The 57,865-nt window shown below is 41.1% G+C and overlaps 1 protein-coding gene across 3 annotated transcripts; it reads left to right on the forward strand.

Annotated features, from left to right (window-relative positions):
- The first annotated feature begins 23,028 nt into the window (after positions 1–23,028).
- Positions 23,029–53,737, forward strand: ddhd1a (DDHD domain containing 1a). Of its 3 annotated transcripts, XM_037796610.1 has the most exons (14): positions 23,029–24,388; positions 26,956–27,132; positions 34,614–34,715; positions 39,104–39,232; positions 40,925–41,072; positions 44,080–44,189; positions 45,250–45,356; positions 45,448–45,710; positions 46,371–46,446; positions 47,298–47,447; positions 47,759–47,823; positions 47,929–48,101; positions 49,160–49,357; positions 49,454–53,737. In XM_037796610.1, the coding sequence occupies exons 1-14, from the start codon at positions 23,515–23,517 to the stop codon at positions 49,639–49,641; spliced, it is 2,760 nt and encodes a 919-aa protein (XP_037652538.1). In that variant the 5' UTR covers positions 23,029–23,514; the 3' UTR covers positions 49,642–53,737. The 3 variants fall into 3 exon arrangements, with proteins under 3 accessions (XP_037652538.1, XP_037652541.1, XP_037652539.1); XM_037796611.1 differs by lacking the exon at positions 34,614–34,715 and having other exon boundaries at positions 23,032–24,388; XM_037796613.1 differs by lacking the exons at positions 34,614–34,715; positions 39,104–39,232 and having other exon boundaries at positions 23,030–24,388.
- The last annotated feature ends 4,128 nt before the right edge of the window (positions 53,738–57,865 follow it).

Genomic DNA, 57,865 nt, shown 5'->3' on the forward strand with positions numbered 1-57,865 from the left:
CAAAATAATAAGTAGCTACAATGCAACAGCATTTTAAATCTTAATTAGTTTTAATTTTACTTTTAATTCTCAGGAAATAATACAGAATAATTCACCCCTTTGGCGTGCGAATCTCTAAATGTATAATTTTTTATTAATTCATTCGTTCATTTTTTGCCCCTATTTATTTATTTCTTAGTACTCTCCATTTCTCTCTCCTTCTCTCACTCACTGAAGGCACTTTCAGACACAACGTGACAACAGCACCACTGCACTCTGAAACCCGTTATTTACAATGGCTTGCACCTCGCCACGACGGCTTTTCGCTGCCGTCACGCAGACCAACTTTGGGTGCTGCGTGATGTGATGTGCAGTGAGCTCAGCTCAAACTGAGTTGTGTTGCAAGCATCTCTCTTCTGCCAGTAAACAACATCAAGTGTAGCTGTATCGTTGTCCGGATGGTAACAGTAAGGCTTATACACGCTGTACAGTGCCAGAAACAGGTTAAGATAATGAAAAAAAAAAGTGTGAACATTTGTATTAAATCGGGAGAAATACAGGAGAATTGTGACCCCGGGAGGAAACCGGGAGAGGGCAATGAAAAATGTGAGTGGGAAAAGAAAGAAAGAAGACTTTATCACAAAGAATTTGCATTGGTTAAACTCAAAGGAAAGATCTATATATCTGTGGTACAGGTGCCGTCATATGAGCCCAACATGGATGGACCGTTTCCTCCGCTCTGTAGAGTAGGCCTGTTTAACGCCACATAAAAAAGAAGTTAGGAGGGAAGGCACAGATGAAATCCAGTGGGGGCAGCCTTATTACTTCCTGTCATATCATCCCTCCTCCCTCACAGATGATATGACAAGAACACATTCAAATATACACACAGATGTGCATTAAAACGAATTCAAGTGCAAATACTCGCTCACACAGTCAGAAGCACTCGTACAAATAGGCTGAAAACAAGAACTTCTAATGCTTTCTTGTCAGCGCACAGAAAAAGGAATTAAAACTGAGGCACAGTGAGGCAGCATGGGCACAGAAGCTAAACACATGTACACTAAAACACACACAACCACAGCATACTGAGCCAAGCTGCTTCTCATTTAGAGGTTCCTCCCCAGAGCATGCACACCACCAAATGGTCCTAATCGAACCTCCCTGCTCTGCCCTGTCCGCTCGCCTCACTGATAGCGACTGGAGGACGAGGCGGAGGCAGGGAGGGAGGGAGACGAGGGCGAGCGGGTGTTTGTGTTGGAGAGGTAGGGTGGCAGGGGCGATAAACTGTGACCTTCTCCTCGTACTGCAACATGCCTAATGGCCGCCCTGAGTGCTCCAACTCAAGGTGTCTGAGCCTCTAAATGGAGGGGTATTTTTATCCTCACACACACACACATATTAACAAACACTGTGAATGGTGTGTATAGCCATGGATGGCTGACGTCCGGGTGCACCACAGGGTGAGGGAGGGCTGGCGAGTTGGCACGCAGCGCTGGCAGTACTCAAGTTCCTGATAGCTTTCAGGGGCCTTTGATGTTCTTTGCATCCCCCCAGCCCCCTCGCCGCTCCGTCCCCCCCGGCCTCCCCCTCGCAGGAAATTGCATTCTGTCCGCTGCCACAGCAGATAAATGAGGCAGGAGAGGGGCTGCACACTGTCACCAGCCGACCTGGCCTGTCTCACACTGCAACCTGCAGTGTGTTAGCCGCGTGTGCTCCTATCCGGCACCCACGGCTGGCTGGCTGGCTGGCTGGCTGGCTGGCCTCGGGGAAAATGCATATGCATGTAAACACACACATGTATGCACAGACACAATTGATATTCTGCAAATTCAACACATACATTAATTAAATAATAAAAATGCATGTATCCAGAGAAAGTAAACTCCCAATAGCAGTGAAAACATGCTACATACATCCTCCCTTTATCTCTCTGATATTATTAGCTTAAGGATAACAACACTTTTCACGCTTTGCAGCTAGCGTGTCATTTCTGATTACATCATGGGGAGATTCCTGCGATCCCTCCGTAGACATTGTCTGGGAATGTCGAGAAAAAACACAGCTAAAAAGGACTGCTCACGCAACGGGGACCCCAGTGGTACTTACGGGGCAATGGAGGCGACTAGAAATTTACGGGACGTTGCCTATATGAGCATGTGTGTCTGTGCATGTGTGAGATCATGCTTCGTGGTGTTTGAGATTGTGTGCAAGCGTGCACACGTGTGTCCATAGGTACATGTGTGAGATCATGGGCGTTTGTGCGAGCGACTGGCCTCAGCCAACAAGTATGTTTGATTAGTGTTGCGCTGCATGCAGCAGGGTCCGCTGTAGCGAAAATGAGTTACAGCTACAAGGTGATGTCAGTCCTATTGGAACCCAACAGCACAACCCCACCCTCCACGCTAAAAAGGCTTGGAGGCCTTATACTAGGGGGGCACTAAAAACTACACTGGTGTTCTCAGATGTGTATTCACATATATACGTCAGATATTCCAACCAAATTCAATTTCCATGTCCAAATAATGATAAGCATGTCGCTGACCTTGACTCTTATCTTTCTGAGGCTTTATCAAGTTGTTTCAGAGGTATTTTCAGGATGCACTGCCACATTCCCAACTGTAAAGTTTTATGTTGCGTATGACTCACGGAACATTTATTACTTTAATATATTGTCGATTACCTTCCCACTCAATAGCCCTCCTCATTCCCTCAGTCTAACGACTGAAGATGTTTGGCTTTAACTGAAGATAATCTGCTCCATGTTCTGAGCTGCGTGTGGCCTGAACCAAGAGCGAATGTACCAGCCTGCCTAGGACTTCTGTTTCTTGTTACCCTTCCATGCCCATGCCCACATTAAGACAAACACATTTGAAGAAATTTGACTTTGAAGGTTACGAGTTCTGTCCACAAAAATCTAAAATCGCTGCACATTAAATCTCTTCTTCTATACCCCTATTTATGATTGTGCATTACCAACTTCATTTGATATCTAATGTATAAATGGCAATAAAGTCAAACTCTCAGAGAGGTTTAACAAGGTTTGAAGTACATTTTCTGCAAACCAAAACGTGAATCTATGTGTGTTTCCATCTTTATGCAAATATTGCGTTGCATTTCATCATTTTCCATCTAAAATGGCATGTTTGGGGTGTTTTCTTTATGAAGGAATTTGTCTCTTCTGGTCCAAGTGTTTTTATAAGCCACACTGCAAAAAGCCACTCTAAAAATAAGTAAAAAAATAAATAAAGAAATAAAGAACAATGAAAACAAGGTGGTTTTGCTTGTAATAAATAAAATAAATCTGCCAATGGGTCAAGTAAAAATTCTTTTGGCAAGATTTCTTGAAATAAGATGCAATATGTAAGCCTTTCAAGATAAAAAGAGAACTTGAAATGAACTGGGAAAACTCATTTTGAACTATATTTCTTTAGTATTAGGAAGTGATGTGTGTCATAATAATTCTGTAATTCTCATAAGTAGTATTTTGTCAACAAGATATTCAAGATGCATTGTCTAAAATCAAGTCCATATATCTAACTGAAAGGTTGTTTGTTAGGTGATTGTGTCTTATATTAAGTGTTCAGAGATATTTTGACTAGTAATTAGACAAATATATATATATATATATATATACAACAGTCTGGACTTGAACTGAAGACAATGCAGTTACATGCACCCCCGAGACCCTGCTCTTTATTATTTTATTTTCTGGTGGAGTGGAGGCATGTAACATGACATGAATGTTTTTTCTAAAGGTGATGCAGAGGCAACATCAATATGTATTTGATATATTCAGCCGTTACTGTATGTTCTCTTTTGTGATAAGGCAACTTTTTTTTGCAAAATGTCAGCTAACTTTTTCCAGTTTCTGGCGTTCCCACTCTGGATTTTATGTGCAAAGTGGATAAAACCAGTGGCTAAAAATGTAAGATATGACACCACTTGTATCGGCATATAGCATCAGTCATATTGACATAACCTGCTGTACAATCACAGAGAGCTGCAGCTGACAGCATATGGGATTCATAAATGATTCAATGAAGAATTCAGCCATGTCAGAAGATTAACTTGAGTTTTCAAACATGTCCTCTCTGGACTGTGTTTTCAAAAACATTAGTTTTGAAAGCCAAAATGGAGAGAAAAAGATGCATTTTAATAGCAAACATGGCCTAACTCCCTCACCCCCCCTCACCCCTTCCTCTCTGCAGCAACACTCTCCTGTTGATGGGTGTGATCCTGCATGTGGTGAGTGAGGAGAGCAAGGACACCATGTGGTTCTCTCCTGCGTAACACACACACCAAATGCACGTACACACATCTGTGTACACACCACCGACCCCATTACCCACCACCACCGCCTCCGCGACTGCCCCACATGACCCTTCATGCTCTCCTGAGCTGTAGCAGAGCGCCCAGACACATCAGCGGGCTTCTGATTGACAGGCCGTGAAGATACACCAACATGGTCTCCATTTAGCTCAAGTACCGCACCGCCATCACCTCAGAAACCCCCACCCACCCTCCTCTCCATGTCCCGGGAGAAAACACACTTGAGCCAAAGTGTTTCAGAGCAGGATGTTTCCTGGGGAGAAAAGGTTTCGTCTCGGGTCAGCGTGCACTGCTGCGATGGAGGGTGCTTTTTCACGAGGGTGTGTGAGGGAGGAGGGGGGGGCGGTCAGCTTATGGTGAGAGGATGGAGGGAAAACCGAGAGGAGGAGGGGTAGCGAGAAATGGAAACAAGGCGTGTGGATGTTTGAAGAAGCGAAGCATGGCATAGGTAGGGTGGCAGGAGTGTGTGTGTGTGTTGGGAAGAGGCTGGAAGTGGAAGTTGGGTGGTGGGGTGGCGGGGTGTCTGGGGGTTAGAGAGTTTGGAGAGGTGAGGTGGCGGAGGGGGTGCTGAGGGTGTTTAGTCCTGAGAGGAAACATTAGCAAAGCGAGGAGGAAAAGCTGCCAAATTAACTTCTCACCCTTTCAATCACACCCCTGAGAGTTCCTGCCCCACTTTACTTCTGCCGATCTGGCTCCACTTTTTGGATGAAGGAGTTGTTTCTTTTTTCATCCTTTCCCTTTTTTTTCTCTTTTGGCCCTGCACCGTAGAGAAACATTGCACCCTCACACCAACCCAAGCGCAACCTTATGACCCTCTACACCCTTCCCCATGCATCTCATCCCCCCCTGTTGCACCCCGTTTCGCAAAACCGACTACAAACACCAGTTGCGCAGCCAATCAGGCTGCAGGACCTCCCTCTGCCTCCGCTCCTGATTCTGCAGCAGCGGAAGGGGCTTCGAACATGCCTGTCCGAAATAACAGTAACGTGTCAGAAATCAAACTCATACCTTGTTAAATATATCCACTCTCAAACACTGGCCAACAGGCTTAATCGAGCCCCAGAGAAAAGAGAAAATCGCTCAATGTATCACATCATTCTAGGAAGAGAGAAAAAACAGCATTAATGTGGGTTTAAAAGATCACCAGAGGAGTGGAGCAGATGGTCTTTCATGACTGGTGCTTTTGTAAAGCCATCCATGTGCATTCAGCTCAACCCGCTCCAGCCCAAGCAGCATGGTCTGGAGTGTGGTAATACAGTTCAGACCTCTCTCCTCCTCTCCGCCGTTCTCTCCCGCCCTCCCTGACATTCCTACACAGAGCCGTTCTGCCCTAATTTGTTTGTATTTGTGCATTTTTTTTCCAGCTTTGCCTGCTTTCTGTTCTCGCTCCCTCTCTGTCATGTACCAGATTAGGTGGTGGGTTCCTCCTCCTTTAGGTCCCCTTCAATCTAAAATAGATGATTAGAGTCATTCTGCAAGACAAATGTAACTTTTCTGGACGCTCTAAATCTGTTTAGGCACATTTAATAGTGTCAATTATTGTGAGGCCAGACGGGGGACTTGGGCCTTTCTGTAGTCAGGGCCCTTAATAACATTGGCTACAATGAGAAGCAGATGCTGACCCGCTTGGTCCCTTTGAAAAAAGACATTTGAGTAGCTCTGCTTCTAATTTATGAGCCCCCCTCCACATCTGGAATTCTTTATAATTAAAACATAAACCCCAAAGTTCTACTTCCACCTGTCAAACGTTGAGAAGATGAACATAGTAATGGGCTTCTCCTGCATCGGTGGAGAGATGGAGAGACTGGTTTTGCTTGTTCTTTTTTTTTTTAAGGGAGGGAAAAGAGGCAATAAGGGGGTGCAAAGAGAGGCCTTCTTTTGTGATTGTTTTGCTTTATGGCAAGATCTGGTGCACTGCATGATTCTCAGCTCTGCAAGTTTAACACAAGCTACTACAAATGCATCCACAAAATTTAGATATTTAGAGTCAAAATTGACCCAAATCTGAGAAGGAAAACAAGAAAAAATTTGCCATTTTTGTTCTTTTGAAGTCTCTCAAGAATTAGGTTCAAAGTGATGAAAGACAAAAGCATTACAGCGAGGCGGAAACAAAGATTTCCGATCTCACACTCGAACAGGAAGCATCACGTTCAAGCTTAATAGATTTCCCTAACATGTATTAGCAAGTAATCAAAGCAAAGAAATGGATTTGCCATGGCTGGCAAATAACATAATTGCCCATGATAGGGTTTGTTCCAACAGATCAATAGGACCTACATGTGTGGGTGTGCATGTGTACGTGTCTGCGGAGGTGTGCGAGCGCAAAGCCTCTCAGACTTAAAGCTCCCTTCATTAAATCGAATTAAGATCCTGCACCCAGCAGATTAATTTTCTTTGTCTTTTTTCTTCTCCTTTCTTCCTCTCCTTCTCCCTCCTCCTCCTCACACCCTCCGTCCGAGACAAAAGCAGCTGTGAGAGGGGCCGTCGAGCTTGTGGAGGTTGGAGAGTGCAGCTCGTGCAGTTAATCCTGCTGTGAGTATGGCCATGAGGACAGCATTCCTTCCATTTTCTCCGCTATTACCAGATCACCATAATTAAGTCTTCAGTGTTAACGGGGCAGCCGGGTCTGGACAGAGAGCTGATCCGCACCAGCTTCCTGTGGCTACTGCTAGAAATGAGGAGGGGGTCACACATGCTGAGTATATAGAGGAAAAGGGGTGTCTGAGAAACAAATGCACACCTGTAACACCTGCAATACCACTCATGGCCATATGAGTGTACATGGATGAACACATGAAAATGCAGCCATATTCCCAAAGTGAAGGTCATCATAGGTATCACGCTCCCATTGCGGGGTCCTCGCAAATCTTCCTCATCATTCTCCCTGAAGACCCTCCGTTGTTATACTGTCAACTCACACTGTCAGCTGTGATGAAGCGAGGCAACGCTGTCTGCAGGTGTGAGGCCATTGAAACCAGACCAAAGTAGTTCCCAACAACGACATAAAATAAAATGCACAGCCTCAAAGGAGGTGGAGGCGGGTGTTTTTAAAAGGGAGGAGGAGGTTGCGCTGTTGTCCTGAGGGGGGGAGGGAGAAATGAGCACAGTGTGTGACAGGTTTGGGAAAAGAAAAGCGGGGCAGCGGGGAGGAGAAAATGAGCTAAACAAGGTGGACGGAGAAAGAGAGGGCACACTGTGAAGGAAAAAGGGGGGAAAGTGGCAGAAAAATCGGGTGAGAGGAGGGGAGCAGGGTGAGCTACTACGCAGGGAGGGAGAGGGAGCGAGAGAGAGAGAGGAGGGCCTCTTTGTGGATCATTGACAGATAATGGGCTCATTAGGCCAAACGTAGCTTAAAAAGGCTGTGGCTCTCTAAACAAACAGAACGGGCGCTGAGGAGACGGACTTAAGGGCCCGACATGGAGAGAGATATAATGAGGCCCTCCGCCCCCGTCCTGCAGAGCAAAGGGAAGCCTACCAACTGGCCGCCCGCTCAAATTCTCCAACGATCCACCAACCTGCTTCAACCCCAGTTAGCCTCAACTCCCTCACAAACTACATCCTCTGATTCACTGTCAAACTTGACCCTTGTCTCATTGTATCTAGATTTTTTCTTATTTATGGCTATTTGGGTTAATTGAAAGATGTGTTTTCAAAATAGGCGTATATTTGAAAATGCATCTTTTCCTCTCTGTTTTGGCCCACTGTCCACACTCAGCTTTTCAAAAGTTGTCTCCACGATGAATAATTTTGGTCTTTGGTAAGGTTATGGTTGGGCGTTGCAGAGATAGCTGGAGTTAGGATAGGGTTAGATTGAGGTTAAGCATCACAGAAAATGACTGGTTGAGGTTAGGGATAAATTTGGGCTCAGGTTAAGGAAGAGGGAAACACAAATCAATGGGAAAAACGAACGTCAACGCCACTCTTGTGCTTTATTATGCATTGTGTCAGTGGCCTCTGACCATAGACTGTGCATAATAAGAAGTGGACGTAGTCACGTGAGGGGATGGAGCAAAGAAAAACACACTGTGAAAGGGTTAGTTAGGGAAAGTTCTATGATGAAAACTGTCAGACTGGACAACGCCGTGGTAGCGACTTATCAATCACAAGGTAGCCAAGCCCTAAAGCATACCCTGCTTTATGGTCTATTTGACTCTAAATGGGACCATAATTTACTAAATGAACATCGTGCTGTATTGAAAAAGACTTGAAACTAGCGATTGAGACCATAAACTCATGTTTACAATGTTTACTGAGGTAATAAATCAAGTGAGAAGTAGGATCATTTTCTCATAGATTTCTATACAATCAGACTTCTTTTTGCAACCAGAGGAGTCGCCCCCTGCTGGCTGTTAAACAGAATGCAAGTTTAAGGCACTTCCGTATTGGCTTCACTTTTCAGACCCTGTGGTGGCCTACTGCTTCTGATCCTCTCTGTGATCATTTATTCTAAATGTGAATATGGAGAGTAATTGATGTAATTAACTTTATTTCGTCAGATGGCTTCAAAATCATTTTGCTGCACATCTTACCACATCAGCACAGGAAATATTGTTCACCTGGTTAACAGCTAATCAAAAACCACGATCAAATTATTTTTTAATATTTTAATGCTGTTTGTCAAATGAATTAGGATGAAGAAGAACATTTACCATTTTTCCTATTGTTTTGGAATTTTAGTGTAGAGCTAGACTTTTGCGAAAACCTGAAAAAACCTGAGTGTGGATGCGCATCGTTTTGACACATAAAATGCAGTTTTTGCATACAGCCTGCTTATTCCAGACAAAGTCATAAGCTCACACACACACACAAATACAAACACTCCTCAACTCCCCTTGCTCCACTTAGTGGCCTGGCTCACACATCAGCCACCCAAGTCTTACTCACTGCGAGCAAGTCTGTTTGTTGACGAGTGGGAAATACTCACTTTGACTCATGCATTAGATCGGTTCTCCTTCACAAAACACCTGGAGCTATTTATTTTCCATCACCTTGTAAAAAGCAGTCAACATCATACTGTATACGCCATCGCGCTGTATTACTCACTCATTAGGGCTTAGCATTCCGGCACTGTCCTCATCCCCGGCTCTCCCAGAGGAGCAATATCGAGAAGAGAAACCCTCAAATGGTGCAAATAAAATGTTACTGAGAAGGCAGAAGAAATGTGAGCTGCAGTGTTAAATGCTTGTGGTAAAAGGATGCTGTTCCAACAAAGACGTTTGTGGGAAACTCAAATTCCTATTAAGCAATTGGGACGTGAGCTGCATTGCCAGAAGGGGATAGGCCTTCAGTTGTGTTCACTCAGATGCCACTTACAGTAAAGAACCATCTCTGTGCAGCAATTGCTTTGGTGAATAACAAATTCCTTCAGAGGTCCAAATTGATATTGTATGACAGTGCATGCGATTGAAGTGCTCCACTGTAGCATACTATTAGGTACCATGGCTGTAAGCAATAACAGAGCAGTTCGCCTTGAACTCCTTTGTAATCAACTCGGGGGAAACGTTAACACAGAGCATGGCCATCCGACCATTGAAACTGCCACGAGATTTATAGTGAGAAGAAGTAAAGAGGCTGCTGTCTGGTTCTCCAGGAAACCAAAATATCTTCCTCTCCTCTCCCATTACAGAATGTTTGCCTTTGTTTTCCCGTTATTAATACCAATATATTACGCTGGGAAAAAAGCAGGAGAGCATGACTTGGAAGGACAGAATAAAAAATGGAGGTATTGTAAAGGAGGCCGGGGCAGATTCTGTTCATATCCAGCTGCTTCCCTGCTCATCACGCTGAGAACTAACATGAAACACACTCACGCTACGGCCTCCTCTCACACACATCTGAAATCCATTAAGGATACTGATGGAGGACCAAGCCTCTGAGGGGACTTGCGGTCCCATCTCTCAGCTCCTCTCCTAGAAAAGAAAGGAAGGGAAGGGGGAAGACGAAAGAGATTGAAAAAATTGTATATTTCTGACAATCAGATATTGGTCCAGACTTGGGCTACAAAGCACGCTTTTTCTCCTCTAGATTGGAACCCAACCACTTCAACATATGCATACTCTTTTTTTACCAAGTTAATATAACACAACATGATTGACTTATTTATTTCTCATAGTCTAATCAATTCAACAACAGAAATGTATCCTCATACAACAGTTTGTATGCTATAACTTCCGAAAACTCATTTTTCATGCTTTTTTCTACAAATGTCCTGCAACACGTGACGCATGTGTCAATTTCCGCTTCAGTCTTTACAAAGTAAATTTCCCTCTTCACAGAAAACAGCTTGGTTAGGTTTAGGCGACAAAACGACTTAGTTAGGTTTAGGAAAAGATCCACTTGGTTAGGTTTAGGAAAAGATTGACTAGGTTAGGTTTAGGCAACAAAAGGACTTAGTTAGGTTTAGGAAAAGATCACTGTTTGGGTTAAAATAACACCAGAAGTGGCGTAACTTAAGTACAGAAATTACACGACAAAAAATACTTACTTAGGTTTAGGATAAGATTGTGGTTTGGGTTAAAATAACACCGGAAGTGGTGTTACTTAAATACGGAAGTTATGTGACAATTAACTCCATGTTGACTTCTGGTTTCACACGGGGTACGATCAGCGGTCTCCTGGGCGTAGGTCTGGTGTTTTTTGACCAACCCATCCACCCTGGAGTCGTCCCTATATGGTGGTTATCATTCTTTATACTTCCGGGTTAACAATTACGTGGATTACATACGAATTGACTTCATGGGATATGTAATTACAGTGCATTAGTTTTCATAGGTATAGCGTTTAACGGTGTATGAGAATAGCCTGAACAACACATATAAATGTCCACTTCACAGGACAATGCATAAACAGGAAAGAAATCTGAACAGATGGGGCACTAGAACAGACATATAAAATGACTTAAGTACCACAGGGTTTTGAGGTATGTCTTTCTACTTTACCAAGCATTATAGCATGTAACCAAACAGGCCCTAAAATAGTTAAATTGACAATAAACAGAATAGATTAATAGACAATAAACAATTTTCAATACTTGTAACGAATAGACAGCAGCCTAGTAGACAAAAAATAGGTATGTTCTTTGCTCTGGTTACCACAGCAGCAGTTTTTGCAGAGTCTGGATCATAGCCTGTCTTTGAAGGTCCCCGGGCCTTTCTGTAAAAACATTCCAAAGCTGTCTGTGGGATCTGTCTATTCCCTGGGAACGTTTCCCCACTCAGATAAGTCAACCCTGACAGTGTGAAACATCATCTGAAAACACCGAGGATCGGCCCAACACATGTAGGTCTCCGTGCAGGGCCACAGAGGTCCTAGGGGCAGAACACTCACCTTGTAAATGACAGGCAGATCTAAAAAGAGAAAGTGTTCTCATGGACAATGTGTTAAACATCACCTTTGTGCTCAGGGATTGTCATCCTTCCTGGAAGAGAGGTTAAAAGGCAGTTATTCTGAAAGCAGTGCGGCACACTTCAATGCAGGTGCAGAGACAAAGAAACATTTTTGCTGATATGTCATAGCTTGACTTAAAACTGGAAGCAGCTCTGTTCGATGGTAACCAAACCCACATAGCAGTGTCTTTAAACAGCCCGTTCGCACGAAAAGGTGTATGAATGACACGATAATACATGATGTTTTCCAACAAACACAGGACTTTCAATTGGGAGACAAGTGCTCAAAACCGGTGTTTTGTTTTGTAAGTTACATTAGTGACGTGTTTTTTAGTGATGTTTGTGACGTGTTTTCCGTACTTATGTTACGTTGTTTCCATACATATTTTGTTTAGTTTACGCACCTATTTAAGCCCAACCATGACGTTTTCCAACAAACACAGGATTTTCAACCAGGAGACCGGTGTTCAAAACCAGTGTATTGTTTTGTAAGTTACATTAGTGACGTTTGTGACGTGTTTTCCGTACTTATGTTACGTTGTTTTCGTACATATTCTATTTAGCCCAACCATGAAGTTTTTCCTAATCCTAAATGCTCTTGTTGCCTAAACATAAGTGAGTGGGACGTTACCGTAGTTTTGTTGCGTGGTGTATAAATGACACATGAAAAGCCTAAAATGCATCCTCATGACACGTGGAATGTCCTTCCTTGTAATGTCGTGCTATTTATACGCCTTCCCGTGAGATTAGCTCACTAATTAACATGTTATATCTCCGAAGTGTAAAAAGTTCTGCCTTATCTTCGGACAGATCCATGCTAGCTGTTCCCCCTCTTTCCAATCTTAATGCTAAGCTAAACTAATAGCCTGATGGCTGTAACCCTATCATTAATGGACATACTGTATAAATGAGAGTGGTATCAACTTTTTCACCTAACTCTCAGCAAGAAAGCAAATATGCATATTTACCAAAATGTCAAACTATTCCTTTAATACGTCTTTTTGGGGGGAGGGGGGGGCAAGAGAACAAGTTTAGCTGTGAAAAATAGAGTGACAGATAAGCAGTGTGTGGATTGAAGAGAAAATGAAAATGGGAGAAAATGAGCTGGAGAAGGTGTTTGTCTAAACAAGGTAACACTAGCTCCCTGTTTGATGTGTATAAAGCTGAGTGAGAGGAACATCACCCTGCTGTCTCCTCTACTTGTTTACTTCAGCATGTTACCCCATCGGGCCACCCCACATGGACCCCCACACACACGGACCCACAGACAAACACAGGGATAAAGAGAAGGATAGTGTGAAAGAGAGGAAAGACACACCTCATTAATCTTCCTGGCACTTTCCACTCCACGGCTGTCTGTTTCGCCAGCAAGTTTACTTTTACGTGGAGGTGAAAGTGACTGATACCCAAACGGCCGCCTTAAAATGCAAAATGTTCAACGTCACCCACAAGTAATAATTTACACAGTTTGTAATTTACACGCCGTACTATTTTCTGAACTCTTTCATGCCCTCTGCGTTGCTCGTCTGTTAAAATAGAATTCCCAACATGTTTCTCCTGGCTGGCGTGTTAAGGAGTGAAGCTAGTCTATTATGACGTGTTAAAGAGAGCACGTCAAAACTTACATGTGCAGTTACTGAGTTTTCCTGATAAGTTTTGTGGTCTAAAGATGGAAGTGCTCTGACTCACTCACACCAAGTTATTTTACTGAAGTGAAAGACTTCCGTCTGCAGACACAAACCAGGCAGGCAGACTTGTCCACCGTATAAAACGGTGCGGCATGTCCGTTTGAACTATTAGAGTAGACAAAAATAAATGTTTCAAGGAAGCAGTGGTCTGGTGGTGCGTTGTGTATGTGTGTTAAAAGAAGTGTCCGACATTTCCAGAAAATGGACTGCAGTGAGTTAGGCGAGAAGATCGCAGTGACTCCCTTGAGTCTTGTCCTCACTGTAAGGTTTCCAGGCAACCAGCAGAATCTCCAGGAAGTCACTGTTCCTGGCCAAGAAATAATCTGGCACATAACTCCACATAAAACCCGCAACTTGTCATTTTCACACTTTGTTTTTTTCAATGGATTAAACCAACAAGATACAACATGTTAGTTAGTCTGTGAGCACTAGAGATGGCTGGCAGGTGGACTTTTGAAACTTTTGGTTGAGCCAGGCTAGCTGTTTCCCTCAGTTTCCCGTCTTTATGCTAAGCTAAACTAACTGTCTCCTTGTCCCAGTTTCTCATTTAAATCTTGGTAAGAAAGCAAATAAGTGTGTGATTCCTTTAATCTTGCTGGTATGCAAGAAAGAAAGTTCAAACAATACTTGAACATGAGCTACTCTCTCTCAAAGCCAGAAACCAGAGAAGTAAGTCTCAATCTTGGGATGTCAAGAGCTGCTCCATAGACATTGGCCTCATCTGCATATTATGCGCTACATACTCAATATATGTACTATCGTTCAACAAGCTTTTGAGTGAATAAACAGTTGTATGTATCTTTTTGGACACACGGAAGTGTTACCACGTCACTTCCTGAGAGCCTCCTTGCCGGTTGGAGATGCGTAACCATGGTAACCCGTAACAACCTCATGTGACCAAACGATGATTAGTGAGAATCCTAAAGCCTGAACTAATTTAAAAACTATATTACACATATAGCAAAGTGGAATTTTATTATTACACTTGTTATGGACGTTACAGAGCTGTCCACCATTGTCTGTTATGATGATGTTGACGTTACTACCGCATTGCATTGTGGAATATTTATGCCGGCGTAGTGTCCAGTGTTTGCATACTGTAATAGTATGCAATTTGCTTACTTTTGGTTTCATACTCAGTTTTCGGATAAACTAAAAAATGTCACATTCATTTTTAGCGTACTAAATAGCATGTTACTATGCAATTTCAAATGCAACCAATGAATGGGTGACTGATTTTGTGGACCCACAAAATGCTTGTTTTCTCTTTTATACCCCTCAGTTGTGAATAAGAAAATGTACCCATATGCTCAGAATATTCCTCTGATTGCTCTCAGTTTCATCTATAACTCTCCCAATTAACCGTCTATGGAGCAGTTTCAGACTTTATACCTGATGACATCACAAATTTTAATTTTAGCACTCTAGTTTTTGGATTTGGGAGAGAGTTGTTCATGTTTGCTAATATTTTTGGACTGTCTTAGACCATAGGAATAATAATTTATGACACTATATGACATAAAGTTCCTCTTTAAGTCATTTTTATTTGTTTTTCAAGTAAAATAACAAAAGAGACAGCAACACAGACACAAGAACAAACAATAGACTTGATTATTACTGTAAGAGGTGTCACCTGTAAGAATGCATTATAATTAAAATACCACCACATATAAAGGCTTATTATTCTTGACTCATATTCTCTCACACAAACAAATACAGGGACAGCAGTCAGGCAGCCCATCCTAGGCCGTGGCTCCAGTGTGGAGGGGTATCAGACTTGTGAATTGTAGCGGGGGAGTCTGAATGACAATGGGGTCTGGGAGCCCTGGAGGAGATCGTTATGGGGAGCAGGACCAGGCAGCGGCTGCCGTGTGCTGGAGTCAATAGCCCCAATCTCCCACCTGAACGTGGAGCCCAGACAGCCGGGGGGAGGTGGAGCCGCTGGCCTGACCTCGGCTACAGACTGCAAGGACGGAGGAGCCCCAGCCCAGACGGATCAACCGGGACTGTGATGTCTCTCTGCTTTAAGTCCCGCCCTGTTGGTGACCTGCATGTGCCCCTCCCTTCCATTATATTTGCCCAAAACCAGCCTTGTTAAATTCCACTCATCTACTACCAGCTCCTCCTCTTCAGGACAGCCTCTTGACCACACCCAGCTATCCCCACCTAAAACTGCTGTGCTCCGGTTTAATCACCTCTGGATGTGGGTGGAGGCGGGTGGGGGCTTTAGGGGGATGGAAGAGAAAACCACACATTACATCATGTATTTACTTATCCAGGGTTGCTAGCGAGTGACATGGAGAGTGGAGCTGGGTGGGGGGTGAAAGGTGAAGGATTCAGGAGTAAATGAGTCATGACCAAAAACCAAAGGGTTGGATTCTGGGGACAAGGTTGCTTAAACACCAAACGGTTCACAACACCTCCATAAAGACACTAACATATCTGTGGTTGGAGCGTAAAAGTCCTACAACTTTCACATGAGCACCTGGGGTTCGTGTGATTGCTACAGACAAATTTCTAACCTAATCCTCAGAGGCTTCCCAGATGTACACGTCTTGAACATAACACCATAATGTTTCCCAGAATACAGAGTAAGCACTTTGAGATTATTTGCTATTAATGAAAACAATTAGGGGCTCAGGCTTTTGGTAGCCTGCCAACTACCGTTTCAACATTTTTCCTCCCTCGCAAGTGGAATTTGAACTCTCTAAATTGCTTCCCTTTAGTAACAATGCCGTAAACACCCTCCAATCCCCTCTCAAACATCTGCCCATGGTCAACATCACCCCGGTAACTGCTAGTGACATGTGCCGCAGATCGGCCTTGTAGTGCGTCCAACCACCCAACCTTATAGCGAGGTGGTGCGGCTCAGAGAGACCAAACAGACCCAGTGAAGTCAATCAGCAGACTGTTCCATTTACCGTGAGTGTGGGATTTCTTTATTTCAATCGAGAGATCGTCCATCCTGAGAAAATAGGCGGCTAAGAGAGGGTGAAACAGAGGTAAAAAGAGAGGAGGTACGGAAGAAAAGGAAAGCAAAGGAAAACAGAGTAAGGGTGGACTTCCACTCATTCATCTCTCATGTCCCAGCAACCCTTGCCTGTCTGTTGGAGCGGCAATGGCCCGCGCGGCGGAGACATCAAGCACATTCCAAGAGTCGGCCCAATTACGGGCAGATGAGGGGCAGTTCTCTTTGTTTAAGAACAAAGCCAGAAGTGACACAACTGGTCTTTAAAGGGAGCTCTCACAGCCGTGGCTGCAGGAGAGGGGGGCCCAGTGGGTGGGGGAGGTGACCAGCTGGTTATAAATATCTATTTGGTCAGTTACTGGAAGGAAAATTTGCAGTTTGTTTGTCATCCACTCATCCAGGTGGTGGGCCTGGTGGTTGCAAAACATCAGAGCAGAAGGAGAGAGAGGGGGGGGGGAGAGAGAGAGGGGCCAACCTGTTTCAGTTAGACTGCCAGAGATGAGGAATTTCACTAATTCTTATATGAAAGCCACATGTCATCCTCTAGTGTAAACCTGCAGTGGGAGAAAGATCTTGGCAAGATCTTGTTGCATATTTAACCCAGTAATTATTCTGGCCGGACAGATTAAATATTACTGCAATGTGAATTAGTCTTGCACTCATAATTACGCAATGGTGGAGCCATTTTTAATGACTATCATCTGGAAAATACCAATATTAGGACGTCCATGTTGAGTTGACTGGGGTTGCAGAGCATTCTCCATTGAGCAACATATAACTGATAAAAAAAAAAGAAATGTGTCACATATTTTTTTGGTCTTGAACTGTTCTGTTCTACTATCAAGATACTAAAATGCAATTATAAGATCGTGTCGGCTATGAATTGTGAATGACTGTTGGGGTGACTCAAATTGTCCTGCTTTTAATCTATCTTTTGAGTATCAAAAACTCACCCCCAATAGGCTAGGAAAAGAGTTGATAGTCAGTTACAATGATTTCCATCCTCAGAAGCATCTCATATCACTTTTGCAGAATAATCCACTTCTCAACTGTCCACTCATAATCTCAGTATGTTTCAAACTATCTTCATTGTTGCCAAAATAGAGCCACAAATGCTGCTTCCATATTGTACTATTGCCTTTAAAAAAAATCCAGAGCTCCTCCGGAAGCTGTGTCTTGCTGTGAACGACAACATTTTTTACAACCAGTCTACAGAGGGTATAAATTTCATACTAAAAAGACTGATCTTGGGCAGAGAAACACTTTACTAATGCACATTGTGCAAGTGGTTGTTGATGGCCAGAAGCGTGGAGTATTGGACTGCAGAGGGGCGGGACAAGTTTAAAGTTTAATTCCCACTCTGCAGTAAATTAGAACACAGCAGGGTAATGTCTGTTTATCCCAAATACAGCTGCCTGGGCCTCTCTCCTATCCCTCTCCTGCTCTCCCCACAGACCACACCACGGCCTCGGGATCACCTGGACCAGCAGTACACACACAAATGGCGCTACACAAAACACACATTATGCGAACACATGCACTTGCATAAACAAACAAACCAGCACATACATACATACATACATGCATGCATATGCTCACAGATACAAACTCACCCTGTACTCATGCACACACACACACAGATGTAAACATACTGGTTGTGCAGTAGAGCAGATGCATTACAAATAGATTTTGGAGTTCAATGACACCAGTGGCTTGAGGGCTGAACTTAAACTGAGAGGCAATTACTTTGTGGCTACTTGCTTCATTTTGATTTTCATTATAGGGGGTGATTGTATCTATCTAGATTGTATCTCAAAATAGTATAAGAGGGTGAGACAGCCCTTACCAAAAAGAAGTCTATTCAAGTGTGCTATTAGTAGCCTATACTTCTTTTAAACTTAAAATAAGAGAGTATACTTTCAGTTTACTTTTTATGTACTTATCAGAGATATACTTAACAAAATTATATTTAAGTATACTTGGCTCATACTGACAAGTATTCAGAAAAGTCTAAGATACTTGGCTCATACTGACAAGTATACAGAAAAGTCTAAGTATACTTGACTTATAGGTCTACTTGTACTTAATCTTTTGATCGAGATGTACTTAAAAAAGTATAATTAAGTATTCTTAAGTATACTTGGCTTGTAGTTGTGGTTACTTTTAGATAGAGTAGCCTATTAAAATGTGTGAGAATTTGTAAAAGGATGTTTTGATATGAATTTACTTAAATTCATCAAGAATTTTCTATGGTTTTGGATTATCAGTTCACGATAATAATATGATAATAATAGCAATAATATAATAACAAGTCGAGTCTCAAGTGTGTGCGACTTAAGTGCGACCCGAGTCCAAGTTGCAGACTCGAGTCCCCATCTCTGATAAAAAGTGGGCTACAAATACAGAGTATACTTGCAGTATAAAAACTATTAAACTAGTGGTTTACTGAGAGTGTACTTTAAAGTGTACTTTCATAAACTATAAAGTGGGCTACAAGTACATACAAGTATATTTCCAGTATAAACACTATTAAACTAGTTGTTTACTGAGACTATACTTTAAAGTGTACTTTCATAAATTAAAAAGTGGGCTACAAGTATAAAACTACTAAATTATCAGTATACTTATAGTATAGTTGCAGTACAGAATAAAACTTAGGTGCAAACTAGTTGTGAACTCAAAGTTTACTATTCTTACATTTAAAGTATAGTGAAAAGTATACTTTTATAAACTAAAAAGTGGGCCAATTTAGTCCCAAGAAGTAGTACACTTACAAGTATATGAATAGTGCATTAATAAATTAATACATAAAGTATACCTGGGAAATACATACTTGAACTTTACTTAAGTATACTTCAAGTGTACTACTTTTTCGTAAGGGAGTGTCAGAAAGGTGATTATTTTGTTCTATTTAAACTATTGTGGCTTTACCAAAGCTTGCAGTGATGTTGTATTGGACTGCCGATAGATAGATAGATAGATAGATAGATAGATAGATAGTATCTTTATTGATCCTGAGGGAATCAAGTTTCCAGCATCACAGATCCATAGTGCAAAACATGTTAGTAAAAAGGTAGTAAAAAAGTTAGTAGTACAAAGTACAAAGTACAAAAAAAATATACCAGATAAAAAAATACAAAGAGATGAAGTAAACTGTTAAAACTGAATATAGTGCAGGGTAAAAACTGTGATACAGGACTATTAAAAATGTGAAAATAGGGCAAAAAGTGATATAGTGCTGAATAATAAAATATAGGAGATAGGAGATATACAGTAGAGACCAGGGGATTAATAAATGTAAAATATGGAATATAATGTGGGATGAGAACTGAGGTAGAGAGTTTTAAAAAAAATATATACTAAAGTGCAGAATAATGTACATTATTGGTATAACACAGTAAAAACCAGTCTATAAATGTGCAGAGTAGAGCTGTTGGTGGTGTGCAGAATTTTAAAAAAGTAGATTAGTCTATGAAAGTTCACTGTGTGCATTATTATCTGTCCTGCAGACCGTCCTCCTTTTCCCCCTGGAGAGGTGTTGTACAGTTGTTATAAATGTTATTTTGTCCACCCCTGTGACTACAAACGTTGCAGTAGTAGTGTTTTTAGACAGTAAATGTACTCTAATCCCTCCACAAGTAGCAGGCCAGCTGGGGGTGTTGCTTTATTATTAGGTATTTGCTGCCGTCTAGTGGAATATCAAGTCATTGCATGAAGACAATGGAGTAGAAGTGCTGTCGGGTCTCTGTGGTAATCACATACAGGAGCTCTTTGGATCCTTCAGGTGTATTGGGCTCATTCAGTCTTGTGAAGGGCTCATTGCATGGGTGGAAAAAAGTACAAAATGAAAGTCTCCCTCAAAAATAATCAAAAGCACACTGTAGTGTTTGGACAATATTAAAATGTCTTTAATTTACATGGCAATAATTGTTTAAAATGACCAACGCGTTGCGACCAACATAGGTCTTCATCAGGGTCACTGTGAGCATTCAGCAGTAGCTTGCACACCTATATTGTGTTATACTAATCAGTAGAGTGGGAGGGTGGTTCTCCATCAATGAGCGAGCCTATTGGTGGAAAAACAAGGAAATGACACATCATCAATAGGGAGGAGAAAGAGAAGAAAAAGGAAAAATGGGAGGGGGAATTAAAAGGAAGTGAAGGAAAGAGGAGATGAGAGGTAAACATAGATGACTAAAGTAAAGACACATATGATACAATGTGACTACTAAGTCAAGGTGGACCCAATACTTTCTTATGTAGGTCTACACATGATGAGTTCCTTAATATATAACTATAGTCTCATCCACATTTTTCTGCCTACAAACACACATTGACTACAAAATGACCTTACCCTTCAATAGTTCATTGCAATCAAGTCATTGCATGTTGTAAATTAAGGCTGATAAGCATTTAATAGATGTTTGTCTCCATCTAGTGGACAATAAGAAGAATGCATTATAAGGAAGGGAGCGGATGCAGAGTAGTGATGGGAATGAAGGCTCTTTTTAGTGAGCCAGATCGTTTGACCCAGCTCACCAAGAAGAGCCGGCTCTTTCGGCTCCCAAACGGTTCTTGAATTTACCACTTCTGCCTTTTATAATGCAGCCAAATTTAGCACTGTTTTGATTTTTGATTAGTATGTTTGCGCATATATCACTTAAATTATTCAATATAATTATACTAAACCTTATAATTTCCAGAATACCGTAACTTTACATGCTGCTTCGTTTCCGACTGTCACTCATCTTGTCTGCTATTCGCGCACCGCACTCCTCTCTCTTTCTCTCCTCCTCTCCCTCCTGCTTTTTACCTGTAGACCGTCAGCGTGCCGTGCATCCCCGCCCCTCGCTGCTTGATGGTATGAGCCTTGTCTGTCATCACCTGATTGGTCGCACCGACATCATTAACACAACGTCAGTCACAGTCAAGGTACGTGTCCACAGGGGCGTTTTTTATCGCGAGGGGACGCGACACTTTCCAACATTGGACGCTTGGTGGGCTGTCGCTAGACACAAGGCTGTCCCCACCTGATTGGACGAACGCTTTCCCGCCGTGGGCTGCTGCTCCCAGCTTTCAAACTGGAAACAGTATGGAGGCTCGTTTGGAAATTTTCTTCTCTTATTTCACGAAAATAGTTCACCGAAATGTGTTTCTGAAAACATTTGAGGCGAGAAATAAGCCACGCGGTTGATAAATTTGTCTTTATTTTGGATCGACAACGTTTATTTTAAAAGATTCTCGGGAGTTTCGAGAGGCGGCGAGTCGCGTCGAACACCTGTGATTTGCATAAAGTAGACTAGACCTCAACTTTATGCAAATGAGGAGCGGGCGTCGTGACGCTCCGTTTCTCGAAATCGCAACGCCACGCTACCACAATGCATTGCGCGGCTGCTTACATAGACAATGAATGGGGAGGGTCAGGATCCCATGCGCGCTCGCATATGCGCGGATATGAATATCTCTGAGAATATCTAGTGAATCTACAGTGGACGTTTGTGCAGAAATAACTGCTGCAGCTCCTCCAGACCAACAGAGGTTTTCCGTGTCTTGTGAAGTGACGGGGCTCCGCAGAGAGAAATGTTATCGTCTCCGACCGGGTGCCAGTGTCTCCCCGGGTCGGGAGGCTGAAGGAGGAAAAGCCAACACTAGGATCATATCTAAATCATGTTCATGGAGAGACCTTCGTCTGGTCAGCTAACATTACTGCCAAGCAGGTGAAATATAGAGTGATATTGTGGTTTTAGCTGATGTGTATCGCCTCACTGTTTTGAGCAATTCTCGTTCATGTCTATTTAGAGAGAGCAAGCGCGAGCCTGACGCTGACTTTCGTTGACTAAACAGCCACAGATGTCACTGTTAACAAGCATTTCTGAAAGTTACAAACAGTCCCTTTAACCCTCCTATTATCTTTGGGGTCAATTTGACCCCATTCAATGTTTAACGTCTCTAAATAAATGATTGACATCATTTTTTTTGCTTCATATTTAATGACTTTTCCTAATTTAATGGGGACAACTGGGTAAACATAAAATTAAAATGATGATATGTTTTCAGTGTCCTGTACACATGCTGTACGCATCGGTGTTCTTTGGGGTCAATTTGACCCCAGGCTGTTTTAGCTGTATAAAACATATAAGAAATATCAACATTTTACACACATTTGTTTTGGATGATACTGAGGTCACTATAACATACAACTTTATAATCTTCAAAAAGCTTTAGGGCCCTAACCTAACATAACCATAACTGTAGTAGTGCGAGAACCACTGATAGTTCACACGACATGGGGGAGGGCAAACATTATTCTTGCGAGAACTTTGATATTTCCCCACGTTTTGGGGGCGGCAAAATATGGTTCCCGTGAAGATATTGATTTTATTTAAAGGGCTATTTAGGTAGTCAACAAACAAACATAAAGTACCTGACACATAAACTTGGGTAACAATTTTAATTATAATCATTTTCTGCAGGTTTAAATTGCTGGGGTCAAATTGACCCCAAAGATAAAAGATGTTAGTAAATTTGAAGGTAACAGGAGGGTTAAAAGAGCCGGCTCTTTTAGCCGGTTCGTTCGTGACCGACACATCACTAGCGGACAATAAGAAGAATGCATTATTATAAGGAACGGGAGTGGATGTCGTCATGTCCGCGCACGTTCGCGCATTTCTACGTGCGCGTTCACGAGTGCATCCTGTGATCTATGCGTCAGCTGTCAAGCTGCACACACGCACACTACAGCGCTGCTGTCTCTATGCGAGGATTTGTTTGGACAACGAATGAATCTGTTATTCCGCAGAGACACACAACACACAGAAAGTATGAAGACTGTCGTGTTATCAAGCTGGACTTAACGCGACTAAAGGAAAGTGGTGTGACAAAGGCTTTATGTGAGTTAGTTAAAGAGAGGAGAAGAGAAACGGTTGGTTTTCCGGTTGCAACCGTTGCGGACTTGCTAATAAGCTACAACCGGCTTCGTTAGCTTAGCATAGCTAGCATGCTAACAAGCTAGGCTAGCTGATGTTAGGGACGGTAATGCGCTGCTGGAGGTGTTTTAATTTAGTTGAAATTACCATTTTAACACCAGTATGAAACCTTGTTGTCATAGCTGCTGTTGTGAAGTGAGAGCTTGTGTGCAGCAGACAGTGAGGTTGGGTTGCTCATGTTAGTTATGAGCAGTTTCAACATCACAACCTCCACTTTGAGCACCGACAGTAGAGGCTCACCTCTCAGCATCGACGACGCTACCAACAACAACAACAAGAAGCAGTGGGATCTGTTGGGAAGCGATGTGTTTCCGTGCTGTCACGACGACGAGATGAGTCCCATGGACGACACCATACAAGCGGGGATGTCCTCGGTCCAGACGGGACTGGTGCTCCACGCCACCAGACACCACAACAACAACAACACCACCATCAACCAGCAGCAGCAGCAGCAGCAGCAGGACGGGCTGCTGTTGGACCTGAGCAGCAGCAGCACCTCTCCAACGGCAGCCTTCCTCCTGGAGGACAGCAGCTCTCTGGAGTACAGCGACAACGACGGTGGGAACAACGCGGGTCCGTTGTTCGAGAAGAGGAAGAGGTCTCGGTCCAACAGCTCCAGACACCGCTTCAACGAGGTGGTGACGGAGCTCGGTGCCGAGGAGGTGCGGTGGTTCTACAAGGAGGACAAGAAAACGTGGAAGTGCTTTGTCGGGCATGACTCGCTTAACATTGAGCGCATGTTTCGGAAATACTGTGAGCTGAACCCTGGTGGTGCAGCAGGATCCAGGATCAGTGGTGGTGTGGAGGATGAGTGCTGTAGTAATAACGGCGTGGAGAGCAGAGGACTGAACGGTGCAGCGGTGGTGGTGCAGGTGGAGACGAGGACCAGCAGTGTGCACGGAGGCCAGGGGTCCCTGGACACATCCACCGTGTCCTCGGAGGAGAGGGACATTGACAGCATTGAGATCAACGTGGAGCCTGTGTGTGTCCGAGGAGGGCTCTATGAGGTGGATGTCAAAGAGAGGGAGTGCAATCCTGTTTACTGGAAGCGTGAGTATCATATAAATATCATATTTTTTGCTTTGCAGTTGTTACAAATTTCCTGGTGGCATGTCTCAAAAGCATCACACTGCATTTCCATAACTCCTGTTGTGCACCTACACCTCATATTGTTTATTGTTTATTTGTTTTGCACAATTTAAGACTATACAACATAACAAAAAACACAAATGAATAATATACAGTGCAGGAAGAGGCAAAAAAAAAAACACTGGGTTTATCTGAAGCATCCACCTAGAGACAATATTAATATAAAGAAATAATAGATTACATAATAGTGATAACAAACAATTAGGACAAGATATATGTATAACAACAACAGTAATACAATAAATACAGTAAATATATCAAAAAAGGTGTGTGTGTGTGTGAGAGTTTGTGTGTGTTGCGTGGAAGTGTATGGTTAGTGTTTGTGAGGAGGATATTGATTTAAATATCTATAATGATTTCTGGGCAATCGTAACCAAACAACATTGTGAGTGGGAAAAAATAAAAAACATAAAAACAGATACATGGACAACATGAGGAAAAGCAATTACAAGATAGCAATTAAATGACCCTTTAAAGCGACTTTTGAAACATTTGACAGATGAACAGTTTATCGATAGATGTGAAACGCTACTCCATAATTTGGTTCCCCTAAATCTTATCGAAAATTGACCTCTACTAGTGAGGAATTTAGGAGGATGAAGATCTAGAGATTGCCGGGTTGAGTAAGAATGGACCTGAGAATTTGTTTTAAAATATATACTTTATATTCTGATGCCTGACACCATGCAGGTTAATGACCCACAGCCACTCACAAAGTCAGGTGCTTATTCCATGTAACATCCATCCCTGCATCAGTAAAAGACACAAACTAGCATTTGATTATCCACTCAGTTCAGTTTACTGGCTGCCTCCTGCATTGTTTCACAGTTCTTTCTCCCTGGCTAAGTAATTACTTGGCCTTGTCTTTTGGGAAACGACCCAGGAAGTCAGTCTATTGGGCTCAGCTGATCTGTGCTAACTAATTCATGGAGATTTCCAGGAAAAGGCAGGGAACAAACGAAGGCGGTCACTATAGAGCCTCCGCAAAAGCCTGACCTCGATGGAAGGGTTTATGGGTAGCTGGTTCTTTTTGAAGGTTAACACCAAGTGACATTTAGAGAAGCAGTTATTTTACTCAATGTTCATGCTGTGGATGTAGGGCCTTTTTTTTTTTAGTCAGCTCAGACCCTCAGCTTGCAGACACAGTGTCATGTTGACATTTATGACCCTTTGAGATGGAAACTAATGCAGCATATCAGTTAGGAAGAGAGAGGTTCGTATAATGGGAGACGTGGAGAAGAGAGGATGTTGATATACTGTAATCCAAGAAGTAAAACATCCATAAAAATACAAAGAATAAGGCTTTGAAAGGCTTTATGTTCTAACAAGGTACAAAGGTCCCTTATCACTTCATGGGAACTTGAAACATCATGTTATGTGAAGCTTACAGACTTATCTTTTCTGACCAGACATGAACCACCTTAACAAACGAGTGAATAGTATCTACTGTGAGCCTCTATCTGTGTCTTTTTTTGTGGGTCTATCTTAGCCTTAGCGTTGTTGTGGGCCTCTCTGTCCATAAATAAGAGTATGCTCATGTGTTTTTACATTTGTCCAGATGAGCAGTCTCACTCTGTCTTTTGAAAAGTATGCCTACATGCATAACTGCCATTAAAATCTTATTCACCACCAGAGAATCAGTTAATAATATGTCACTGAAGACTGTAATCAAAACTGGCCTCGCTCCATTTGCCACTGAGACTTGTCCCTACTGGAATTGCCAGACTTGTTGAGTTAAATGGAAATCAGTTTCCGTCATCTAACACACATTCTGAAAGTGTGTGTGATGCACTCAGTCAGTTACTAAAAAGTGACTAAAGCATTTCGAATCAAGCATTGTTTACATGGAAATTTACTAGCTTGCAGACTTCCTCTTTCCTATCTTTGTTAGCACATTTCTGCATAACTTGGCATGTTACCACCACTTTTAGATTAGTAGATTGGTGTGAAACATTTGGCACGGTAGTGCACGGCGTCACCCACACCCACACTCACAACAGCACCATAAAGAGCAAAACAAACTGTAAAATTACTTTATTTAGGTAAATATTCTAGAGCTGCAGCAATTAATCAATTAGTTATCAACTATTAAATGAATCGCCAAATATTTTGATACTCGATTAATCGGTTGGAGTAATTTTTTAAGAAAAAAAGTCAAAATTCTCTGATTCCAGCTTCTTAAATATGAATATTTTCTGGTTCCTTTACTCCTCTATGACAGTAAACTGAATATCTTTGATGGACAAAACAAGACATTTGGACTTGGGCTTTGGGAAACAGTGACATGTTTCACCATTTTCTGACATTTTATAGACCAAACAACTAATCGATTAATCGACAGTGAAAATAATAGTTAGTTGCAGCCCTGAAATATTCCACCATAGGCTCATGGCTCCAAAAATGTCCATCCCCACAGTTAAGCCATTCTTTTGTATCTAAATCTATGCTATTATTATTGTCTTTTACAGAACAAGACCATATTCCAGTCATGAGAGGCCAGTGGTTTATCGATGGCACCTGGCTCCCGTTAGAGGAAGAGGAAAGCGACCTCATCGAGCACGAGCACCTGAACCATTTCCGCGGACAACAAATGCAGGACACCTTCGAGACGGACTTGGTGGTCAGGACCGTCGACAGCAAAGATGGTGAGAGAACGGGAAGGGAAAGGGTAGAAGAAGAAGTTTGTATGATTTTTTAAGGAATGTGTGGCAGAAGCCATTAAATCTAGAAAGATCTTTTAGACAACACAGCAAAGAAGCATCCATTCTGGTAATGAAAGTCTGAATAAATAAACACAGCTGATAACTTGATTTTAACTAGATTTGAGAGTGAATGTTGTGATAGAGTCAGAGTGTGGTGTGGGGTAGGCCAAAACACATTATTGCTCAGTACTTTACTGCTGCATTCACCAACCCTGCAGTATTTTTATTCCAGGCTGGCAGTATCTCATAAAAGCACACCTATATAGTGCTCTGTTAGGGCAGTGAGTAGATGCATTGCTTTCATTGGCATTCTTTGTAATAAATTCCCTTAAAAAGTCATAATTTACACAACAAAAGCAGAAGAAAAGCACAGTGAGTCATAAACAGTGAATTATGTGACAGCCGATACACAATCAACAGAAATGAATGGCGCAGGTGCTCCCATTCACGTGACTGTAGGTTTTTTGTCACGTCATCCTCCCCAATGCAAAGCAGGTGCAGCTCGTACATTAAGGCACGTCTCTCTGGCTCAGACAAAATGTAGCAGACTTAGGCCGTGAAGGGCAATAAGAAAGAGTCTCTTTGATTCAGCGGCCTCCTTAAGGCAGCCAGATCTACGGGACCTTCAGTGGTGATGAATGTGTGGGTGTGTGAATGTGCCAGATAAACAGAGGGGAAGCAGAGAGAAAAAGACGCAGCAACTGTTAAAGTAAGCGAGAAAATATTTATCTGTCTGCATCATTAAAACTGAACAAATATGTGTGAGAGACATGAAATCATCACAAATATAATCTGTAACATTTATGCAAAGCTTGAAAATCAATTAATAGCAGTTAATCATCAAATTAACCTTGTTTCCTGTAACCCTGAATGATTCTATTTAAATAATAACTGCATAATGAACTGTTAAATTGCTGTTAATTGCACAAAGCCTCAGTAGGTCTCTTTTTTTGCTTGCCTTGTTTCTAGCACACTGTAACTGACATGTCAGGATACTGTCACTCCGCCCTATTCAGAATAAATTAAAGCCTATAAATAAAGACATCAACAGAGCAGAAGAAAGTGACTACAGCCTTGCTCGCATCGTCACTCTTTGTGTCATGTTTTAGGCGTAGCTGTCAGCACTGATCTGAACTGAATCACAGAAGTTTTTAATTAAAACTGGAGGGTCACGGCTGGTCCGCAAGCATTTGTGTACATGTACACATGGACACTGTGGAAGCAGGCATATAAACAGTCACAGAGGACAGAAGGCTCACAGTCAGATTATCTGCAAGCCAGGTCAGTGTGAAATATTGTGGAAGGGGGCCCTCTATTGCACAACACACAGATCATATGACCTTAGCTAGTCTAGTGGATGAGCTTCTGCAAGGGTGAATAGTGCAGTATAATTCTACTCCGTTACTGAGAAATAAGTACATACACTTACCTTAATATATGTTATTAAAACCCAATCCCTGCTGTATTTTTACTAGGGCTGGAACGACACACCTATCTCCCGATTTGATACTCTCACGCTACTTGGGTGCTGAGTTGATATGTATTGCAATTTTTTAGTATTGCGATTCGATATTACGATTTATTGCGATTTTTGTTAACTTTTTAACACTAGACCATGGGAAAAAGTTAAATCAAACACTTCTAGGGACTTTTACTTTGGAAAATAACTAAATTAATACATTAAAATGTTTGATTTTCAGCATGTATGTAGTCAGAGATCTCCTGAAGTCAAATACATCAGTCATTGTCAGGCATTATTTATAAAAAAATTCAGCAACCCAAAAATCAAAGAATAAATACATTTCTCTCACAAATTAGTGGTATTTCTTTGTAATTTATAAGGGACATGTACTGTTTTGTACTTCTGGTGAATATAATCCAATGAATCTTATTTCCATATATGTATTTTTTATATACAGTTCCCTTTGGGAACACCTTATTTTGAAAACCGAACATAGCCACACGTGTATACCTCCGCTAACTTTGCCAAGTCCGTCGCTAGCTCTCCCGTCAGCTCCATTCTCTTTATACATCCATTATCAGCTCCATCGGGGCCGTTTGAATGCATTTAACATGAATGTCAGTATATGGGTGCTCTACAGTTGTAGCGTCGGCCTATTTAACCACAGAGATGAGAGTGACGACCTTACCAAAAATACCATGACATTTCCTGTCCATGACAGAATTAGCATGCAGCTTTACCAGATGATGTCTAGCTCTGCTTTTCATACAAAGTGTGAAACCCAAAGTGATTCCATATTTTACTGTATGTGTAGTGTTTACCACTCTGAATTTAAAATGTGAGGGTGCAGGTCTTATCCACGCAGACGTTTTCTACATTTTGGCTTGCTGCGGTTTGTTTTGGTTGACAGATATGGGACAGATATGACGTCACGTTACTGAGACTCAAATGAAGCAAATATATTGATTCTGGCATTAAAAAATTTATTTCAAAATTGTAAAAAAAAAAAAGAAAAGTGCAATACATAGGTAAATAGATTTTTTTTCCCACCCCTAATTTTTACATGCTCGTATAATTCCCTTTTAATGCATGGGACCAGAAACAGTGAGCATCTGTTTGAAAACCTCCTGCTGTCTTTGTTGGCAGATTGTTTTCCACTCCTATATTTAGCAGAGTGTGAAAGCAAAGTGAGCGATAGATCCTGTTAATTCACCCTGTTTCGGTCTTTATTACAGGGAGCCTTTACAGTAGAGTATTTCATCTTGGAGCTAATAATCTGAAGCACTTGGAGCCATAAGCGGGCTACCTTGAACTGCATTACAATTGATAAATGGACCATAAAGCTGGTGAGCTGCACTCTGACAGTGCTGCAGTACATACATTTCCCCTGCTATCTCTCCCCCTCCCTATCTCTACTCTCTCCTCTCTTCTATCTCTTTGTGTCTGAGTAGCTCGCTGAGACGAAAGGTTAGTAAAGCAGGGAGACATTACAGCGTGCTATGCAGGCATAACATCATAACGTTGGCAGGACTGCTAGATACAAAAAGTGCACGAATGTCCTGTTCCCTCATGATGCAAATGTACTTTTCTGCTTATTCTTAATGAATCGTAAAGAAGGAAGGCAGAATCAGAAGTAAAATAATTTATGCGTGATATGGTTTAGTAGTATATTCCACTAAAGAAAGATCAATGGTCAGTTTTAGTGCTGTAGTCATAAAGAACTAATGGTAGTTCTTTCATACATCAGAAGAAATAAGGATTTGATGACTTTTGTGAGCTTGAAATGATAAATTATCCTTCACAAATGTATTTCCTCAATCAAAAGAGCTTCGATGTCTGATCAAAAGTTACAGTATTTACCTGTATAGACAATTTACAATTGTCTTTCTCCTCCCAAATTCATCATTCCTTATTAATGTTTCTGTTTTACTGTTACTAGCTCTCTTTAAAGAGTGACTGTTGCCATTTTAGCACAGAGGAAAGTTGTAAGTTGACTGAAAATGTCTTTTAATGTTTTTTTTTCCATTGGCCAACTTTGATCAGCAGATTTTTTTCTTAGCCTAATGGTGCCAATGCTATTTTCGAACCCCAACTGAGGAAAATGTTATTAGGGTTGTAACGGTGTGAGATTTTCAAGGTATGATAACTATTTCAGAAAATATCATGGATTCATAGTATCACGGTATATGGTATTACACAATTTGTATTATTATTATTATTATTAGTAGGAATAGTAATAATAGTAGTAGTAGTAGTAGTAGTAGTAGTAGTAGTAGTAGTAGTAGTAGTAGTAGTAGTTAGGGCTGCACAATTAATCGAATGTTAATCGCGATCACGATCGCCTGCAATATTGATGTTTAAAATTCGTGTTCTGCTCATAGAAAACTCCGCTGCATATCAAATCAAGCGCTTCCTAAACTAACAGCCAGTCACAAGCTGGAGATCAAGATGTTTTGGCTTCACTTTTGGGATAGGTATTATCTATACAACCAATATGTTTATGATTAAACTGAGTGCATAAAATTGTTTATCTAGCCTCTTAATGTTGCTAATTTTGCTCTCAAAGTGCACAAGACTTATGCATTTAACTTTAAAATGTAGCTAACAAAGGGTTAGGATGAATATTCCTGTACTTTTTCATATTGCAGAAAAAAAAATATTGCAATGTCATTGTTGTTCATTTCCAACATCGTGCAGCCCTAATTTGTAGTGAAAGCGGTGCTTTTTCATTTTAATGTGAAAGTGCAGTAATAAAAATATGTCGTCACTAAAATCAATGAATAATTGTGATAAATAATCGTGATCTCAATATTGATCAAAATAATCTTTCGTATCATTTTGGCCATAATCGTGCAGTCCTAGTAGTAGTATCAGTTACAATGACCCTTAAATGAATGAGAACAGAATTATGATAAACCGAATTATAAACCTGATAAAAAAAAAAAATAGCATGTCAATATAATATGTTATATAACTAAAGCATGTTAGTTCTATATGTTAGCAGCACTAGCATGTAATTAACTACTAAATTAAAAATAATATCAGGCGGTGAACCTTTTAACTAATGTCTTAAGAAAATTAACAATTAACATATACTGTAGGTGGGCGACAGTGCAGCCAGACTGTCTGTACCTTTAACTCACACACACACACACACTAATGAGCAAATGTACACGGTATGATAACCATCAACTTTCATACCACGGTATACCTTGATAGCGTTTTACCGTTACAACCGTATTTGTAATTTACAGAGATGAATGAATGAGGATCCTTTAATTAGAGGAGGATCCCTGCCATCCTTTCACTTTAAGGATCTCCAGTGTGTGTGTATGTGTGTGTGTGCGTGTGTGTGCGTGTGTATGTATGTATGTAAGCTTGTGGTGGAAACTACAGGGTGTGTCCCAGTCTGTCAGGCCGCTCAGACGTCAAAGGAAAAATGTAGCCAGCGGGCTTGGCACAGGGTCATCTGTCAGCATAACACTTTTGGTATGTTCGAGGTAGGCAAGGCCCACGCGCTTGTTTGTGTACAATACATATTCAGCTGCATATTTATTGAATCAACACATGAGGCTGGGAACACACTGCATGATTGATGACTGACACATGCTTTAAAGAAACGGAAATTGCTCATCTAATAACCAGCTCTTTGGATTTTTAAAATGTTTAATATATTTATTTTCTTGTCGGAAGTCAGTTAGATTCATCACATGTATGTAAGATATCAAATATGTTTGAAATCATCATCAGTCTTTTACTTTAAATCAATATGAGATTGTCTAAGCTTGCCTTCAGGTCACCCCAAACATCATGTAGTGTGATCTAAACCCCAAGGATGGTCATACTCTGCAAACTACCACAATGAATTGTTTCTCATTATGTGAGAATTCTGCTCGTAGTAGATCTTCCAGTCATTAGGGAACACCTATTTATGGATGGATCCATCAGTGCTGTAATGCTCAAATGGACTTTACTGATAGCTTTTACAGCAAAACTTCCTGTGCACTCAGCAGGTCTCTCCTCCTCCTCTTCCTCCTCTTCAGCCTCTCACCTCTGCTTAGGAAGACACTGCTGACATTTGCAAGTCTAATGTCTGTGTTATCACGGGATGTGGGGTTTAGTCAGACGTAGACTTTGCTGATTTGATTAACAAATGCATAGAAGGTCTTTTTAAATGTCAGATCAAGACATCCAATTACGACCGATTCAGTGGTTTTAATGAATATAGATCTGCTGTAAGTTTGGTTTTGATTTTATCTGGTATGTAATGAATTATTGAATTTGACTAATTATTTCAATTCAACCAATATTTACCAATATCTATGATATTTTATAAATAAATTATCATTTAATCTCCGTCCATTAGTGTTTATATTTGTACTCTAAGTGTTGTGATGTGTGTTATTAAGATCATAGCACACAAAATTTTAAAATATTTTTTGAACAGGATGATAAAATTGGATTAGTTTACCATCAAACCATAAACTCTTGTCAGTGTAGGATTTAAATTGCTGACAGAAAACATTATTTGGTCCAGCTAATTGCCACATGATTAATTTAGTATTATGTTATAAAGTCATTCATATTTGAGGAGAAATTCTTTCCCATCGTATCACTCTTATACCAGTGCCTGGTCTCCAGTTACTGGAACATTTAAGCACAATTACAAGAACTGGTGCATCAATTATGTTTTTTATATTCTATTATTAATCTACAATAACTTTTCAAAGTAAAATAACATAACAGTGAATGTATCTTTACTTATCTCTCTCTAAAATGCTACAGTTCACCCATTGTCATCCCTACAGAAAGTTTGTATTTTACCACACTGCATATATTTTTTCTCATCTGTCCAGCTCAGATCTATTTGTTTGTTTGTTGTCTGCATGTTCCTTCCTCTATGAGTGGATTCAACATCAGTTCATAAAATATTTCTAATATGCAAAATATTAACCATCATTCTATTTATTAACCCAAATGAAAACATGAGTACTACAATATGCTGTCAGGAACTCTGAAGGTTTTGTGTTTGTTAATTATTATTATTTGTGTTTCATTTCTTTGCAATGTTCACTAATTTGTGGTTGTTGTGCAACTTAATATACAATATTGTTTTTTTTATTGTTTTTTTTTCATTATTTTAGTCATGTATTGTGTGGAAAAGGAACCTCCACCTACGATATAGGTATTTAGCAAACAATTTTTTTTTCCAGGGATACTGCCTTTTTTTTAGAATAGTAGCAGTGTATTTAGAACTGCAACAATTAATCGATTAATAGATTAGTTGTCAACTATTAAATTAATTGCCAACTATTTTGATAATCAATTTGAGTAATTTTTCAAGAAAAATAAAGTGAAAATTCTCTGATTCCAGCTTCTTAAATGTGAATATTTTCTGGTTTCTTTACTCCTCTATTACAGTAAACTGAATATCTTTGTGTTGTGGACAAATCAAGACATTTGAGTACATCATGTTGGGCTTAGGGAAACACTGATTGACATTTTCCACCGTTTTTTGACACATTATAGACCAAACAACTAATTGATTAATCAAGAAAATAATCAACAGATTAATCAACAATGAAAATAATCGCTAGTTGCAGCCCTAAGTGTATTACACATTCCCAAATGTTTTTGAAAAGGTGGTAAACTTCATAACATATGGATCTTTACAGTGAAGACAGTAGATTTCTGTAATGAGTGTAAAACAGATGCTACCTCAGTCATCTTAGGCATGATGTCAAGCAGCGCTGCATTACCCGAGCCTATTACTAAGGCATTGCTTGAGGGTCTGACCAGGCTCCATCAGTTACCAGTACAGGCTTCACAGTCCAGGGCCTTGAAGTGGTAACCTGATAGCAGCGCTACTTGATAGATTGGCCTGTTCAAGAGTGATGACAGCGGTAGCCTGTGTGACTGACGCCAAGGTAATAGCCATTACTCACTCTCTCTTGGTTGTTAGTTCTCTCCCACCTGCCCCCTTTCTACCTCCCCTTTCTGTTCAAATGGAGCGGATATCAGACGAGTGCTAGAACTACATGTCACAAGCGCAAACGCTGCCAAGGTACTGTGAAATGCCACGTTCTTTTTTTATTTTGCTGTATTAGATCTGCTAGCTTGTGTCCCCTCTCCTAGTCAATCCTAGGTCCTTATGGAATTAGATTTTCCTTTCTGGTGTGGTTCATACCCGTTCAATCTCATATCTAGAACTAGACCTAGGCTCAGTTAGAATTGGTTGTGTTAAAATGGTTTTAGGCTGCTCTCCCAGTTCTCCATTGCAGCCTTAACTGGGCCTAGTTGCTAGAACTTCCCCCTTTGTTCTGTGACCCAGAGTTTGGTGCGACTGCTGTTTCTGCTTTTTTAGGAAACCTTTCTGTATCTGTGTCTCATCTCATTTGATGGGATAGTGAATAGACGACAGGGTTTACTCAACTGCTAGGGCAAGGCCCCTTAAACCAGTGGATGTGAAATAAATAAGCTGGTCCTCAAAAAGCCACCCCTCTTTACCTCCTTTTTATCTCTCCAGCCCCGTCTCCCACTTTCTCTCTCATTGCTTTCTTTCTCTCATCCCTTCTGGCAGTATGTCAGTACCGTCATTAATGAACCACCCTCCAAACAACCAGCTCTCGCTCTAAGAGCAATGAACAAAGCTCTCTGTTGAGAGCCAAACACAAGTGATGAGCTGAACAGTGGAGCCATTGTGGCCCTTTACTATAGCCCCCTAACATGTTGTGTAGAGTCGCCCTCTTAGAGGTCCATCACTGTCCTAGTTCTGGGTGTATTGACCCTCATCAAAAATGCTGAGTAGAGCGGTCTCGGGGTCTGTGTCCTCATCTCATAGTAAACTCAAGCGACCATTGACCTCAACAGACACTGGGTTGAGAGCATTACAGTACTGCAAGTAGTACACTTTTTACTAACATTACATTAAGATTGCACTAATATTCTGTCTTGTCCTTATACAAGAGGTGGGAAAACGTTGTGAAGGGAGTGCAGCTGATGTTTGTCATGCTACAGCCAAGAAAAAGTTGTAAGGGCGCTTTCACAAGCCATAGTCCATTTGGCTGGTCCGAATCAGAGTTAAATTGATACTTTTGTTCCTATTTAGTCTGGTTCGGTTTCAGAGTGCACAAATCAAAGCGAACCAAATAAAAAAAAAAGTTGCTGAGGGGCGTGTAGGAAGGAGCGACTATATCTTTTTCATCTCGAGAGCTGCCACTTCTATGCAGGGAATCGCAGACGCAGAAACCGTTTTTTGACTTTGACTCGGAATCAATGGACTGCACACGAATCCCTTCTCCTTCAGTTTATGACTTTAGAAACGTCACTATTTTTGTGGACTTTATTTAGCATGTTCTGTATGTTCTCTTTGGCCCAGATGTCAAGCAAACGTCGGACTTCTACAGAAGTCCAGGTCAGTCCTCTCATTCATTCATAAATTATCCGTAATCGCTTATCCTATCCTCTGCTGGAGCCGATCCCAGCTGACATTGGGCGAAGGTTGGGTACACCCTGGACAGGTCACCAGACTATCACAGGGCTGACATATAGAAACGGACAACTCACACCTACGGGCAATTTAGAGTCAACAATTAACCTAACCTGCATGTCTTTGGACGGTGGGAGGAAACCGGAGTACCCGGAGAAAACGCAGGCTAACAAGGGGAGAATATTCAAACTCCCCAAGTCAGATTTGAACCTGCGACCCTCTTGCTGTGAGACATGTTAACCTAAAACAAACCACGCCAGAGTTTGATTAAAGTGGACTACATGTTGGCTTGTGAACGAACCCTAACTGGTATCTTGCCGCTCTTCGTTGGACAAATGTCCCAGTGCCAGACCAGCATCATAGCACATTGTAGATGTGATTAGTTTGAGGAGCCCTTCCTTTTCGTTTCATTGCCCCCTCCCTTCCCAGCTCTGCTTCCTGCATACTTCCCAAACTCTCCCTCACTCAAATTCCTTGTTTCTCTTTTACTTCCACAATTCACCCAGTTCTTTCTCACTCTTTGTCACATTCTCTGCCCCTCATCCCTTACTTTTTAATTCTCATCCTGTGTGTCCTTCAGTAATTCGCCATAGCAATGTTAGAGAACTCCCCTAGTAAACTCTTTAACCTTTCTTGGTTGACCACCAGCTCCTCTGTACACTTTGATCCCCTGCCTTCCCCTTCTTTTTCGCAATGCATTGCCTTTCATTGTAAAACAGGAAGTGTCCTTATGCAACCCCTTAAAGCTGCCTTCACATGATAAGAAATTTGTTTACCGCAAGGTATTGCACATAGGCAAACCGCAGCGCAGGAATAACATGTCATCAAAAAGTGCGCAAGGAACGCCATTCACTGTTTCTAGGCAACAACAACAACAGCTGCGGCTGTTGCGGCTGTTATCTCATTGGTTGCGCTTTGAAAGGTCAGCAGCAACCACAGTCAAAGTTGTCATAATTTGAACTTTGAGCGCAACGCTCAGTGGCAATTTCGCGCAGTGCGCCACGCCAAGTCGGGCAGCACCGCTCTCCCCATAGGAAAACAATGGCACAGCCAGCGCAGAGCCATTTTACCGCTGATCATGTGTGGGCGGCTTGTAAAACCCATCAAACTAATATTTTATATTGATAAAGCCAGCTAACTGGAGAAGTTAAACATACTGTAGTTTCTATTCTAGCTGGACTAACACCTCCTGTTTTACAGTGGACTAGGCTAACAAATGAAGCTCAACAGTCTGTAGTGGCTTGACCCACCCTTGTGTGATAACAAAGTGTAGGTGTCATGGCAACTGCCAACATCCTTTTCTCCTTTGTCCTTGCTTGTGATACCATGAGGTAGATGAGGAAAGGAGGCCACTCTAAACTGTTTGAGATGAAGCCATACCAGATGGTGAAAGGTTTCCTTCCCAGAAGAGTTGATCGTTCCCCTTCACTGCTGCTGTCATAGAGTCATGTAGTGATATTCTGTGTGGTGGTAGAGGTTAAGCACATGTTTGCTTTGCTGTCGAGGGGTTTCATTTGAGGATCTGCAAAGATAAATGGAAACGTGTGACAGAGGAGACTGTGTCTCTCACGTCATGCTCCTCAGGACATGAGCTTTATTGTTTTATCTGGCTAGGAAAAACAATGTCCTTCCTTTTGTTATTCCAGATTTAACTAGTGCCCTTTACTTCAACACTTCTGTTCCTTGTGGCAAAGTCTTCTTCCAGACCCTGCTTGTCTTTTTTCCTTTAGAGGCAGCCATTCTTTTTCACACTGGTTGCCCTCAGAGTGAACAGCTAAGGTGAAATCACTGCCTGTCCTCACATTACCCACCAGTCATGCTTTTCCAATGACGAAATTAGCCTGCCAGGCTACAGAGGCACAGCTTAATGCCATCATGTGACTCACAAACACATAGGCTCTGTTAATATACATATCTTATTTTATTAATTTACATGGGAAGTGGAAGGAGAGACAGCTACATTTTTTAACTTCTCCAAAAATGTCTACTTTAATCCTTCCCTGTGGACTTGGCACTAAGGAATGTTTAAATGTCCAAGTATTAAAGGAAGACTGAGAAGAAATAAAACCTAGGGAAAGGTCTGACACATGACACAAGTAGTCATCTTTTCACTCCTCTATGAAAGGTACAGAAACTTAGGTTTTCAGTGTGCTTCTTTAAGCGTCATAACAATACAATGATCATATTTTTGTAGCATTTCATTTCACATTGTTTGTGGCACTATATTGTTACAAGTTTGTTAGAAAAGTAATCTGGGTCATTTCAGTTCTGCAAGTACTTTACCCCATTCTTAAAGGGTTTAATCCCCAGATTGGTTCAGAGCAGTACACAGAGCCATGACTTTGCATTGGACCGACGCCAACGTCTTCCACCAATTTCATCCGGATGAACTTGACTGCACACAGGACATTTAAAGGACATGCTGCAGAGACAATAAATAACTCTCTCAAGTCAACCAGTTTCATTTATCGCTCTTAGCTTCTGTAGCAAATGGTGTCTCCCCTCTAGCCATACCTCTGCTCTTACTTGCCCTAGCCACTGCATTCCAGTTTGAAGCATCAACATGGAGAGAAATTGTACTGAAGGTGAAACAAATTTAGACATCTGCACATAAAATATCTCATCAAGCAGGACAGACAAGCAAGAGCTGAAATATGCAATCATGGTGTGTGATAGTTTGATGTGTTTTTCTTTCCAATCGCAGATCAATGCTCCAGACTGCATTTGATTGGGCTGTGAATACATTGATCCTTGCTTTTTTTTGTACTGCGTACAACAAATTGGTATAATTCTTAACCATGTCTTCAATCTCTCTCCTTCTGTTCTCACCTTGAAATTTGTAATCACATCCCTTTGCATTGGTGAACCTTTTCCCTGATTTTCCCTTCTCCATCTACCAATGCTCTCCTCTCTTCCCTCTGTCCATTCATTCACTCACTCCTCTCTCACTGCCCCCCCTACAGCCATCCACAGTGTGAAGCTGAGTCGGACTCATGTGGATTGGCACAGCGTGGACGAGGTCTACCTCTACAGCGATGCCACCACTTCCAAAATTGCACGCACTGTCACCCAGAAGCTGGGCTTCTCCAAAGGTCTGTAATGAACACTGTCATTATCTTTCCAGATAATAAGGTGCAGAAACACTTCCTTGATCATTATGTTTATGCGTGTTTGTACTTGTATCAGTACTGAATTTATGTGAAACCCACTGTTAGAACGGTTAATGGCTTAAATCATTTGCTCCAACTGTTTTACTCTCACTACTAGAACCGGATTACTGTATATATTACTAAAACTACAAAAACATGGACAGCTTCGCTAGCAGTGAGGCTGTACATATATGGAGCGATGGTTTGAGCTTAATGCCAATGTCAGCATGCTCACAATGATGAGTGTTAACATGCGGCTGTTTAGCAGTTAATGATTACGAAGTTCACCATCTTAGTTTTTTGTGTGAGCGTGCTAACAGTTGCTAAGATGGGAATTTCATTAGTTTGACAAAGGGACAGTTTTAAACGCATTACACATTAAAAAAACGCTTGCGGTGTGTACCGGCCTTTATCGTTCTCGCAATGTCAAATTGCGCGATAAACACATCGCAAAAAACTGCGATATTGCACTCAGGGATTTTAATTGAACGATTTTATCAGTAGAAAACGGCACTTTAAAATGTAACTATCATTCTTTTTTTTTTATTGGTGCCTTTTGTGTTAATCTATTTGTTCAATAAAAGAATAATTTTATTTAATTTTTTTAATTCAACAGGCAATTTGTTGTATTTTAGCAGTATACTGAAAGCAGCAGAAAGGCAGAACTGAGTTCACTTTAATATCTGTTTATTTATCGCAAGTATTGTTTCCATGATATTCAACAACGTTATTGCATATTTTCCTCATAATGTGCAGCCCTACAATCTATTCAATAGATGCAGCCTGAGACATTTCAGGCTGGACCACAGCGGTGGGCCGATCAACAACAGACCAACACTGCCATCCATAGAGCTAGCGTGGCTAAAACCTTTACTGCTTCTCTGGTTCAGTAGCTCCGCACCTGTTGCCACTTTTCTTCCCATCTGATGCAGACATGATATACTACATAAAGCCGCATTCACAGTGTGCCGCCATTTTCTATTACTCAACTGTTTAAACATGTCTGTGTACAGTTCAGTCTCTTAACTGGATTAGCCCAGAAAAATCACACAGTGTCCATCTGCTCTTCTCAGGGGGCGAGGTTTGATCAACTGGCCCCAAGTGTAACTGAAAAGATGGCAGCTGTGGTTTGACCCCATGCATGTCCGATGTTTGATCCGTGGATGACTCTAATCTGATCTCCCAGCTCTACGGAGCATTTTCATCTCCTGCTCGCAGATAATAAGAGGAGGAGTTGTTGCTGGTTATGTCAATCTCCCTTGACACACAAATGCTCAGTGATGGTAAATCTCCTTAGTGCTATCTAGACTGCAGCACATGACTGGACCAGACTATAGATTCTAAATAAGGACACGCACGCAACCTTCTACTGGAGTCTTGAGCCGCAGTCACAGCAGGGCTTTGTGTCTCACCTACTGGCCTCTTTGGACTCAAAACAGCACGTTACTTAAACACCATCCCTTGGATATTTATAGCCTTCTAGTGAACACAGTGGGGAATGTGTGTATTTAGAAATACAGTACAGAAATTACTGAAGAAATGTAGATTTGTTTTGTTTTTATTATTGTGCGTAACACAAGTTAACAGCTAGATACGATAAGTAATAGTCCAACCCTGTCCTCTGTCCTCTTCCAGCCTCCAGCAGTGGAACACGGCTCCATCGGGGTTATGTTGAGGAGGCCTCGCCTGAGGACAGACCCCCTCAGACTACACACATCGTCTTTGTGGTTCATGGGATCGGACAGAAGATGGACCAGGGACGCATTATTAAAAACACTGGAATGTGAGTTTTCAAAAAGATAATTTGATTGAGGATTTGCTTGTACGCATGCTGTTTTATGTCAGTAAAACCAGTTTTTCACTTTCGTTCCATTAGTTTATAAAGGGGCTAAGGCAGATTTCAATATATTTAAACACAAATCAAATCTCCCTGCTGTTGCTGTTCCCTTTTCTCTTCTTTCCCAGACATAGTCTGTCTCTCACACTTCTCATTCTGACTCACTTCTTCTTTCTTTTTACTTTGTATCTCTGTTTGTTACAACAAAAGCGTGATAATATCTTGTTCTTTTAAATGGTTATCAATTGTGCAATAGCATTTTTTTTGTGTCTCCTGGCCTCCTGATTAAGCTTATATTGCATGTTGTGTTTTATCAACTGATGAGGGGTTTCAGATATCGACCTGTCTGGCAGGTTCTTGTGATTCCAGATAACTGTTTGGTTCAGCAACCATTTCCAAGTATGTAACTAGTGTATTCATGGAATGCAAAACTACAGTCCTCACAGAACAATGTGGGCACTGTTCATACATATTCACAGCTGTTATTTAAGCATTTGAATACAAGTGGCATATTACTGCATTAACTAAATGAGGATTTTAGGAGTACCAAATATATTAAGCACAACTGTTACATACCACGAACAACCCCATAGGTTTGGTTCTCCAAAATATGATATACAAATATATAGAACACAAGAATACTCATTCAGTGGTAACGTACATTAGGCTTGCTGCGATAGTCGCATGGCTTATTGAAAGAGGCTGGGACACCGGTCTTGAACTATGGGGTATGACACATGTGCAGTGTAGTCGGTGTTACCGTCAGATTTCACAGAAGAAGAGGGAGTTGACCGAGAAGACGATGGCGGAGGATTTGGTGTAATCGATAACACCGGTGTTGTCACAAGTTTATTAACCGGTGGTAAAATGTCCTCACTGTGACATCCCTAACATACATTTTATTTATCACTGCCCATGAATAATTACATTTTCCCCTCTCTGGGGAAAAATATGAGGTGAAGAATTTATGAAAATATTCGCCTCAGAGGGGGGTCCAAGCTTAATATTACAGTGGCACCGGCCCCCCGTTAGAACCGCCATTGAATGTCTCACACTTTTTCCCTCTGCTTTGTTCATCCAAGGCCACCCATAGCGGAAGTTATTTCAAGCATTTCTTTTGATAACACTGAACCTGCAGCTTTTGTGATTTGTTCTCCTCCCCCTCTCTCCATCTCTCTCACCCTCTTTGTCTTCTCCTGCTGTTCCTCTTACTTTATATACACACATATTTGCCTGATGCATTGCATTTGGTGAGACATGCAACACCACATAAGGGAAATATTATGTGGGGAACATAATACACTTGTACGTACATCCTGATAATGCACAGAAATCTAAATGAATTGTATATATCCAAACAACTGTGATTTATGCTTTCTCAGTGTTACACCAACATAATGAATCCACATTTCAAGCTTTGCTTCCATGTGCGCCAAGTCTTAACTCTTGAATGCTTTGAGCAGCACAAACAGAATTCAATTCCCTCCCATTTTATTAGGGTGCTGGCACAACTTTAAGAGATGGAAATCTCACAACCTTGGCACATCAAACCAAAATGTGAAAAAAAAAATGATCATCATGACCTGATGCCGCTAGCTGATCCTTTAACCAGCCTGCCAAGTTCTTTTTGTCTTTCAAAGGCTTACCGTTTTAATGAGGAACTCTGTCAATAGTAGATATTTGTGTAGAGGCCACAGTGGGGAAGTTACAATAACAGCCCACAATCATCACTTCCCGCCTTAAGAGACCTAATAGAGCAAATTACCTCTATTGTTCTTGCCTTTTTAATAGCGAAACACCAATGAAGTCTCTCAGCATCTCATCAGTGTATTTTGAATTGCTTACTTAAGCTAGGCACAGTCCTTTTCTTTCCTGTGTCTTTGTGTGGTGTACTGTGTAAAGACATGACCCTGAATGGCACCACTGTACTGGCCCTGGTCCATGAGCATTACAGGCAGTAGTACAGAACATGCAGACCAGAGCCATGTGTTTCTCCGTATAACTGAGTTATCGTCGGGCTACTGGCCGCAGCTTAGGCCAGCTAAGCAGGTAAAGTAGACCAAGTCAAGCTGCAGAGCACTTTAAGCCTCACTCCCAGCTCCCTGTGGATTACAGCATACACGCCTTCCTCAGCCAAGAGGAAAGATCAACCTGACAAGTCTAGCCGGTTTTGTTTTCATTTTATTTTTTTAAACCTAAATTAATGTCCACTCTGTGCCTTTCTGAGTGTCATCAGCAGCAGTGAAAGAGGGAATTGTGGGGGTTTAGGCTATTATTATGCTCTAAAACAAAAGCAGAGTGTCTTTTCAAAACCTATTTTAGCTAAACCTAAGATGTCAAAGCCTGCTGCCCAATTAATGCCCAACCTAAAAGCTAACGGATCCTTATGGGTGCAACAAAGAAAGCTCTGTAATGCAGGGCTCAACCCTCTAAGCATTTAAGTTCCCCTGCAGACGCACTAGCCTGCAGACAGTCCTGTCAAAACTTGCATTAGGTGCTCCATTCACAGACCGGCCACCTAAAAGCCTCTCTCTGCTTCCATTTACCCGTGTAAACACCCTACCTCTCCCACTCTCTCTTTGTGTATTTAGAGTGAGCTAATGCTGCCCCATATAGGACTAGTAGCATTGCAGCTATTGTGAGTGTGTGTGCTGCATTAGGGAGTAGCAAAATGGACGTCATTCTTCTCTTCCCGACAGTCATTAAAGACTGCGAGAGAGCGAGTGCAAACACAGACTCCCTAGTCCGTCTCTAGCAGGGTTGGATATAATACACTGCTGCCCAGACAATGTGATGATGACATGGTTTCTGAATGAAGCACTTTTACTGCATTTCGTATCTGAATGTTTTGGCATATCAGCCAACATATACCCAACTCTTAAGTCATAAAGATATCCATGTGCAATGTTGTCCTCATGTTCTGTATGGTCTTTATTGTAATGTGTCTGTTCAGGCTGAGGGAGGGTGTGAGGAAGATGGAGGAGAAGCACTTTTCAGAGCACAATGACGAGCATGTGGAGTTCTTGCCTGTGGAGTGGCGCTCCAAGCTGGCACTGGATGGAGGTTAGTGTGTGTTTTTGAGACTGTGCATGCCAGTATGAATGTGTTTATTTACTCTGTTTGAGATGTATTCAAGTTGTTCAATCTTTGCTATCATAACGAATAAAGCAGAAATTAGTATTTATATAAGAGTGTGGACAGCAGGTAACCTATCCTAATCATGGTCAGTTAAAACACCACTGCAAACTACAAACCCAATAATAAACATATAGTGGAATTAATACCTCTCTGACAGTGTCAATCAAAACTGAACGTTATTATCTTTGTAAAGGTAGAATTTATGGCTGAGCTGTATTGGATTGCATTACATTTTATAGGTATTAGAGCTGTCAATCGATTAAAATATTTAATTGCGATTAATTGCGTGATTGTCTGTAGTTAATCATGATTAATCGCATATTAATCAAATTTTTTATCTGTTCAAAAAGTACCTTAATGGGAGTGGGCAAATATAATTGCTTTTATTTAAATGTATGTATATATTTATTATTGGAAGTCAATTAACAACACAAAACAATGACAAATATTGTCCAGAAACCCTCACAGGCACTGCATTCAGCATAAAAATATGCTCAAATCATAACATGGCAAACTGCAGCCCGACAGACAACAACAGCTGTCAGTGTGTCAGTGTGCTGACTTGACTATAACTTGCCCCAAACTGCATGTGATTATCATAAAGTGGGCATGTCTGTAAAGGGGAGACTCGTGGGTACCCATAGAACCCATTTACATTCACATATCTTGAGGTCAGAGGTCAAGGGATCCCTTTTGAATATGGCTTGGTGAGTTTTTCCTCACCAGAATTTAGCGTAAGTTTGGAGTGTTATTTAGCCTCCTTCACAACAAGCTGCTACAACCTAAAAATCGCAAGTTGCGTTAATGCGTTGAAGAAATTAGTGGCATTAAAACAAATTTGCGTTATAGCGTTATTATCTAGTTAACTTCGACAGCCCTAATATGTATGACTAATAAAGTAGCCACTGAGTGTGTTAATTCAGGCACCATTGTGTGACATTAAATCTTTGTTTTATACTGTGATATCGGTGCTTTGTTTCTGTAGATACGGTAGACTCAATAACACCAGACAAAGTGAGAGGACTGAGAGATCTTCTCAACAGCAGTGCCATGGACATCATGTACTACAACAGCCCCCTTTACCGGGATGAGGTGAGAGTCACACACTTCCAGAAACCAGAAATTAGAGTTCTCTGTGACCCACTATTTCTACTTAAAACCTCTCTGCTCCCCGTCTCTCCAGATTACCAAGGGCCTAACACAGGAGCTGAACAGACTGTACACACTTTTCTGCTCCCGGAACCCAGAGTATGAGGAGAGGGGAGGCAAAGTGTCCGTGGTGTCTCACTCCCTCGGCTGCGTCATCACCTACGACATCATGACGGGATGGGACCCTGTGCGCTTCTGTCAGCAGGAGCATCACGCTGTGGACGAGGAGCTGGACCTGCGCTGGATGTCCTATGAGGAGAAGCACGTTTTAGAGCAGCTACAGCTCACGAGGAATAGGTAGGGCTTTTAATATAACTCATCAGTGACTCCTAGCTTGGCCTCAGGGAATGCATGTTTAGCTGTGAGGGTCCTTTTTGGGGAGAAAGTGATCTCAGGCAGGCTTGAGATATAACTTTTGATATACAATACATGGTTTAATAATAATTTGAGGTAGTCCGGAATATGAGTTTGCTCTCAATATGAACAAGCAATGCCGGCTGTTCATACCTTTCAAACCACTCTCTCCTCCAAATTCATTATAAAACCCTCTATCACCCTCTTTTTATGTGTGCTGCTCATCACATGATCCATTTTCAGGTGGCAAGTTGTGTTTCCTGTTTGTTTTTGTGAGGCAGCAGGGTATTGTGATGCTTCCTGATCAAATGGAAGGGAAGAGGCTTTTAATATATCTCCTCTGCACCACCCATCGCTCTGTGTGTGCATTATCATTTAGTGTGCGCACCATTACCTCAGTGAAATAAGAAGCCGCTGGAATGAAAGGTTGTTGATCCGAGCGGTGCTGAGATTGTTTTTCTGTACCTGATGGGAGATTCGGTATGTCTAGGTAGCTTGAGGTTATAATAATTCATACATGGATATTCAAAAAGGACTGTACTACGTGGACTGATTTTCAAGCTATGGTTTCAGAGAAGTTGTTCATGCATTTTCATTTAACAGGTTACAAGAGCTGGAAAGTCGACTCCTCACACTGGAGGCCTCAAAACCCTCAGCACGCCCAGCCCTCAAATTTAAGGTACGATGCTCAATTATTTGAACATACTTTATGTGCACCATTACAATATGACTTATTACTCTAAATCAATAATTAATAATGGTTTCAGCTTTTATTTTGCAAGTAGGCCTTTCACGATAACTGCTTTTGTCGTACAATATATAGTCCCATAAATGATTGCGATAAACGATATTATTGTAATTTTAAGACCATTTTATGCCACTGATATAATGATAATATAATAGCATAATAATGCAAGTACACCCTGTCAAAGAGCAATGAACTTTTAATTCATAAGAATATTCAGACATTGGAATTGGAATATTAAAATATCCTAAATAAATTAAACATGAATAAAAATCAAAACAATAAAATGGACTCATATATAATGCCAATGTCTTATATAAACTAACACATGTAAACACAAAGGGCGATGTCGACGTCAGCAAAAATTATCAAGGTCATGTCCACGATCGTACGATAAGTTGATAACTTAATTATCGTGACAGGCCTAGTTGCAAGGATATTTACTAAACAACCCGGAGCAACAGCACACCACCAAAATGCCACGACATAAAGGTGCTAAATTGAGCCGGGCGACTCACAGTGCTAACAGCGCTAACACTGCAAACAACAGTGAAAGTGCTGACAGAGCTAACGGTGACGACGGGACGACGTTATCATATGTAACAACCGTATGAGAGCAATGTAGAGCAGGGGCTGTGAGCTAGCCAGTTGGGCACGCTTACATGCACAAACATGCACTAAAAGCCCGCACAGCCAGCCCAGTGACGTCAAGAAAGTGAAGAGAAGCACTGATTGCAACACACACAAAGGGAGAGATACTTCATTCTCTGCTTTTTGTCTCTCAGGTGGAAAACTTCTTCTGCATGGGTTCCCCTCTGGCGGTGTTCTTGGCTCTGAGAGGGATCCGTCCTGGTACCAGCTGCCACCAGGACCACATCCTGCCCACTGTCCTCTGCAGCAGGCTCTTCAACGTCTTCCATCCCACAGACCCTGTGGTCAGTCTCCTTTGATTGCCGCAGCCCATACAGATGCTCTCCCTCACTGAGGATTAACGACACCAAGTCAAAATGTCCTTTTCTTAATTATTATCGACTTCGCCCGCACACATTTAGAGTGTGGGTTCATAAGTAGGAATTTGCTGTTTTTACTGGATATGCTATTTTCCACTGCACTCTGCTAATAGAAACCAGACATTTGCAACTCACTCAGTCAGATGTTAGAATTCAAAATGTTCATTTGACAACTTGAAATAGTGAAGGCATTTATCTGTACTGTAAGCTAACTGAAGTTGTGTTGCTCTGTTCAGGCCTACAGACTGGAGCCCCTCATCCTCAAACATTACAGCAATGTTGCACCTGTTCAGATAAACTGGTAAGACCTTACATCCTGTAACACTTGATGTTATCCCTTGTACATACGCACATATTGTTTTCAGAGTATGTTCTGAATGTTTGGGGGTATATGTTCTCTTATCAGGTGTAGCGCCACTAACGCCACATCGTACGATGAGATCCGGCCTACCTTCCTGAACCCAGTGAAAGACCCGACGTCTGACACTGAGAGCATCCCCAGCCCGAGCACTTCTCCTGTACTCGTCCGCAGGCACTACGGAGAGTCCATTACCAATCTGGGCAAGGCCAGCATAATGGGTAAGACGCTACCATCACTTTTCAAATTCTGGTCCAAACTCTGCTCCGATGATGCTCAATCATTTCTGCCAAACACGATATTGCACTTTGTGTTTCCATGCGTGTTTGTTTTCGTAAGAATGTCACTAACATTTTATCCAACATGATGCAAGAATAAATGTTTTTTCCCGACCATAATAAGACTTGAGGCATTGCACAGACATTGCACATTTTTGTTAACAGACTCAGAGAGTTTATTTAATTTATCATTTTGGTTGTGTATGTATATATGTTTTATTTATTTAGAATAATTAAAACACAATTTCACATTCCTATTCCAATGTCTGAATATCTTTAAGAATTAAAAGTTCATTGCTCTTTTAAAGGGTGTACTTTGCATTATTATGCTATTATATTGTCATTATATCAGTGGCATAAAATGGTCTTCAAATGACAATAATATCGTTTATCACAATCATTTCTGGGACAATATATCATCCAACAAAAGTAGTTATCATGATAGGCCTACCTACCGGTGAGGAATACAGTACCTAACAGTATTTAGGACTCTATGTGTGTAATATGATGATTACTGTCTACCAGTTCAGAAGAGTTGAAAAATTGTTGAATAAAACCAATAGTAAAGCCGTATTTAACTACTGAAGCATGTGTGAGAATAGACTACTATGACGAAAGGTGTCTGTGAAGATATTCTCTTTTTTAATACATACTTTTTTTTCTACAACTAGCATAGACAGTAATGGGGAAACCAGGAGAAAGAGCTGAGCAAATTAAATTTCACTCTGGAGATAGTCCTTATTGCATAAGTAAAATCTATTCTCTCTCGTGAGGTTCAATATTTGAAGTAATGTGAGATGCTCACTTACTGCGTCAACAGTGCCATCATGTGGAGGGATGGAGAATGGGCTCATACACCTTGCTTCCCCTATACTTTGAAATAAATTGAATATGAAAAATAAAAAGCCTTACTACCATTCTTTTTGTCTTGCTCTGAACCACATCCCACCCAGCAATTTATCTATTTTTGTTTCTCTCTTTCTTCCATACTCACAATGTAGGAGCGGCGAGCATAGGGAAGGGCATCGGAGGCATCCTCTTCTCACGTTTCTCCCGCTCCAACAGCCAGCCCTCAGTTTCGTTAGGACTGGACGGAGGGCCGAACGCTGAGGAAGAGGAGCAGAAGCGGACAGAAAGCCAGTCAGCATACGGCCTCTCTACCCTGATTCGGCCCACCTCGCCCATTACTGACACATCATGTTAGTTCACTTAACACTAAACAATCACAGAGAGAGACTCACATTTGTTGGTGGGTTGAGAAGGTACAAATAACGTCTCCGTTTCTTGTCTTCCAGTGGAGCTGGAGCGGCGTGTCGACTTTGAGCTCCGAGAGGGTCTGGTGGAGAGTCGCTATTGGTCAGCGGTGACCTCACACACAGGCTACTGGTGCTCACATGACATAGCGCTCTTCCTGTTGACCTTCATATACACGCAGAAGACGACACCCTCTGACCCAGCAGAAGACGCTCCGGATCCAGACTGAGGCAGCACACTGGTTACAACATATACACACTTGAATGGTGTCTTATAACCCTGAAGGGTTTTGTGTCGCCTTCTTGACAAGACACGACAATAAACCTCATTCATTTATTTTTCATGCACACAACCTGCTCAAATACAATAATCTTTTTTTCCCCTATATCTCCCTGTGATCCAGCTCTTTTAACACTTGAGAATCATTACTGACAAACTGACTTAATTCCAAAATGTGCATTTTTTTTGTCTCTTTTTGTGTAGTTTGTACACAGTTGCACACCCTAAGGGTGACAATGTTGGACTAGGAACCCCTAAGGAGGTGCACCCTTTGCCAGTATGACCACGAGCTACATATACACATGGAATAAGAGTCTAATGATGCAGAGGAATTTGCTGCACACGGAGGAAGAGTTCTAGCTTCGTCCCCAAGTCTTCAACCTTAAACAGCTGCAGCCTGTTGATAAAGTGTCCATATATTCCCTGTTGATCAGCGCTTAAATCTAGCGTCCGTCCCGCAGACTCATCCTGGAGCCTTGTGACACACTTGCCTGACTCTCGGTCACTGAGGCTTTCGAGTTCTGTGTCTGTTTCTTTTTAGCTTTTTCCTTTGTTTTTACATTAAGGAGAAAAAATATATAATTGTCAAAAGAAAAATTAGTTTTATCTTTTAGAATAAACCTTTCAGCCACTACATCTCAAAAACTTAATGCTAACAAGCGAATGCAATGCCTTTTCAAAATTAGCCAAATAATACTACTCGTGCAGAATATTTCTGTTTAGTTTTACAAACAAAAACTTAGGGCATTATCCCTTTAATAATGTTTTGGAAGTATGAAGAAAGACATTAACAAACATTATATTTTTAGTTTGTTTTTCTTCATCTTATGATTTGTTTTATGTTTGCCTCTTTTTAACATTGTTTGAAAATAGATATGCACCAAATAAAACATGAACAAAACGCCACTTTTATATATACTACAGGTCAACTAAAACAGAATGTGTTTCATTTTCTGCAAACAGTACATTTTTTTGTTAAAGTAGCAGGCACACAATGTCTCTTACTAACACAACAATGACAGCTAAACATCCTACAGGACATTATTAGTTCCCATTTGCTGTACATACAGAGGTTTACAACCACATGAGGCATTTTATCATGTCTACACTCTCAAACAAGAGGTCGGACATGTATAGTTATTTTCTTACACCCAGTTTATTTTTTAAAATCTCTTGATGATGTCATTTACAAGACGAGGTCTCACCCAAAAACAATCACAGTCATAATGCTTCTATACTAAGGATGCGCTCTGGAGAGAATTTTCTGTGCTATATCTTTATATTGATATCCAGATGAAATCAGTGGTACTAGATGTATTTTTTCTTAAAAACAAAAGAAATATTTTTCCTAGTGATTTTCAGGCTCTTGTGGATATAAACCTGGATCTCATCTCTGGGAAAGTGGGATTCAAACTTGCGGCCAAATAACATTTATGTGTCTAGCTTATTAGCTGCGTGGCATTAGTCATTCTAAGGCATACTTCATGGAAAATTGGCCTATAGGGTAAAAATAGCTACATGGCACACAAAAGTTAATTGCATTTCTTTTGCCTTCTTTGTGACCAACTCACACTTTCCTCATTTGAGCAACGGATATGTCAGCTTATCTTTTTATTTGTGTGCAAGAAGGGTTTCTTTAGTCTTAAAAAACTGTATTTTCCAGCCACCAGACGTGTGTCATTGCCTAATTGACACTATTTGCAAATTTTACTCTAAAAATAAAAAATGTGGACAACTGGAGATTTTTGTTTTCTAAAAATGACCTGCTGCTTGTCATGATTCTTGCCTTAGGTTTGTCGGAGCAGTTATAAAAAAAAAAAAAAAAAATCACTCCTGCAAAGATGAATCTGTTTAAAAAACACGCCCAGTAATGAATATGCAGAAGTTAGACTCACTTTGCATGGTGTCATATTAATAGTAAATGGATGCTGGAGCAAGAAGACATTGCAGAGAGTGCCAAGACACATCTAAAAAAAACTGCTTTGTGTTCTTTGTCGAGTAGAAAACCACTCATGATTGTTTATGGACTTCTAATGAAATCAAGACATTTTGCAATGGATGAAGAAATGGAATTACCCCCAGATTGGAGTTAGTCACATGTGACAGACTTGATCATTGTCAGTGTCAAATTTTCTTTGTGTCCTACTTGTTGTAATATCGTAGTTTTCAAAGAGCTTATTTTTTAATTTGTTGTGGTGCAAGATGCTGCTTTACTGTTCCACACAATCAAGGGCTGTTGTCGACTGATCCACCACTGAATGGAATCCATTTATTGGTATTTAATGTCTGTGTTAATTATGCAAAGGCCTACTGGCTGAAACCAGGCTGCCTCTCAGACGACCAGATAGGTCACCGGGAAGTAGTGACAAATAAGGGAGAGTGATATGAAAGCATTTCTATTTCTAATCTGGTGGATCTTGCCCATTCATCTGCTATGAATTGCACAGAAATTATGTAGAAAACCGCCCGTTGTTTATTTTATTTTTGCTGAGCATGTGTTACATTGCAGCAGTAGATGCAGAAAGCGATTTTAACATTGGATAGTAGGCATGCAGTTTACCTTGGAGACCTTAGACAATGTAATGCAAAATACAAGGACAGTTCCATTGTTGCCTCCGTATCTTTAAATCACACTGTGTGGACAGACCATCGTCGTAACACTGACAACAATGTTCCTGCCAGTGTTTCCAAAATGTATGTGAACTTTTGCACATTTTTCATTCTAGCAATTCTTGATTCAAGCACAGGTTTTCAACTGTGTTCACTCTGCTTGCAAACTGGAGAGCATTAAAGGGGACATATCATGTTCATTTTCAGGTTCCTACTTGGATTTGGGGTTTCTACTAGAACATGTTTACATGCTTTAATGTTCAAAAAACACTATTTTTCTCTCATACTGTCTGACTGAATATACCTGTATTCACCTTCTGTTTGAAACGCTCCATTTTAGCGCCTGTCCCTTTAAGACACCCCATCCCAAAAAAGCCAGGCCTGCTCTGATTGGCTTGTGAGAAAAATATGTTGCACAGATGCAAAGGTCGTTTTCAAGCCGTGGGTGATATATTCTAATCAAAGAGTATAGAAGCAAAGAGACGAAACTCTGGTGTATTTTGACAACGGCTGCTGCTGCCGCCATTTTGGACTGAAAATGCTTATTATATTTATAGTATTTCATTGATTAACACTGGCAATTTCGGTAGAATATGACAACAGAATAGAAATCATTTTGTTTTACTTTTGTACGGCACTTTTTAGGTGGACGTCTTACTGGCGTCAGGTAGTCACTTTCAGTCCAAAATGGCGGCTGCTGGGCGCTGATGTTGAAATGGAACGAAAAATTGACTTTGGCAATATACGTTCTTTGTTCTAATGAGCCTGTATGTGACATAGGAAGGGGAGCTAAATCTGATTGGCTTGTTGAATCATGTTTTTCTGATCTAGGCAGCCCCACAAAAAACTGACTGGGTCGTCTTATTTCACGTTTGTGGGTTGTTAGGACCTCGAGATACCCACATGTATGTGCACAAGCACTGGAAAAGTGAGTTTTTCATGATATGTCCCCTTCAAGATACATCGTACTGTTGACCATATGAGCATTTAATGCACAGCATTTTGAATGATGACAGTATATTTTTTCTTGTTAAAGGCACCACAAGCATCAGGGACATGTCTGCTGTTACATGTTTTGTCCATTCAACACCGCTGTTGACGCCAGTTTGAAGCCATTATTAAGTAAAAGAATTGTCACAGATGTGTTTTTGTCAGTCTTTAAAATGTTCAGAGCTAATTAAGGAAGGGCCTGCAGCCATATGTAATCAGTCACTGGGTGAGAAAGAGAAATAAGCATGGACATTTGGGGCGTATTGAATGAGATGTGTTAAATTTGTGAACCACTGTTGCTCTAAATTTGAATGGATGTCCGGAAAAGTGTTTTTGTCTGTCCTTAGAGCTGTGCAATAACCCATGCCTGTAATGGATTCTAACTGCCATCCAAAGCACTGTATTTATTTCCTTTTATTAAAGCATTTCTTTTTTGGATACAATGACTACTTCTTCTTCTCAATCTGTCACATCCCACTGATGATAATAGGGAAAAAACTATTGAGCTTGCTGTCGCGTAGGAGGAGGTAGAAATCACCAGAGGAAGATGGTCTCATTGCTCATTTCCAGACTGATTTTGGAGGACAATAGAGCTGCTTGTTTCGTCTGAAACTCAGATCGCATTCTTTCCGAGGCACCCCCTGGTGTGAATAACAAAGCTGACTTATGGATGGTGAATAGGCTGCATTGTAATCCACAAGCAGTCATGGCTTCCATATGAGTTACTAGCGCTTTAATGCAGTTTAGCAACATCTGCAAAGGCAACGCTCACAGATGGGACCATTTAGAACAGAGGTGAATCTCATAAATAATGCATCTGGCCCTGCTGTTCTGTGTTTGTCCAGAAGAGGTCAGTCATCTATAGGTAATACTGGAACAAAGACCCCCATTGACCATCTGTTGTCCCCTATTTCCATTTATTTCCTTTATAATTGAGCTATTTTGTCAGTTGTTAATGCTAATGTAAGGAAAAAGTATTAAATTGGCATACATTAAATACATTTTACCCTCTCAAATACCACCAACTACAATCCAAATGCTGAAAAACAGACTTTTTTCCCCCAAATATGACTCATGCAGACAGTGTAGACCCTCCCCTCACATCCTCCATCTCTTCTTTCTCCCTTCACCTCCTCATCGACATCATCCACAGCAGCCGAGCCAACTCTCCTCTCCATCTCCTGCTCTGCATCTGACTGACTCAAATGTTTACTCTGCAATTAAAACACAGCCTATAAAAGGCAATGGGTCGGGTGCCAGACACTGACGAGGGGGTCAGCGCTGCAGGGAGAGGAGAGGAGAGGAGAGAGGTTATAAATCGCTTTGATGCAGCCCGTAGTCTGAAGGCCCAGATTCCTGAGCTGGAGGATTGGAGCTGAGCGAGTTCACTGCGGTACCGAGCCAGAAACACTGATGATTCATGGGTCTTTATACTGCAGACCAATTGGACAGAGTGTGTGTGTTGGAGTGCATATTGTGCTTTGGAAAGAAAGGAGACAGCAGCCCCCAGCTGATCATTTGTTTGAATGCACTCATGAAAATGCCATTATTCATCCGTAGCGGTGAAGACGTGAGCAACAACCTGCAAGATGATATCATCTTCAGTGTCTTGCTATTTAATGGATGAAGAAAGTTATGATCTACAATTACAATTTTGAATTTGGTGCATGTAAGAAAACATTCATAAACACATGAAGTTGACCTGCACATGGTTATTTTCTCATAGATACAGGGCTATATTTGGGAGACTACTGCAGACGGTTTTAGATGTCTATTGGCAAATCAAAGTCAACTGTTATTGAGTTTCAGTAATTTAATGACTTTCTGGTAATGACTGGCCTTGTGTGAGAGCTGAATATAGTTTGTGCATGCAGGAGAAGGAGTGTCATATGTGAAATCAGGTGAAGTAACCAAGTATATTTATGTATTTGTGGTACTTAAAGTACAATTTGGAAACACTGGTAGCAGACTTTATACTTCCCTCCTCTCCATTTTGTGAGGTATGTACTAATATATTAGGAAAAAAATAATGAAATATCATGTATTTCTTCACGTTAAAACCCCAAAGAGTATGTGAAATAGTTTGACAGACTTCCACCTGGACCAGCTAAACAGCATGCTGCTTCAACATATGTAATGTGTCAGTAGATATATCTGTATACCTTGGCTAATTTCTACACTTCACAGTCTTCCACTGGGGGATTATAGTCCAAATTAATGTGTCTACATTGAAAGGAAAAACACTTAAATGGAGAAATCTTTCAGTTATTAAAAACTGTTAAAGTGACAAAAGCAGAATGTCTTGTTATTTTGTGCTGTAACTCCGTCCCGGGGCTAAAGACCCAGAGGTCCCTGGATGCTGCTGCTTCAAGGCTCAGCAGCATTATTGCCATAAAAGGCAGCTTGAGATCTTCACTGCATGTCCATTATCCACATAGCGTTGATTTTTGTACTGTAGAGGGCTGCAGTTTGACCAAATCCTTAATAAAACACATATTCAAACGCAAGCCATGTCTTATACTGTTCACATGTATATACAGTATTGCTTAGAGCTATTGTTATGAATATTTTAGCAAGCTAAAAGTGATATTGACACTAAAACTCACACTGATTTTGGCAGATAACTCTTAAAAGTCTATGTCAAGAGGTAAATATTGTTTGTATTACTTGCCGGCGCCTCTAATCACTAGTTAAAGGTGCTATTGATAACATTGATAACATTCAGCCACTAGATGTCACATTCACCCTCCCCCCGTTCCATTGCATTTACTTCACAACAAGTCGTTGCCAGGCACTTACTGTCAATACCGCCATTTATCCGTTTTTTTTCCACACTAACTGAGTTACCACGTGATAGCCACATCGTTTTACTATTGCTTCACAAACCTTGTCAGAAGTGGCAACCAAAAGTTCAGATATCTTCCACAGAGATAAACAAAACATTCATTTCAGACCCACCAATTTTTTAAAAAATGATAAATTTTTCAGGAAAAGCCATAATTATTATTTTTTAAAGGGACTGTTTGTAACTTCTTAAGCGTGGGTCGGTGTCTCACGCGTGCTCGCATATGCGCGCTCGCGTGTGTCTGCGCTGTTCAGACAAGACTCCAACACAAACTACACGGAAGCACCAAAACCACAAAGTTATATCTAGTGAGGCCCGTCTTGCAAAACAGTGTTGGCCGTGGTCGGAGGACGCGGGTGAGACCGTAGCTTTGGTCTCCAGGGCCGGAGTCTTTGCTCCTCTGCCTGCTTGCCTTCACTCAGCTCACTCCACCTCGCGTGCATGCGCGCACACTATAACACTGCAGAAGACTTCGTAGCTCTGAGAATATCTAGTGAATGTACAGTGGACGATTGTGCAGAAATAACTGCTGCAGCTCCTCCAGACCAGCAGAGGTTTTCCGTGTCTTGTGAAGTGACGGGGCTCCGAAGCGAGAAACGTTATCGTCTCCGACCGGGTGCCGGTGTCTTCCCTGTTCCGTCTGACCGCGGTCGGGAGGCTGAGGCAGGAAAAGCCAACACTAGGATCAGCAGTGATTCATGGAGAGACCTCCGTCTGGTCAGCTAACATTACTGCCAAGCAGGTGAAATATAGAGTGATATTGTGGTTTTAACTGACGTGTGTCGCCTCACTGTTTTGAGCGATGCTCGTTCATGTCTATTTAGAGCGAGCACAAGCGCAAACCCGACGCTGACTTTCTTTGACTTAACGGCCACAGGTGTCACTGTTAACAAGCATTTCTGATTCTTACAAACAGTCCCTTTAAATATTTGTCTGCGTAAAAATATTGTCAAAAAGCCCCTTAAAAAAGAAATAAAATGTAATATCCGAATGATAGGGTTAACCCTAACCCTAATGATTAAATATTGAGGATTTCTGTAGTTTAAACCCTCCAACAGTATGTGGAGTAGTTAGAAAAATAAAATTAAAATAAAAATCACACGAATACCAGATTTTTTTTTGTCTTTAATGAATTACAGAAGTGGAAACACTTTTAAAATTGTTCTTAACAGTTTTAAAATATATGTTAATGCTGATTATCTACCAAATTACTGGTCAAATAATGATAGAATAGCATGACTTGCAATTCTACAAAGTGGCTCTCATAGTGAATATAAAAGGTCAAAAAGGGAGAAGTAACCCACAGTTCCCACTCACTATTCTTTTTAAATATTTGTCTACGTAAACATGTTGTCAAAAAGCCCCTTTAAGGTCCAGAATAAAATGTAATATCCGAATGATAAGGTTAACCTTAACCCTAATGATTAAATAATTAGGATTTCTGTAGTTTAAACCCTCCAACAGTATGTGGAGTAGTAAGAAAAATAAAATAAAAATAAAAAATCACATGAATACCAGATTTTTTTTTGTCTTAAGTGAAATTACAGAAGTGGAAACACTTTTAAAATTGTTCTTAACAGTTTTAAAATATATGTTAAGGCTGATTATCAAACCACATTACTGGTCATATAATGATAGAAAGCATGACTTGCAATTCTACAAAGTGGCGAATGAATATAAAAGGTCAAAAAGGGAGAAGTAACCCACAGTTCCCTAACACTATTATTTT

This window comes from Sebastes umbrosus, chromosome 16, assembly GCF_015220745.1.
Source record: "Sebastes umbrosus isolate fSebUmb1 chromosome 16, fSebUmb1.pri, whole genome shotgun sequence".
Classification (NCBI taxonomy): Eukaryota; Metazoa; Chordata; class Actinopteri; order Perciformes; family Sebastidae; genus Sebastes; species Sebastes umbrosus.

Excerpts from the sequence above, each read along its gene's own strand:
- ddhd1a (XM_037796610.1), top strand. The coding sequence starts at position 23,515 with ATGTTAGTTATGAGCAGTTTCAACATCACAACCTCCACTTTGAGCACC. Across the intron at positions 24,389-26,955 it reads CAATCCTGTTTACTGGAAGC|AACAAGACCATATTCCAGTC; the intron begins GTGAGTATCATA and ends TGTCTTTTACAG. Across the intron at positions 45,711-46,370 it reads CTACAGCTCACGAGGAATAG|GTTACAAGAGCTGGAAAGTC; the intron begins GTAGGGCTTTTA and ends TTCATTTAACAG.